The sequence below is a fragment of the Macaca fascicularis genome, chromosome 8 (assembly GCF_037993035.2).
Source record: "Macaca fascicularis isolate 582-1 chromosome 8, T2T-MFA8v1.1".
Lineage (NCBI taxonomy): Eukaryota > Metazoa > Chordata > Mammalia > Primates > Cercopithecidae > Macaca > Macaca fascicularis.
This window is the reverse complement of record NC_088382.1, coordinates 22,985,868-23,057,956: the sequence shown is the minus strand read 5'-3', so window position 1 is coordinate 23,057,956 and position 72,089 is coordinate 22,985,868. Positions and strand designations below refer to the sequence as shown.

At 40.3% G+C, this 72,089-nt stretch overlaps 1 protein-coding gene across 1 annotated transcript; it reads right to left on the bottom strand.

The window, feature by feature from the left end:
- Positions 1-28,073: 28,073 nt before the first annotated feature.
- Positions 28,074-56,679, bottom strand: LPL (lipoprotein lipase). The gene is made up of 10 exons (XM_015454375.3): positions 56,404-56,679; positions 46,920-47,080; positions 43,378-43,557; positions 41,918-42,029; positions 41,001-41,234; positions 39,149-39,391; positions 35,850-35,970; positions 34,123-34,305; positions 33,132-33,236; positions 28,074-30,030 (listed from the first exon to the last, which is right to left on the bottom strand). Coding segments are annotated over exons 1-10 (1,428 nt in total). The 5' UTR covers positions 56,492-56,679; the 3' UTR covers positions 28,074-30,029.
- Between the last annotated feature and the right edge of the window lie 15,410 nt (positions 56,680-72,089).

Genomic DNA, 72,089 nt, shown 5'->3' with positions numbered 1-72,089 from the left:
GCTCACCATTATCCCAGATAATTCAATTTTTTCACCCTTCCTGTCATGAGTAACCACATTTGTCAGTTTATTCTACACTCTGTAGAGTCTCTTAATACCTATGATTTTGTTTCCGTAACATCCAGTATGAATATCACAGGAGAGGCAGACTGAGCCCCGTTTTCTAAACTAACCTTTATCATCAAAGCAGAAGGCTAAACTTAAACTAGTTAATGGTTATCCTTCCCAAGACATGTATAATGATAAATTTTATGTGATATAATTTATTTGTTTCCTTCTCTTATTCTGAATCGAATTGGTACTTCATTTTTAGCTACAAAATAGATATCCATATTAATACACAAAGAGAAATACATTACCTTTTAAATTTTATTTATTTATTTGAAATGGAGTTTTGTTCTTGCTGCCCAGGCTGAAGAGCAATGGCATGACCTTGGTTCACTGCAACCTCTGCTTCCTGGGTTCAAGCTATTCTCCTGCCTCAGTCTCCCAACTAGCTGGGATTACAGGCATGTGCCACACCCAGTGAATTTTGTATTTTTAGTAGAGACAGGGTTTCAACAATGTTGGTCAGGTTGGTCGTGAACTCCTCACCTCAGGTGATCCACCTGCCTTGGCCTCCAAAAGTGCTGGGATTACCGGTGTGTGTGAGCCATCACGCCTGGCCACCTTTTTCAATTGACATATATTTTGTCACTTGAAGGCGTAATGAAAGCCAGTCAATGCAGTGGCAGTATTATATGTCCTAAAGACATTCAACAAAGATGAAATAACTGACTAATAAGAACCAGATCTGTTTGAATAAACATGAGTATGTATATTTTTGACTTTAGATGAAATTTGATGCAGATGTTGTCATGTAAATGTGTGGGTGTGACAGGAAAGCAAATTCCAGTAATATTCTTTCAAAAATGTTTCACTGGGAACCAAGTGCATGTATGTATGTCAAGGTGTCTCTTTAGAAACCGAAACCATGGTTGTCAAGATAAAGTCTATGTATCCCCATAACTGTGTGTCATTCAGTTTCATTATTCTTCAAGGCTCTGTCAGTTATGTTTGTATTTTCTTTGTAATCAGTCTCTTCTCCTTCACTAATATATAGGCCTAAAAATGCCCCAATATCTCTTCTATAAAAAAAATTGAATAAAAATCTTGCTTCTTATATACTGCCTCTTAGGTTAACATGTTCTCTCCCTTCTCGAGTTCCCTGCAAACTTCTCTAGAAGCCATTGACTTCATTTGTGAAAGTCCAATTTATTCTTCATTCCTTACAGTCTGGCTTTTGTTCCTGTCACTCTGTAGAATTTATATTCTAAGGAGTCATCTATAGTTCTACTGCCAGACCTAGACACTTCCCTTGTCATTGTCAACTGACTTCCTTTCCTTGTAGACACTTTCTGTCTCAGACGTTGATAACTTCCACATATCCTACAACTTCTTTGAAGTTTTTTCAGTGGATTTTCCTCCACCGTGTCTTTTCTAAATTTACCTATCCACAAAGGTCAATTTTGTCCCACATTTCTCTCTCACCATTATTTCTTCCTTGGTTATCATAATTAGCTGTCACTTCCATGGACACAGCCCTAAAATCTACGTTTGTGATCTCTGACCTCTCTCCCAAACTCCTATTATCTACCATCATGTAGATGTTCCTCTACAACTTCCTGGTCAATTTATTGAAAGTAAGCCCATCATCTTACATAACATGGAATCTCTTCCAGTATATTCTGGCTCATTAATATTTTTTAATATTTTGTTTTTAGAGATAGGGCCTCACTCTGTTGTTGAGGCTGGAGTGCAGTGGCACAGTCATAGCTCGCTCCAACTCGTGAACTCAAGCATTCCTGCTGCCCCAGCCCCCCAGGTAGCTGAGAACACAGGCCTGCACCACCACGTCCAGCTAATTAATTCTTTTTTACTTTTTTTCATAGAGGCAGGGGTCTCCCTGTGGTGCCCAGGCTGGTCTCAAACTCCTGGCCTCAAGTGATTCCCTTGCCTTGGCCTCCCAAAGCACTGGGATTTCAGGTTTGAACCACCACACCCCGTGTATTTTCTAGTTTTATTTATGCAGAATTATCCTTTCCTGTAGACTTGAAGTCAATTTACAGATGTTTCCTTCTCCTTTGTCCTTTCTTTGCATTACTAACCTTGTTGAATCACTCATCGTCTCTTATCTGAATTATTTCTGTTTTCTCTCCCTGAAACACTTGCCTGTCCTTCCTGAATTACTGTAGGATTGACTGCTCTCTCAATACCAATCCTTTCCTCATTCTAAACTATTTCTATCCAATTCTTCCAGAGAAATCTTCTTAAACCTAGCCTCTTGAATCTTAATTTTTTTCTTAATGTTTTTCCAATGTCTACCAAATAAAGTCCAAACTTCTTATCAGAGATTTTGCTTTTATTCATTCATTCATTGAGCAAACATTTGCTGAGCCCCTATTATTTGGTAGACATTATGTGAGGCATTGGCTACAGATACATCATGTATTTCACGTTCTCATAGGAGAAGCAACCAAAGGAGCATTTCCAAGATGGTAGGTAGTGTGATGGAGGCCTAGGATGCAGGATGCAAGCACACATGACTCTCTTTTGGTAAGAAGTGGAGGCACCATCTACCGCAGGGGGTGATAGGATCTTGGCAACCGCTTTAGATACACAGAGCAGGGCTGGAGAGGGTGGCACCTTTGAGGACCACCATGAGAGATGCAGGATGGACATGTAAGGGGGTCCCTAACTCAGGGTCAGGGAGATTTCCTGCAGGAAATTACATTCACAGGGATCGGTAAATTCTAAGTAAAATTTAGATATGGAAGGAAGGGGAAAAATGAGTTTCCAGGTAGAAGCAACAGGATGGCTTTTGAAGGCTTGCTGGGATCTGGCCTTATTCTACTTTTTCAGCTGAATCTTTCATTGGGTCTTTGAAGTCACCCTACACCCCTCCCAAACCAGACAGCTCCAGGTGCTTTCCTGTCTCTGGGTGTTTCCTCCAGCCTTTCTGAACGCACTCTGTTTTCTGCCTGTTCAGATCCTGCCCGTCCTTTAAGACTCAGCTCAACTACATCTAACATGAAGTGTTCTCATTTCTTAGGCTGGAAAAAAATATTTTCCTTCTCTGTGCTTTTGTAGCATTTTGTTTGTACATTTCTTATAGCATATATGCCTCATATTATATTATTGTCACATCAGTTTCCTATACTTTTTTTTTCTTTTTTGAGACAGAGTCTCACTTTGTCACCCAATCTGGAGTGCAGTGGCACAGTCTTGGCTCACTGTAGGCTCTGCCTCCTGGGTTCAAGCAATTCTCTTGCCTCAGCCTTCTAACTAGCTGGGACTACAGGCACGCGCCACTACAACTGGCTAAATTTTGTATTTTTAGTAGAGACAGGATTTCACCATGTTGGCCAGGCTGGTCTTAAACTCCTGGCCTCAAGTGATCCACCTGCCTCGGCCTCCCAAAGTTCTGGGATTACAGGTGTGAGCCACCATGCCGGGCCAGTTTTCTATTCCTTTTTTTTTTTTTTAAGTCTCTACAAGCTCCTCAAGGAAGGTGACCATCTTTTTTGTTTCGTTCACTTCTAGATCTTAGCATTGCGTATTACAGCCCACTCCAGGGTGAGAATTTTAGGGTTTTTCAGGCACTGGAGCCACAAAGCCTTCCAGAATTAGGGTGAAGTTGAAATCTTCCAAGAGCAGGGCAGGGCAACCTGAAAGCAAAGACTGGGTCTGATTAAGCAGCAGGGGAAGGATATAGTTGGGAGGTGAGTGTCGGTAATAGACTTTTATCAAGCACACATTACATACCTCACTTAATCTGCACAGCTCTCTTTAGTGGGGAAGAATTGTTATCCTCATTTTATAGATGCGGTCGGGGAGATATAGAAACTTACGTATGGTCATATAAGCATTAAATGGAAGAGCCAACATTTCAGCTCATCACTTCTAATGATTCTGCACTCGGCTCTTTGTCTATGCCTTCCTCACCCTGAGGGTTGGAATGCCATGGAGGCTCTGAAAGGAACCAGGAAATACACAGCAGAAATTCAGAATACACCCAGGTCAGAAGGAGAAATCTAGAGCCTCATACCTCTCAGTGATGTCAGCAGCAGATGCAGAGAGGAGAGAGGAGTGAGTGTCTGGGGTTGAGGTCAGTACTTCTCTGCAGGAAATAGGGTGAGGCAAGAGGGGCCCAGGGCACAGTATTTAAAGAAGCACTGTCAGGAACAGATATATGCGCTAGCACCCAGCCCAGCACAAATCTAGATGCATAGCACGTGCTCAAGAAATGCTTTTCTAGTTAAACTGATTTGACACCTGGACAGTGTTCCATATTGTCTCTGCCTGGCTTCTGTAGATCATACATTTATCAAGTATGGGTGACGCTTGCACTTACAAATTAGCTAAGAAGATAAACATTTTTAAAACTGTATTGAGTCGTTATCATTTAATTAATATAATTAATGTATATCAAGTATGAAATATATATCCACGAATTATATATAGTAGCTATAATAATATAAATGTGAGTCAGCACTTTTTGATAGAGGAGAGGTAAAATCAGCATTTTTCAAAATGGGCTGGTGGTGTGGGCATATTAGAATCTCTTGGGAGACCCTTTCAAGTTCAGTGTGCTTGTCTTCTCTGTCCATCCATGCCAAGGTTATAAAATGCCCCTCTAAGCATACATGGCTCTCTTTGGTAAGAATTGGAGGTACCATGTACCGTAGAGGGTGATGGGAGCTTGGCAACAGCTTTAGATATACACAGCTGGAACTGGAGAGGGTGGTGCCTTTGAGGACCATCGTGGGAGAGAAAGCAGAAGATGATGAGGGAAGGGCTTTACAGAAGTCTGTGGAACTGAGTCTTACAGGGCATGTAGGATTTCCTCAGCCAAGGCGAGAGTTTGTGGAAGTACCATGAATAGAAGGCTCTATCCTTTGTCCAGTTGGTTGCCAATAATTAAATTCAGAATACTGTGAGTCAAAAAAAGAATTTTTCTGACTCTGCTATAGGCCAAGTTGTTTTCCAGCCTTCTATGATTATACCAGGTGGCTTATTACTGTTAATCTATTAATAATTATGACAATAAGAATGTTACCAGTTCAGCAAATGAGGTAGGCTCCTTGCTAGGTAATTTATTGCATTATCTCAAACTCCTGTAATAATTGGATGAGGCAATTAGCATTACATCGTTTTAGATGGCTTAGAATTTCCAGATTACTGGCGGCCACACACACTGTTCTCTCTATATTTTTGGACTTGGCTTGTTGACATTCTGCCCACCTGTTCATGTTCACTGTAGCCATAAACAGCATCCACGCTGGATTGATAACATCCATCCTTGACATATGTTCTGTCCACAGAAGCCAGATGGAGACAACATGGAGCATGGTCCATGTTGACCAGATGCAAGATCACTTTCATTCAACAAGCATTTATGAAGCTCCTCATGGATGAACTTCTAGATCTGTGCTCAATTAGGTGCTAACAGCAATGCAGAAGTAAGTGAGGCTCAGTGTAGAGCCTCTGGGGCTCACAAGATGGGAGGGTGGAGACACACAACTTAGCACAATGTAAGAAAGATAGTGACAGATGCTAACAGAGAAATAATTTAAATGCACTGTGAGATATGCCTTAAATACTTTTAAAAATAATCATTCTCGAAGCCAATTAGAGATGCCATGTTTATAGAGTATTTGGCTGCTGTTTGTTTTGTGCCTTTGAAAATATATACATACCTTTAAAATTAGTGTCAATTCACACTTAACTCTCAAGATTCACAAAAGCACAGTTCTTTAGTTCTAAGATCGTTCTATAGGCAAAAACACTTTTAGCAAATATTTTTTAAAACAGAGACCAAAGGGAGAACCAAATGCTATCCAATAATGGTCTGCCTGTCACAGAGTAGAGAATGTCAATCTAGACAGTTAGTGGTCCCCGGAAGACTTGGAAAAAGTAAGTGGAATCAGAGACACCAAGCCAAGTAGAAGGTTGCAGTGCTGTGTTTGGTCTCCCTTACTTTAAGATGCTTTTCATTCCTGGCCTGGGTCCTAACTCTGTCCCAGCTGTGTGCTTTCACATCCCAGAAGGTCTTCATGCCCAGCCATGACCTCTCCACCCCCATTTCTCTCTATCACTGAGAACACCCAGCCAGGATGACTCCGCTTGTTCAAGAAGTTCAGAAATAGTATTTTGTTGATCTATATCTACAAGCCAAATTACCTGGAAGGTCAAGGACTTGCAGTGGTTTGACCTCTGGTGTTCTCACCTACCCTCCACAGCAAAGCGAGGCAGCCTCCATGTCCTGCTTTAGCTGAGGCTCTTTGGAATGAGTGTAACTTTTCCCTAAGGAGTCTATAGGCCAAGAAGCCAACCAAAGCACCCTCACTCGCTGGGACCCTGCAGATATTCCTAAGGCTATAGCCATCTCACACATAAAATTAGAGTTCCTGGCTAGGCGCGGTGGCTCACACCTGTAATCTCAGCACTTTGGGAGGCCGAGGCAGGCAGATCACCTGAGGTCAGGAGTTCGAGACCAGCCTGGCCAACGTGGCGAAACTAAAAATACAAAATTAGCCGGGCATGGTGGCGTGCACCTGTAATCCCAGCTACAGGAAGCTGAGGCAGGAGAATCACTTGAACCCAGGAGGCAGAGGTTGCAGTGAGCTGAGATCATGCCACTGTACTCCAGCCTGAGTGACAGAGTAAGACTTTATCTCAAAAAAAGAAAAGAAAAAAAAAGAGCTAGTAATGTACTTGTTTGATTAAGCTACTACTGTTCCAGTTTTCTTTATCTTTTGCTGAATAGCAAAATTTCTTTGAACTTAGTGATATAAAACAACAGCCATTTTATTGTACCTAAAATTCTGTGGGTCAAGAATTGAGGCAGGCCTTGCTGGGCAGTTCTCCTGTGTCTTATGGAGTCAACAGAGGACATTTAGACAGATAGGCTGATCTGGAGGGTTCAGGCAATAAGCAACAACCAAATATCCTTCAGAAACCATTATTTCTGTTTTTATATCTCTTGATATAAAGAATCTTTCACAGGAGAGCTGCTCCAGGCATTGCTATATTGGTCAGAGTAGGATGGGTTTGGGCTGAGTCATCACCTCTCATCTGGTCTTCTTGTCACTGGAGTTCTTGTCATTGCTGAGGGCAAAAACAATATGGATAATTTTAGAACTGGTTTTTATGGGTTTTGTTGGTGGTGGTGGCGGCGGCTTTCTTTTGAGACAGAGTCTCACTCTGTTGCCCAGGCTGGAGTGCAGTGGCACGATCTTGGCCCACTCGCTCCTGAGTTCAAGTGAACACCTTAGTTCAAGTTTCTCAGCCTCCCAAGTAGATGGGATTACAGGTGAGCACCACCATGCCTGGCTAATTAGAACTGTGCTGTATGTATGTTAAAGATAGTCTAGTTCAGTGGTTTTCTATGGAGAACTAGATGTTCTGGAAGCATCTGAGAGACATCAAGGGAAACTCCCTCTTCTCCTCTTTCTTTCATATTCCAAGCAATAATTTTGTTTCTTATACTATTTCTAAATGTATGATTTAATTTGAAGAAAAGTTCTGCAAACTAAAATAATTTGAAAAATACTTACACCTATCTTCCCATTTTACAGATGAGAAAAGTGAGACCCAGTCAATTTAAATAATTTGTTCAAGACCGCATGGTCAGTGAAGTAGCTAGATGGGAATCTGTGTCTTCTTGATCTTGGTGTCTACTGTGTGGGCTCCCCTATCTGATTTTTATGACCTAAGAAGTAGGTCCTACATCTATTAGATGTGAAAAATGGGATCCAGAGAAGTTAAGTGAGTAGCCCAAACTCTTAGAGACAATAAATGGTGAAGCCAGGTTTTAGAATGCCAGGAAGATGCATTATCTGTTATACCAGTGAGTTGTAAACTTTTTTGTTAATCATACTATTTGACGATCTGATGAGTGCTATGAACCACTTTCCAGAAAAGTAAACTTTATGCCAAGTGTTAGGTGTAATTTAATAGACATTCTATAAGTCATCCATGAGCAAAAACCTTCTAGGAAGGGGCTTGCAGACCCTGGATTAGGACCAGTGTTGTGCTGGTAAATGTTTAACAGTCTACTCTCCTTGTGTAATTCTGCCATGAATATTGGTTGATATTTTCATTTACTTTAACAAGTAAGATGAAACTGAAATCATGAAGACGAATGTCAGAATTTCGCTTGTTTCTCAAATGATGAGTGATTTTTTTTTTGCCAAATCAGATAACAGTTTTTAAATATTGAAAGAACATTTCTCAATATTACGATATTTACAAGGTAATGTCAGAACTCACAGATTGCTTTTATGCTTAATCTGCATTACTAACACTTCTCTGTCACATTCTTAAGTCTAGATAATCCACAAAACAATAAATAAAGCCCTGATTTGTAATATTTGTTGATTTCTTTGGTACTGATGCTCCCATGATGGCGGATTTCAGGCCACCAACATGATGTTGTTGAGTACAGAGTCAGGAATAGATACACAGTAGCACACTATTGTAGAGAATATAGATGTAAAAACATTGATATAAATCATAATAATTAGGAATTGAGTTCTGTGTATTACTTTTGTTTTCAATACAATTTATTTAAGTTAATATAATTTGATTTTTAGATGGCTATGTAGGGAAGTTCAGACTTTGTCTCCAAAGGTTCGAGTCCAAGTGTGTTGAAATGAATTGACAATAGACAAATTCACAGGAAAAAAAGATATACAGATTCATTTAACATACATAAACACAGAAGCCACTCACAAAATATGAGACTCAAAGAAAGGTCAAACGGTTGATGCTTAAATACACTCTTTACAGGGGAGAAGGAAGTAGGGGGCTGTACGCAATTTTAGAAGGGTAGTAAATGATTTTAGGGGAGATAAATGAACCCAAGAGACAGAAATTAAATTGTAAATGATTCTGTTTATGAACTAAACGGGACCTGAGAAGTAGGTCCCATTTGTATATAGATAATGGGAATTTCAGAGAACGGTCTCATCTTGTACTTTCGGAGAGACAGGATTGAGAGACAATTTTCTCTGGTCCCATTTAGTTTAGAGGGGGAGATCAGAGACCTTGAGACTGCTTCTTTAGTTCAGCATGTCAAAGTGCTACATTTTGGCGTATCATTTTCTGAGCCCCAAGAGTTGCATTTAACAACTGGCTTACAAGATTTCTAAAAATTTAACAATGGGCTCTTTCAAGCCTAGTATAAGCCAGCTCCAGCACACAACTGGTGAGGAGCCACCAGGCTGTCCCACCTTCCCTCCCTATCCACAATGCTCCTTGTGACCTCCTCAGCTTCCCCAGGTCTCAGAAGCCTTCTGCAATTCTCAAGCCAACTTCCTTCTGTTTCTTCACAAAGTTCACCTAATGGAAAAGAGGGGCAAGATTGCTGAGTCACCTTTTTCTACCTGTGATGCCAATGGATGCCTTGATTCTGTCCTTTCCCTGCTTCCTTCTGGGTTGCACTCTCACTTTGGTCATTATTTGCCCCACTGAGTTTTCAGCAAGTGTAACTCATGCTTCCTCCATAGGCCTGCTTCCCAGGGGCAGATAGAGAATGCTGCCTCTGGGTGGATCTGGACTTGATATAATTCGGGGACGTATTTTTAAAAGAATATGAAATATAAATGCAGAATGAGATACAGGGCTTTGGAAATGCCTATGCCTAAAATTTCATTGGTTTCATGGCAAATCTCTCTGTAGCTCTCAGGTTTTCCCGAAATGGATGGATAGTTGGGAGGGGTGTGTGTGTGTGTGTGTGTGTGTGTGTGTGTGTGTGTGTGTGTGTATGTACACATGTACATTCATACCAGCATAAAGGGAAATAGAAATGGGGCATGTGGGAACCAGGGTGCATTTCGGTAGGGCAGGGCCAGGGTAATTTTACATTCATCTGGAGTCCCCTGGTTAATTTACTGTATGGCCCTGAGCAAGTTATTTTACATCTGGAAGCCTCATTTTTCTTATCTATAAAGTGAAGGGAATGTACTGGGGCCTTGTTGATTTTAAATACAATTTTTTTTTCTTTTTGAGACCCTCTGTCGCCCTGGGTGGGGTGCAGTGGCATGATCTCCACTCACTACAACCTCTGCCTCCTGGGCTCAAGCGATTCTCTCACCTCAGCCTCTTGAGTAGCTGGAACCACAGGTACATGCCACCACACCTGGCTAATTGTTTGTGGTTTTGGTAGAGATGGTGTATCACTATGTTGCCCACGCTGGTCTTGAGCTCCTGAGCTCAGGCGATCCACCTACCTCAGTCTCCCAAAGTATTGGGGTTACAGGTGTAAGCCACCGCACCAGGCTTAAACATGATTTTTAGAGATGATTTATTTTAAATTGTTAAGGTTTCGTGTGTGTCAGCGGGGTAAGAAGTAAATATTTCAATGTAAATATTTGTAGCATGAATGAGTGTAGGATCCACTCAAGCTTATCACAATCAAGGGAAGTACACAGGTAAGCAAACCCCTGCCTCCTATTTCACTTGTTACTGGAGAGACTGAGGGATATGGAGGGAGAATTTTGTAAGAATGATCGAGACTCATGTGCAATTTATATAATATTTAAATGCAAGGGATGCTCCCCCCTTTGTCCTCTGGCAACAGCCCTCCTTGAGCTAAAGAGATTCCTCAGCAGCAGCAGCCTCATTAAGATCCCTGATTTTTCTCCAGCAAAGGAGGTGCATCCTTCCAATAGTAATTCCCTAAACTTGTGTTCTGTCTGCCTTTACTAGACCTTTCTCTCCAAGATCAAATAAGCTTCTCCCCACCACCCCAACCCTCTTTACTAAGTTAAAGAAGCATTCACAGATTTCCCCACCTCGCCTTCCTTGGCTGCTGTGTCTCCCCGGCCTCCTGATCTTACTGTGACAGGTTTCTCTAAGGTCTTTCAATTGCTGTCAAATTACCCAGCCTGCCCCTTCCTTACCTGGACCTGCACCCTCAGCCATGACCCCACTGGCTTCACCCACAGCCTGTCCCTGCTAAGGAGGCCCAAGAGTGAGTCTAGATTCCACACATCACCTTGGACTAGTTACTTTTCTGTATCTTGATTTCCTAATTGTTCAAATAAAGACTATAAGGGGCCTAATTCACAGGTGTGCTGTGAAGATTTAAAAAATTAATGTGCACAAGTTTATGCACATAACATTAATTTGCATAAAGTGCTTAGCACAACACCAGCAGACAGTAAAGGCTCAGTAGATATGAGATATTATTATACGATTCTGTGCAAACTCTAAAGGCAGGCTTTGCAGGCAATATAAACACTTATGTTCCAGCTGCACAGGTGACAAAATTTACAAAGCTTGAAATTTTAGGTAAAATCAATTATTTTGTGCTTTATACAAACCCTATCTCCCTTCCAAGACAGACGTTTGAATTTATATGTATTTCTATAACACTTTGTGATCGCACTCATCCTTGCTTCTTACTAAATATTAAATGTGATATAACCTAACTGAGGAAAGTAAGGATGAAATTTACTTGTTCTGGGGAGGCCGAGATGGGCAGATCACGAGGTCAGGAGATCAAGACCATCCTGGCTAACACGGTGAAACCCCGTCTCTACTAAAAAATACAAAAAACTAGCCGGGCGAGGTGGCGGGTGCCTGTAGTCCCAGCTACTCAGGAGGCTGAGGCAGGAGAATGCCCTAAACCCGGGAGGCGGAGTTGGCAGCGAGCTGAGATCCGACCACTGCACTCCAGCATGGGCGACAGAGCGAGACTCCGTCTCAAAAAAAAAAAAAAAAAAAAAAAAAAAAAGAAATTTACTTGTTCTGAAGACTCTATCCACCTTGCCTATCTGGAAACAGACTAGCTTATTTTAAGATGTAAAATTCATGCAACCGACTGTTTTCTAAAATAATCAGTAGAATTCAGTTGAATCCAGTCAACTACAAACATGTATTTTACAAAGCAATTATTATTATTATATTTTTAAACAAAGCATCCTTTGGGCCAATTTTGTACTTTAACAAAAGGCTTGTGTGCCTTTCTACAAATTGTCTTTTTCAGAAGAGTGGATGCTAAGGGGCCTACATGGGTTTATCAGCTCCACTCTGATTTTCAGTAAAGACCAGGGATAGTAATAGTGACAAGAATGATAACAGCCACCAGATACTGAGCACTTATCATGCTAAGAATTTTACCAGCAAATTCCTATTTAATTCTGACAACTGTCCTGAATATTAGATATTATTAGCTTTATTTTATGAAGGCAGAACTAGGGCACAGAGAATTACTTAATGAGGATGTAGCAGAGCCAGGACCTGCTACTGTACCTGTTTCTCGCCAAGTCTGAGTTGTTAATGACTGTACCATAAAGCCCTCTCAAACTCATGCTTTAAGGGAAAAAAGGCACCGTTTAGTGCTTCATGCTATTAATTTTCACTCATATTTTATGATTTTCTTCGGACTAGGAACTCAGTAAGGATTAATGTGGAGTATGGTAGGGAAAATACCAAACCAAGAAGCAGGAGATGTCAGATGTGTACACTTGGGCAAGTCACCTGATCTGTTCAGATGATAGTTTTCTGTCTATAACATGAGAAGTGTTAAAGAAGAATATTCTTGACACTGGTTAAAATGGTAAGGCACACTTTATTTAGGACCATCACCATTGGTATAAGGTCTACTAAATGGGGTTTTGCAGTAATGAGGAGAAATTGGGCTCAACTTCAAACACAACACGAACAAGTGGAAATTTATAGCCAATTTTTAGCAGCGGATGGAAAATTACGAGAGGAAACACAAGTTTGAGGCGATTCTGGCTAAATCCAACTAACAGGATTCTTATTGAAGGCAGGCCAGGTGAATCGGATGTTACCTGGGGGATGGTGGAGGACAATGAACCCAATCAGATATCAAAGGTGATGACATATCGAGAGCCGTGCCTAAACTGACTTAGCAGAATTCTTGCTAAAATTGGGCTCTTGAGAACACACCCAAGGACATGGACTAATTGAAAAAGAGCTCAGAGGAGCCTGTCTAGAGTTTGGTCAAAGAGATAATCTTTGTCAGGAGGTCAGTGACTCTAAGATGCACAACAGCCTTACCATTCACTTCTCAAGACTGTGTAAGGGAGTGCTGTTGAGGTGTCTCAGATTTTGTGTCCACTGTGTGGAATGTATCACAATTGGTTTATCCATTCATGAGGTAACAGGCCATCTTCATTTTTTTCCAGTTTTCGCAATTTTAAATAAAGCTACTGTAGTAGGCAGAATAATACCCGCCCCACCCCCATTTTTGTTGTTTTTTGTTTTTGAGAGTTTTTTGTTTTTGTTTTTGTTTCTGTTGGTCAGGCTGGAATGCAATGGCACGATCTCAGCTCACTGCAACGTCCGCTTCCCGGGCTCAAGCAATTCTCCTGCCTCAGCCTCCCAAGTAGCCGGGATTACAGGTGCCCACCACCGGTCCCGGCTAATTTTTGTATTTTCATTAGAGACTGGGTTTCACCATGTTGGTCAGGCTAGTCTTGAACTCCCAACCTCAGGTGATTCCTCCTTCCTCGGCCTCCCAAAGTGCTGGGATTACAGGTGTGAGCCACTGTGCCTGGCCCTACCCCTTTGTCTCCTACACACAGTGCATCTGAATCATAATCTCCAGAAACTGTGAATATGTTAATGTCAAAAGGGACGTTGTGGGTGTGATTAAACTAACGATTTTGAGATAAAGAAATTAGCTTGGTTTATCCAGGTTGGCCCAGTGTAATCACAAAGGTTCTTATAAGGGAAGGAGGGTGGTAGGAGAAGCAGAGCTCTGTGTGTGTGTGTGTGTGTGTGTGTGTGTGTGTGTGTGTGTGTGTGTGTGTGTCTGTTTGAGAGACAGGTTTGAAGATGCTACATGGATGGCTTTGAAAATGAAGGAGGCTACAATCTAGGAATGAAGTCAGAATCGGCAAGAAAGTGAATTCTCCCCTAGAGCCTCCAGAAAGAACAAAACCCAAAATACTTTGATTTAGCATGAGAGTTATTTTGAACTTCTAACCTCAGAACTGTAAGATAATACATTTGTCTTGCTTTAAACCATTAAGGTTGTGGTAATTTGTCACAGTAGTAATAGGAAACTAATACAGCTACTCTAAATATTTACTGTAGGTTTTTGTGTCAATATTTTGCATTTCTCTTGGGTAAAATTCCTAAGAGTGAAAATCTGGGTCCTAGCTAACTTTACAAGAATCTGCAGAACTGTTTTACAAAGTGGCTGTACCGTCTGGCATCCCCACCAACGATGTCTGGGAGTCCTAGTTGCTCTAAATCTTTGCTAACAATCAAATTGGTCTTTTTATTTTAACCTTTCTAATATTACAAATGATGTTGAGCATCTTTTTGTGTGGTTCTTTCCCAACAACACTTTTTCTTTGGTAAATTGTCCAAATATTTGTTCATTTTTAAACAGTTTCCCATCCTCACCACCATCACCTGCCTTCAGCAACCACTAATCTACTTTCTGTTTCTGTAGATTTCTCTATTCTGGACTTCCACGCAAAGGGAATGATAATATGTGTCTTTTGTGGCTGGTTTCCTTCCCTTAGCGTAATATTTTCCAGGTTTGTCTGTGTTGTGGTGTGTAATAGCACGTATCAGTACTTGGTTGCTTTTAATGGCTGAATAGTGTTCCATGGTATGATTATGTCCCATTTTGCCTATTCATTCATAGGTTGATGAATATATGGGTTGTTTCACCTTTTGTGCGTGATAAATAAATCTGCTATAAATGTCTATGTATGCAGTTTTTGTGGATATATGTTTTAATTTCTCCTAGTTATGTACCCAGAGTGGAATTACTGGGTCTTATGGTAACTGTATAGTTAATTGTTCGACCAACTGCCAGACTTCTTTTTTTTTTTTTTTTTTTTTTTTTGAGACAGAGTCTCGCTCTGTCGCCCAGGCTGGAGTGCAGTGGCCGGATCTCAGCTCACTACAAGCTCCGCCTCCCGGGTTCACGCCATTCTCCTGCCTCAGCCTCCCGAGTAGCTGGGACTACAGGCGCCCGCCACCTCGCCCGGCTAGTTTTTTTTTGTATTTTTTAGTAGAGACGGGGTTTCACCGTGTTAGCCAGGATGATCTTGATCTCCTGACCTCGTGATCCGCCCGTCTCGGCCTCCCAAAGTGCTGGGATTACAGGCTTGAGCCACCGCGCCCGGCCAGACTTCTTTGAAAGCAACTGAAGCATTTTACTTTTCTATCAGCAATGTTTGAGGATTCTGATACATACTTAGAAACATTCTAATTATCTGACTTTATTATTCTAGTCATTCTAGTGAATGTGCAGTGTTATTGTGGTTTTGATTTACATTTCTCTGATGACTAATGACATCAAGTATCTGTTCATATGTTGGCCATTTATACATCTTTGAAGAAATGTATATTCAGATCTTTTGCCCATTTTTAAGTTGGGTTATCTTTTTATTATTGACTTGTAAGAATGAAGTCGAGTCTTACCTTACATTATATGTAAAAATTAGCTAGTAGATAAATTGAACTTCATTCAATATAATTGGGTTGTCTTTCCACTTTCTTAATGGCATCTTTGAGCACAAAAGTTTTTAATTTTTATGAAATACAATTTATCTCCTTTTTTCTTTGCTGTGCTTTGAAAAAGTTTATGTCTTAGAATCCTTTGCTAAATCCAAAGATATATTAATTTACTCCTATGTTTTCTTCTGAGAATTTTATAGTTTTAGTATTTTGAGTTAATTTCTGGATATGTAAGGAAAGGTAAGGAAAGGTTCCAACTTCATTCTTTTGCATGTAGCTATTCAGTTGTGTCAGCTCCATGAGTTGAAAAATGATTCTTCCCCTCCTACCCTCACCCCCGCTGCCACTGAATGGTTTTGGAACCCTCATTGAATCAGTTGACAGTAGATGTATTAGTTCATTTGTTGACTTTTAACTCTATTCCATTAATCTGTACATTTTTATCCTTGTCTCAACACAACGCTGTCTGGATTACCATTGCCTTGTAGTAAATTTTGAAATCAGGAGATGTAAGCCCTCCTACTTTATTCCTCTTTTCCAAGATTGTTTTGGTTATTCTGGGACCCTTGCATATGAATTTTAGAATCAGTTTGTCAATTTCTACAAAGAAGACACCTGGGATTCTGATAGGGATTGCACTGTACATCAATCTGAGGAGTACTGCTATCTAAACACTGTTAAGTTTTCTAATCCATAAATTTGAGAAGCTATTGTATTTATTCACAGCTTCTTTAATATCTTTCAACAACATTTTGTAGTTTTCAGTGTATAACTTTTGCATTTATATTAAATTTATTATTATTTTATTGATGTGATTGCAAATATTTGTTTGACTTTATTTTCAGATTGTCCATTACAATTTATTCTTTGTGTAGAAATATAACTGGTTTTGTGCTTTGGTTTTAACGCATCTTCAAGCATGAAAGTCTTTAATTTTGATGAAATCCAGTTTAACTAATTTTAAAAATAATTACTTATCTCTTTACTTGTTTAAGGTGTATTCAGATTCTCTTTTTCTTCTTGTTTCAATAGTTTGTGTCTTTCTAGGAATTTGTCCATCTCATCTAAGTTATCTAATTTGTTGATATACAATTATCATCATATTCTTTGCAATTCCTTTTATTTCTGTAGCATTGGTAGTAATGTCCCCTCTTGCATTCTGGTTCTAGTAATCTGAGTCTCCTTTCTTTTTTTTCTTGATTGGTCTAACTAATGCTTTGTCAGTTATGTTGATCTTTTAAAAAAACAGCTTTTGGTTTCATTTATTTTCTCTATTGTTTTTCTATTCTCTGTTTCATTAATTTCTACTCTAATTTTTTACTATTTCTGTCCTTTTGCTAGCTATAGATTTAGTGTGCTATTTTTCCAGTGTCTTAGCCTAAAAGAATGTTGTTAATTTGAGATCTTTCTTCTTACTTTATATAGGAATTTACAACTAGGAATTTTCCTTGAAGAATTGCTGTAGCTGCATCTCATAAAGTTGGGTATGTTGTGTTTTCATTCATCTCAAATTATTTTCTGATTTCCCTGTTGATTTCTTCTTTGATCCATTGGTTATTTAGGAATATGCTGTTGAATTTCTACATATTTATGAGTTTCCATAATTTTTTCTACTATTGATTTTTAATTGTATTCCATTGTGGTTGGAGAACGTATTTTATATTTATATTTTATATTATTTCTATCCTTTAAATTTATGTAGCATTTTATAGCCTAGCATATGACCTACCCTGGACAATGGTCCACGTGCACTTGAGAAAATTGTGTATTGTGTTGTTACTGGGTGAAGTGTACTATAGATATCTGTTAGATCTACTTGGTTTATTCTTCCAGGCTTCTGTTACCTTGTTGCTCTCTTGTCTAGTTTTTCTATACATTGTTTAAAATGCGATATTGAGATCTCTTACAATTATTGTCAAATTGTTTTCATTTCTGTCCATTTTTGCTTCATGTATTTGGTGCTTTGTTATCAGTTGCATATAAATTTATAATTGTTATATTTTTCTGGCAGATTTACAATCTTATTATTAGAAAATGTTCCTCTGTGTCTCCAGTAACATTTTCTTTTGCTTTAAAGTCTGTTTTGTCTGATATTAGACTAATACATCAGTCTTCTTGTGGTATTTGTTTGTATGATATATGTTTTTCTACTATTTGCAATCTACTTGTATGCTTAGTTGTCCATTTTAATTATAGTTTAATTTTTGAAATCTTTTAAGGATTGGGTTATTTAATATTGAGTCTAAGGGTTCTTTAATAGTTTTGAATATAAGACCTTGATCAGATTTATTTTTTTTTTGGCAAGTATTTTACTCAGTCTGATTGAACTTTTATCTTCTTAACACTATGTTTGGAAGAGCAAATGTTTTGAATTTTGATTAAGTCTTTGTTATCAGTATTTTCTTTTATGGTTTGTGCCTTTGATATCTCACTTAAGGCTATGATTAACCCAGTGTTACAAAGACTCTCTTCTGTTTTCTTTAAGAGGTTTTATAGTTTTAGGTTTTATATTTAGGCTCAGTTCTAGTAATTTTGTATGTATGTTGCAAGCTATAAATAGATGTGGCTGGGTTTTGTTGTTTTTGTTTGTTTATTTGTTTTTACATAGATATATCCAGTTATTCTAGCACCATTTGTTGAAAAGACTATCAATTGTTCATTGAATCACATGGGCAACTTTGCAGATCATTTTTGTTTATCCCATCACATTGTTTACATAGATGATCATGTATGGAAATAAAGACAGTTATACCTCTTCCTTTCCAATATGGATGTCTTTTATTTTCTTAGCTTGTCTTGTTGCACTGAATGGAACCTCCAGTATAATATTGAATAGGACTGGTAAGGCAACTATCTTAGCTTTTTTCCTGATCTTAGGAAAATAATTTAATCTTTTACCATTAAATATAGTTTTAGATGTAGATATTTTGTGGCTGGCCTTCATCAGGTTGAGGACATATCCTTCTATTACCAATTTTCTGAGAGTTTTTTTTTTTTTTTAACATGAATGAATATCAAATTTTGACAAATCCATCTTTATCTTCATTTTTTATGGTTGCAAAATAATCCTAATTGACAGGTATATGTGTTGTTCACTAATTTGCTATTACAAACAAAATTGTAATGACTGACACTATGTTAATATACTTTTGCAGATATGTATCTTCAAGGTAAATTCCCAAGAGCAGAACCATTAGAAAAGGATATGTATTTATAATTTTGAAAGGTATTACCAATTGTCTTCTACAAGGATTGCACCAATATACATTTCTATCAGCAATGTAAGAGTTCTTATTTTTCTTTAGAGTTGCCAACAAGGTGTATTTTTAAACTTTGGGATATTCTCAGTCTAAATTGGTAAAAAGTGGCATTTTCATGTATTATTAAATTCTATCTCTTACTATGCATGACAATGATTACCTTTCATATGTTTAAGGACCACTTTAGGTTTACTTTTGTGTTCCCATCTTTTGCTCTTTTTTCCTTTGTGTGCGTGTGTGTGTGTGTGTGTGTGATTTTCTTATTGATTTTTAGAAACTTACTATTATTATTTTTTAAGACAGAGTTTTCACTCTTGTTGCCTAGGCTGGAGTGCAATGGCATGATCTCGACTCACCACAGCCTTCGCCTCCCGGGTTCGAGCGATTCTCTTCCCTCAGCCTCCCGAGTAGCTAGGCTTACAGGCATTAACCACCGCGCCCAGATAATTTTGTATTTTTAGTAGAGATGGGGTTTCTTCAAGTTGGTCAGGCTGGTCTCGAGCTCTTGACTTCAGGTGATCTACCCGCCTTGGCCTCCCAAAGTACTGGGATTACAGGCGTAAGCCACCGTGTCCAGCCGAAACTTACTTTTTATATATCAATTTTGGGGGGATCAATTTGTTATCTTTTGACTTTGCTTATATTTCAGCTTATCTTAAATGGGTTACATTTTCTTTCCATTAGTTTTTCTGCTGAGCTTTTAGGCATGTGACTTAGGAGAAAATGTGGGAAACACTATAGTTATGTCTATTATTTTGACAAATCACTTTTTGGAAAAATACCCACGTGTGGTGAGCCTTATAAAAAGAGTGTGCTGATTTCTGCTACTTTTTTCATAGAAATTATGCAATATAACTTGAACATTTCTTCTTTTACTGGTGGGAATAAGAGGTACCACCTTCACTTCCTCACTCTCTACACCCTACCCTTTAAAGAAGCAGTAAACATCAAGGAGCAGCGTGATGCTATTTGTTGTACATGAAGTTAAAATGTGTCCTTGGACTTGAGGTCACCTTGAAATAATGAGTGGCCTGGTCTCAGAAGGTTCCATACCTTTGAAGGGACACTTATCATTGTCATCTTAGACAAATCACATGTGGTAGCAGAGGAATCTTAGGGCCTCGTTTAACAACCCAGGCTCACTTCTGACCTGGGGATGTCTAAAAGCCTGAGTTTCTAGCCCTTACATGGTTATCAAAATGCTGAGTTCACATGTTACTCAGGCACATCACCGAGCTCTTTATTTAACTAGCACTGTCATTGCCCTCAGTGTGTGACACAAACTCACATGATATTGGCCCATACAATGGAAAAATAAGGTTGGTTTTTACTTTAAAATCATTATTGTTATTAAAATGATAGCCTATCAAGACATGAGTATCTTCCTTCCTTCTTTCTAACTTCTGTTTTCTGTTGCTTTTTTTAAAAACCCCAACTCAAAATCACCCGCTGTTTCCTAAAGATCTATTTTGGTCAATATCTCAGTTCCTTTTTGTCTCCTGGTTGTTTTCTCCTTCTTAGGACATATAGGAAAATCTCTTTCTAGAACAAACTGTGTTCATTTTTGTTACATTCTTGAGAAACTCACTTTAATGAATCAAAGAAGGTATTTTTAGAGCATCCTACATGTTCTGTTCCCAGGAAGAATGAGCTTGCTGGTCAATTTTGATTACACCCTCTGCTTGTAGAAACCTACAAAAGTGGAGACATGGAGAGAAAAATGAGAAGTTTCATTCATTTGTGCTGCTTGTTGGAGCTTAAAAGTACCTATTCATGGTAGTCTTTATTCACTTATTCAATTATATATAATTTGTTGAACAAAACAAATTATCATTAAATACACTTATTTTTATACTTTGAATTTTTAAAAGAAAAATAGATGGTTGATATAATCATTATTGCCAAAGGAACTGAGACGGCAAGAGAAACAGTGATGCAAATCAATTTCTGGGCAACAGAATGCTGGGGGAAACGTAGGGCCAAAATAATATTGCAATAGCATTTTTCTAGCTTCTTCATCCCCCTTCTTTATATCCAGGTATCTTCAGCATCTTTAAATCATTCCTAACAAACTTGGATGAGAAACAGAGCAGTGAGTAAAGTCAAGGTTAGCACGTACAGTATATTGCCTGTGCATGAATTACCAAAATTTGCCCACTCTGGGCAGATGAATTACAAAAAGACAAGTGTATGAAGACCCTTGTCACTCCTAACTTTTCTATATACTCCCATAAGTCTGCTCAAACAAGGCGCAGGCTACGTGACACTAGCACCTGACAAAAGTTGCCTGCACATCATAGGTACCTGATAAAAATTTGCATTGACCTTACATTTTCCTACCTTTGTCCATCTAGCTGTTAATAATATCACTTGTCACAACCCACCACAAATGAGTTGCTGAAGCACCAGGCGTGTCAAGGTTCCCTAACCTACGGAGTCCCCACTGAAGTCAGTGCAGCTTACAAAAGCCACCATAGACCCCAGCGCATTAGAAGCTTGCTGGGAAAATGTTGGGCCACCGTGCTCCACGCCATGGATGCCAAATCTAACAATTCACAGATTATCATAGCTGCGTCTCCCCAAAGCTCAGGCATCCCCCCATAGGCAGGGCTGCCAGACAACAGAAACAGACACACGGTGGAACTCAAAGTTGCCTCTACTATCTATCCTGGGTCTCCATCCAAGATTCTCTTTTATGAGTTTTGCTTCTCTTTTCTCTTAGGAAAAATTTTCCTGCCAATAGATTTATGGTGCACTATCTCCAAGTGCCCCAGATATGTTCAAACAGGCTTAAAACTCAAAGGGGGAAAAATCAAAAACTCCCAACTTTGAAGTCACACATTGGTTTAAAAGCCAACTCGCCCAGTTACTAGCTTTGATATCTAAATTAATTCATTTCCCTGCACCTCAGTTTATTCATCAATAAAGAGAAGATAAAAATGTCTATTTTAGGAAGCTATTGTGAGAATAAAACAAATGTTAGCCAAGCACTTCACACAGTGCCTGGCACATAGTTGATGCAGAAAAGCAGGGAGTGACTATTTTTAGTAACACAACATCAGAGCAAGTACTTGCAACACTTGTGCTGACAGATAGATCCTGGTGGTAACATAGCAATGGAAGAAAAAATGGTTGCAGAGGGAGCTCAGAAGAGTGAATGTAGTCATTAAAGGTACTTAGAAAATAGGGTGGTCATTTTAGGCAGGGAGGGCCATTTGAGCAAAAATAGAGACTGCAGGAAAAAAAAAAAAAACCTTGTTTAGGGAAAGAGTAAGAGGCCAGGTTGTCTGGGGAAGAGCTTTATGTTAGATGCATGAAGAATACCTGGCATGAGTTGGAGAACTCTGGGAAGTACAGTGATTTATTGTCTCTACCGACCTATTCTCCTTAACTTGCAACTCGGACCATTTGGTCACCATTAAGGGACTTGAGGAATCCCTGATTTTGGCTTAGCACAGCATGACTCCGGAAATGGTCTTGGGGTTGCATCCTCAGGCTATCCCATTGTGGTGGTGTGAGCTTGGACTTTGCGCATAACCTTTCCCCATTTGTGATGGAGCAGTGATGCCAACCTTCTAGAATTATTATGAGGATTAGAAAAGATTTGAGGGCCTGGATCACATAGCCTTTAGATCTAAGGGGCAGCTCTTGTGCCAATTCTTAGTGTCTCATCCATGATGTGATTTCTGCTGCCACACCCATGCCATCTGGAAACACAAAGATTAAGGGAAATTTAATCATCCTCAGCTTATGCAGCCAAATTTTGTAAATCTTATTATTGATTCTTATCTCCTTTAGAGCTTTCTCCAGTTGTGCGCTAAGAAGGAATTTCATTTTCATTATGAAACCTTTGTGTTTCGTGTTTGGCTCTGGAGGCATTGTCTTTGGCTTAGCGATCTCTTGATTAAAAGACCCTGAAGTTGTTGGAGCCCTGTCAGAGGAATGGATGGAGTCAGAGAAATGCCTTGATTCCAGATGCCTTCTCTTAATCTCACATCAGCAGATTTCCATTGTAGGTTACAAGAGGATGAAGGATCTGAGACCTGATAAAGGAATGAGGTCCCTATACTGGAACTCTAGCGCAGGCTTTCTGAGTGAAGTCTGTTCAAAGCCCACATTTACTGAAAAATCAGTCATCATGAGGAACTGATCTGTGACCAGAGAACAGAGTTGCCAGTGTAATTCGATGGAGAGAGGATTTTTTTTTCAACAAATTGCTGGAACAGTTTGACTAAGTAAAAAAGAAATTATTGCCACAGCTACCACAACAAAAACAAAAAACACTTCTATCCATAGATAGTACCATATACAAAAATTAACTAGAAATGGGCTAAATGTAAAACAGGGTGAGTAACAAGAGTGTGCATACAAACACACACATGCATATGCAAACAATAATTTATAGTTGTTTTGTTAGGCAGGATGAAAAATAGAGATGAAGTATCGGATAGAGGAATGGGATGCTACAATCTACTCTAGAAAGTTCACCTGACTCATTATTAATAGACTAATGGGAAGCAAGGGCAGTAGCCGAGAAACCAGGGGAGACTATTGAAATAATCCAGTGAAACCTGATGGCGTAACATTAACAATGGTAAAGTGTAGTCAGATTCTGGATATATTTTGAAACAAAGCTAATATAATATATATATATTTTTGAGACAGGGTCTTTCTCGGTCACCCAGGCTAGAGCGCACTGTTGCTAATGTAGTTCTCTGCAGCCTCAACCTCCTGGGCTCAAGCTATCCTCAAACCTCAGTCTCCTGAAAATACAAGTATGAATCACTATGCCAAGCTAAGTTTTTTTTCTTTTCTTTTCTTTCTTTTTTTTAAGTAGAGATGACGTCTTGCTATGTTGCCTGGGCTGGTCTCAAACTCCTGACCTCAAGCGACCCTCCTACCCAGGCCTCCCAAAGTGCTGGAATTACAGGCATGAGCCATGACACCAAGCCAGTTTTGTTGACTGATTGATTATGTATTGCGGAAGAAAGAACTCAAGTATGGATTCCAAGATTTCCTCCTGAGCAACTGGAAGAAAGAAATTATTTTAACTAGGAGGAGAAAACTGGTGGATAACAATGTTTTATAACATGATGGGTTCAAAAAACCTATTAGAAAGCCAAGTGGAGATATTTGATAGACAACTGGATATATAAAACGTCTGAAATTTAGAAGCGATGTACAAGATGGAGATGTAAATTTTGGATTGGTCAGCAGCTATGTGGTGTTTAAAGCCATGGAACTAAGTATCACCTTTTGAATAGATATAAATGAAGTTGAGACAGCCGAAGAATGAGCACTGAAGCACTCAACACGTTAAGGGTTAGGAAGATGAGCAGGAATCAACAAAAAGTGAGAAGGAGTAGCTAATGAGAGAAGGAGGGTAGCAAATAGTGGAGTCCTAAGAGAGCAGTGAAAAATCGTTTCAAGGGAAAAGCAACCTGGCTCAAATTACACAGGGAAGTCAAGTAAGAGGACAAAGGAGAGTCAACCATTGGGTTTACTGCCATGGTATTCATCAGAAGCTTAGCAAGAATAAGTTTGGTAGATTGAAAGTGGCTTGGTCAGACTTTGTTCGAGGATTGTGAGGGGAAGTAGAAACCATTAGTAGAGATTAAGCAATTGTTATAAAGAAGAACATGAGGCTGGGTGCGGTGGCTCATACCTATAATCCTAGCACTTTGGGAGGCCGAGATGGACGGATCACTTGAGGTCAGGAGTTCAAGACCGGCCTGGCCAACCTGGCAAAACCCCATCTCTACTAAAAATACGAAAAAAAATTCGCTGGATGTGGTGGCACGTGCCTGCAATCCCAGCTACTCAGGAGGCTGAGGCAGGAGAATTGCTTGAATCAGGGAGGTGGAGGTTGCAGTGTGCTGAGATCGTGTTACTGCACTCCAGCCTGGGCAACAGAGTAAAGACTCTGTCTCAAAAAAAAAAAAAAAAAAAAAAAAAAAAAAAAAAAAAAGAGATGGTGGAGGTGGAAGTGGGTTCAAGCAAGTTTTAATTTTTTTTAAGTGGAAAATATGCATTTTTGTTTGCTGTTAGAATGATTCAGTAGGGAGGTGAAAACTGAGAAGCAAGAGAGGACAGGAACAACTCCAGAGCAATGTCTCTGAGTAGGAGAAAAGGACTTCCTTCTCCTGCAAGATCTGTTTGTGCAAGAATTGGTCAGAGATAGGAAGAGGGAAAATGCCTTTTATATTAGAAGGGAAAGCAGAGTGGAGCAGGGAAATGGATAGATTTAAGAATGAAGCACATAGAGCGTTTTGGTTGCCTCTGTATTCTCAGTAAATAAGGCGATCAGCTGAGTGTGGAGACAGGTGAGAAAATATTGGACGTGTGAGATTAAATCATCCTCTGGGAGAGTGAGGCCTGTTTGAACTAGGGAAATGTAGGAGGACTGCTGGACGGCTGTAAGGGATCCATGGAGTGAGGCGGTAATGTGAGGGGCAGCAGGGCTGTGTGTTACCTCACATTCTGCTGTTCTGATGCAGTTATGGAGTAGGTGGTGATCTGGATTTATTCAGGTTTCTGTTTTGCCCCGTAGAGCTCAGGTGAGGGTGAGAGAAGCACAGTTCTTTAGAGTTTTGGCATTGGAATAATAATAACCTTGGGCCTTGAAATCCAAGCTGAATAAGGATCAAATGAGGCTAAGAAAGGAAATGAGGGATGGATGGATCAATGTATTGGAGGTCCTGGGGCAGTTGAGGAGTTGTTGGACTGAGAGCACTAGACTGATTAAAGTAGAAAGAGAGCATGGTAGCCAAAGAAGGGAGAAGTTGAAATTGAGTTTATGAGTTATTAGTAATGGCATGATAGAGTATAGCACATGACAGAATGTTTCTATGTAAAGGTCGATTTAGAAGACAAGGCCATGGGAGAGGAGGAGGTAAAGGCAGTGAGAAGCCAGAATATTGGATGCATCATCCAGATGTTTTAATTATCTATTGTTGCAAAACAAACTCCTCAAAACTTAGTGAAAACAACAAGTTATTAATATCTCTCATAGTACTGTGAGTTGGCTGGGCTTGGCTGGGCAGGGCGTCTCTCATGTTGTTGCATCCAGATGCCAGCTCAAACTGCAGTCTTCTGAACACTCAACTGGCTGGAGGTCCAAGATGCCTCACTCACGTAACTGACAGTGGAGACTGGTTGTTTGTTGGGAGCTGAGAGAACCAACATATGCTCTTTTTATGAAGCTTCGACTTCCCACATCATGAATGCTGAGTTCCAAAAGGAAGTTTCCCAAGAGTGAGTGCCCCAAGGATCCAAAAGCAGAAAATGCCAAGCCAGTTAAGGGCTGCACCCCACGCTGGCACAGGGTCTTTTTAGTTATATTCTACTAGTAGAAGCAATCTTAGGGCCCACACAAGTTCAAAGGAGTGGGGAGACTAGAAAAGTAGGGTGACTAGATTCCAACTCTTAATAGGGATGTCAAGGTAACATTGCAGGGGAACATGCAGAATGGGAGGTAGTGTTGTGGCTGCCATTGAAAAATAAAATCTGTCCCCTCAGAGATAATGAAATCAGTAAGAATAATGACAGAACTAGTGTAGAAGGGAGAGAGAGTGTGAACCAGGTTCTAAAATAATGATTAGGTAAAAAACTCAGAGCTCCACAGATGTCTGTAACTAGGAAGAAGAGATGGCAATAAACTTGTTGACATGAGCAAGACAAGGGCTTAAGGGAGGAGGATGGGACAATGGTGGGCATGTCTTATGAAAAGTTGCTTTCACCCCATCCCTGTTTTAGCTAGTTCTCAATTTGGTGCAGTGTATGAGGCCCACTTCCAGAGTTGAGTCCCACCTCCTACTTCATCTTGAGAATACCTCTTTAGCCCTCTCAAATGTGGGTATTTTCTTTCCTCCTGTGTTACTTGGCCTGGGAACGAGGCAGGTAGCATTTTCGTTCCTCTTTGCAACTTTTACACTGTTGTCCCATTCTCTTCCCCTAAGCCCATGGTTCCATTTTGCATCTGGTTTCTTTCATATAGCAAAAGGTTTTCAAGGTTCATCATGTTGTATCATGTATCTGCCGCTTGTTCTTTTTACTTCCGAATAATATTTCATTGTATGAATTTGCCACATTTTCCTTATCTCTTTCACAAGTTCATGGACATTTGGGTTGTCCACTTTGGGACTAATCTGATTAATGCTGCTGTGAACCTTTGTGTGCAAATCTTTGTGGATCTGTTTTCATTTCTCTTGGGTATATACCTAGGAGTGGAATTGCTAGGTCATATGGGTTAAACTCTGTGCTTAATTTTGGAAATACTACCGAATTGTTCTCCAGAGTGGCTGTGCTGTTTTACATTCCCATCAGCCACTTACACAGGTTCACACTTCACATCCTCAGCGACACCTGCAATTGTCTATCTTATTGATCAACAGACATTGATGGGCAGTGGCCAAGTGTAAACTGGGGAGCCCCCTCCTGTCAGGGGAGACCCAAACTCCGGAAGATCCAATACCTAACTGACAATAAAAGTTTGGGTCAAGGCTGGGCATGGTGGCTCATGCCTGCAATTGCAGCACTTTGGGAGGCCGAGGAGGGCGGATCACTTGAGGCCAGGAATTCAAGACCAGCCTGGGCAACATGGTGAAACCCCATCTCTACAAAAAATACAAAACTTAGCTGAGTGCAGTGGCATGTGCTTATAGTACCATCTACTTGGGAGGCTGAGGCAGGAGAATCACTGGAGCCTGGGGGGTGGAGGTTGCAGTGAGCCATGATCGCACCATTGCACTCTAGCCTGGAAGTTTGGGTCAGTGGCCATTGAAGTAATTGTTTTCTGGACTAAATTCTTCCTGACTGTACTAAGAAGTAATCCCTACTTAGCTGCATAAATGGACCATATGCTATTATTTTAATTATCAAGGCAACCCAAAGCAAAGTTCTAAAAAATGTACCCTCCCATCCCAAATAGTTCATTTTATTGCACAAATGCTACTTACGTTACAGCTAACGATGAGGCCTCAGAAATAGAGATAATGTATACTATAAAATGACCAAAGACACTTTATGTTATTCTATCATTTTGCTTGTGAAAAAGCATATTGTAGGCAAGAATAGTCCCATGTATTTTATGCAGGCAAAATTCTGTATCATTTTCTTCTATAGTCAGTTTAAAGGACATGTAAGGCTTTCTATAGCTTTATACAAATATAAATGTTAAAAATACGTAAAATGTGTACTATAATTCTCAGAAGCTCTTTGGTTTACTAAGTACAATGGTTACTTAGTCAAAATATGCTGAGTGAATCTGACCTAAGAATAAATTTACTTTAAAAATGATACAAAATAATGACTTAGTGTGGTAATAAAATGTTGTCAATTTTATTAAAAGCTGATTCCATTTCTTCACACAGTTAAGTACGTTTCTTCCTTGTTTTGTTAAAGCCCATTTCATAAGAGTAAGTTGGCTCTGTGAGAGCATCACTGATAAAGACACGTACAAAGTTAGCACCACACGTTTATAAATGCAGATCGCCACAAGGACCTTTCCAATATGTACAAGCTCCGTTTACACATCCACACATGTATTTACAGCTAATAAATAAAATGTAAAGCCAAAGCATCCTTGATATAAATAGCAAAATTTTTCAGAGCCAGAGTTCCCGGTGCTATGTGCTGCTTTAGTGAATCTTTTAAGTTAATGCACCCTGGGTCACAACCCAAATCCAGACATTTAGTCAATTAGTAATAAAGGGGATGCCAACAACAAATCGTACATCATTTTATTTTTAGAGAGAATTCATTCCAAGCCTGATGATGTTAATCACAACATTGGTCCTACTATTTATAGGCACGGTCATCTCTCTCAGAGAAAGGGTCAAAGTTCTGGCACATCAGGAACAATTTCTACTCCAGCATGTTCCAATACATCCCTTGATTGACTGTTTTCCCTTCCCTATTATGCTGAAGGACAGCACACATGCAGAGCTTTCTAGTATGTGTTCACATATCACACATTTTCACAGTCTGGTTCCCAGCGATAGCCTCTGAGATATTTGACATCTTTATCATTTCATATTTTTACATAGAAGAGCATTCTGAAAAATAGGAGATCTAGTTTATAAATAATTGTTCACTCACTTTTGATTAGTTGTTAAAAACAACAAATAACAACCCTCATGGTGCTCCATGTGGCTCCTTGCACGCGATGGTTTAGTAGCACTGCTTAGGAATCTACCCCAGGAACTTCTCCACCCTTTTACTTAGTAAAAACAGTCCTTCTCTAAAATCTGTAGAAGCTCACACAATGCAAAATTTGAACTCAAACATATCTTTTCATGTCAAAGCTAGGAACAAAAGAGACGTACTGGAAGTACAACTGAAGCATGACTGAGGTAAGCCTAAAACTGAATAGTAACTGTCAGATATTGAATGATTTTAAATTGATGAAAATCATTTGGAGAATCTAATAATAAAATTATGGTATTTTTTTTTTCTGCACCGTTCAAATTATGTGTCAGCTGAGGATTACAGGCTCGTTTTCAACCCCTATCTAGAGAACATTATTATAATATAATCTTGAGACAAAGAAAAAAGAAGGGGTAGAGAGGGATTAATCTATACATGATAAAGCCTATTAAGAATTAATTGATCTGGATTTTACATCTGCTTGAATTTGTAACTTTGTCATGATGCAAGCCAATGGTAGGGACTGTTTAAAAGCTCTGTGTTTATCAGCCCCTTTCTTTGTCCCCCTCCAAGTCACACATTGCTGGTGGACTTCTGGACTACATTCCAACAGCAAGAGGGAATCATTCTAAAACATCATGCATACTGCTGGGTAGCTGAGTCTGATTCATGCCACGGAAAAGCATTTTCTGTATTCTTGGAGACTTGGAGTAAACTTTGAGAAAGTCTTAGCCTGAAAGATCTAGAATTTCAATTAAAATAGGAGGTTCTAACCAATTATAGGCGATGGCCCAATACGCCACATGAAGGAGCCTTATTTTACTATGAGCCCAAACAATTATTTCTTTCTCAAAGGACAAAACAGTGCTTTTCATGACCCACTGTCTTTTAACGTTGGAGGATGTGCTGTTTGGCCACTATACCCCACAAATTGAATTAGGCACCTTTTAGTGCTTGAGACTGTCTCCTAAAATAACTAACAAGAATAGAGCTGGGATTAATATTCAGGAAAATCCACTTTTGAAACACGCCAAACACTGGGTATGCTTTGTTAAAAGTTACTTCCTTCACTTCATTCTTCACAGAATTCATGTGCTGTTCTTTATTCTGTAGAGCCGCCCAGTTTCTGAGAAAAAGCACAGGAAAAGGGCAATTTATTATCTGCTGATTGTTTTACAAACCCTGCTCATACCCCACTGGTTTTAGGATGGAAAAAGCCTTCAACTGGAATTTCAGAACAAAGGTTATGAGAATAAACCCATGGGGCGGGGGGGGGGGGCGGGATGTGTATAATGGATTGGGGGTGCGCGGGATGTGTATAATGGATCAGAGAATGGCAGGTTCGTAGGAATGAAAGACACTGGAGCAAATATTTAGCCCCGTCCAAATAAGGTGCATCATTTTTGGAGGACTGAGCCAAATGACTTCTAAATTTAGAGGATTTCTTATTCTAAAATATATCAAACGAAAAGCCCATTCCATTTCATTTCTTGTGATATGAAGTTTCTGACGAGTTAGCAGAAGGTGTGAGAAAGAGAATCTTTGATTTGATTGATTTTAATCACAGAAGAAAGGAACCATTGAAGATTATTAGTCTAATTTATAATTACTTCCTAGATAAAGTTCAGGTGCATTTTTTAGAATGCATGTGGCTGGGTGCTGTGGCTCATGCCTGTAATCCCAGCACATTGGGAGGCCGAGGCAGGCAGATCACCTGAGGTCAGGAGTTTGATGACCAGCCTGGCCAATATGGTGAAACTGCGTCTCTACTACAAACAGAAAAATTAGCCAGGCATTGTAGCGGGCGCCTGTAATCCCAGCTACTTGGGAGGCTGAGGCACAAGAATTGCTTGAACCCGGGATGCAGAGTTGCAGTGAACCGAGATCATGCTACTGCATTCTAGCCTGGGCAACAGAATGAGACTCTGTCTCAAAAATAAATAAATAAAAATAAAATGCATCTGAACATTTTCTGCCTAAATAACTGTTCTTTCAGTAATCCTATAATCGGACAAGGAATGCATCATTCGGCTTTCTCAGATAAAGTCTTGTAACTTATATAAATAATATGACTGGACGTGCTTTGCAAGCAGAGTTATTTACTAATTTAATGAGGTTTTATTTTTACATTCACATATAGATTTAAAGTTGTAGATGTTCTGGGAGAATATGCGTGCTATTTATGTGTAACACAAATGCATGTATAAAACTTCATCTAGAGCTGGGTGCAGTGACTCATGCCTATAATCCCAGCACTTTGGGTGCCCGAGGCAGGTGGATCACCTGAGGTCAGGAGTTCAAGACCAGCCTGACCAACATGGTGAAACCCTATCTCTACTAAAAATACAAAATTAGCCAGGTGTGTTTGTGGACACCTGTAATCCCAGCTACTTGGGAGGCTGAGGCAGGAGAATCTCTTGAACCTAGGAGGCGGAGGTTGCAGTGAGCCGAGATCGAGCCACTACACTCCAGCCTGGGCAACAAGAGTGCAGCTCCGTCTTAAGAAAACAAACAAAAAACTTCATCTAAAAGTCTCTTTCTAAGAATTGAAGAAAGTATGATATTGCCTCAGATTTGTGATGAGGAAAAACAAAGTAATAACCTCTTAGAAGAAAAGTCTCCAGTTAGATAAGAATTGCGTTATTTTGCCTGGCTCAATACCACTAACTATTCTCCATTTTGAGTTTATCTTGATGCTCTTACATTAATGCTTTTGATCCAGTTGGTCTCATCTAGTCATTCAGAGTTTATACACCATAATTCTATTTTTGTAAAAGATGAAAAACATATAAATATTGTGTATGTATAAAGTCTGAAAAGATATAAATCAAAATGTTAATTGGGGTTGTCTCTGAGTGATATGGTCCCAGTGATTTTATTTTCTTTTTGCTCCTTTCTCCTGATCTATTTATAGTAAACATGCATAAAATCTATTATAAAGTAGAATTTAAAAATATTAAAGATGTTAATATATAGGGTCTTTAATATACTTTTCCTAATAGGCATTTTTTTTTTTGAGACAGAGTCTTGCTCTGTTGCCCAGGCTGGAGTACAATGGCGTGATCTTGTCTCACTGCAACCTCCGCCTCCTGGGTTCAAGCAATTCTCCCACCTCAGCCTCCCGAGTAGCTGGGATTATAGGCATGTGCCACCACATCCAGCTAATTTTTATATTTTTAGTAGAGACAGGGTTTCGCCATGTTGGCCAGGCTGGTCTCGAACTCCTGACCTCAGGTGATCTGCCTGCCTCAGCCTCCCAAAGTGCTGGAATTACAGGCATGAAGGCAATTCTTATTCTATACTTTTCTCTCTAAATGCAAACTAGGAAAAGAGAACAAACCAAAAGCAATTGCTTTTCCTATTTCCAGATGACGCTGTGTCCAGCCTTTCCCATCATTTCTTGTGTCACTGGCTTGTATGACATGATCTAATATTTCTCCCCTTTGTTCCTGTAACCCATTAGCACTTGCTATCTGGCAGGGGATGTGTGGAGGGATGAAAATGGCATATTCCGGGAATTCAGAACAGGAGTGGTGAAGGTCACATGCTTAGTCTCCTCTTAGTACTGACACTCTGGAAAGATTCAGCTAACAGCTGCCACATGGATTAGCCCTAAAGGTCAGGTAGGAAAGAGGCAGAGAGTTGTTTGGAGATTGAAAAGAGAACAGTTTCCTATAACTCTCATTCTGTTCAGTTGGTAACTTCGAGGGTTTTGAGATGGTTGCTTGGGCTAGTCCTGTTGGCTGGCTGTCCTGGAGTGCGCTGGCGCTTGCAGAATCAAGAACTATGTGGCTACAGGTGATGCAATGAAACCTTTTCATTTCCCTGAATACATCCTGGGAAGAACTGCACCCACAGCCAGAACGGCAACTACTAAACTTGCGTTACATGCTCTGCAGATGGGATTTGCAAAGACAGCAGAGACGCAGTAGAGAAAAACGCAGAAGTGAAGATTCAGGGGTAGTTCAGGGAGTAAAATAAAACCTAAAATGTGTGCCTGGGATGAAGGTCAGGGCTGGGAGAAACAACAGAAAGAAGAAAGAGGAAGTATTGCAAAAAGCAACAGACCCATCTGATACGTATGCAGAAGGACTAAGAAAGACTGAAGGCTTTGATCACATGAGTCAGGACAAGCTGCTGGTGATAGGGTGAAGAAGAATGCATGAAGCTGCCTCCCTTAGGGTACAAGCTCAGGATGCCCGGACAGCTTTAGCCCAGAATGCTCACCAGCCTGACTTCTTATTCAGAGACTTGTCATGGCATTTCACAAATACCGCAGGTGCCTTTCCTTTTTGCAAGTGAGACACTTTCTCCCTAGAACAGAAGATCACCCTGTGGAAGAAAATGGATGTGACTATGCCATGTAGAATAATCAAAAGCCCTGTTCACAAAGGTACAGTTCTGTCAGGACTGTTTAAATACTACGTGATCGTGCTGGGTGATTGTTTTGATATTCCCAATAATTAACTGTCACACTCAGGCCACATCAGAATCAGAGGGTAATTTGAGAGCCTAACCCAGTGTTCACCAAACAAGCTGGTTAATTTAGATAGACAGGCATGCAGACAGCCTAGAGCAGCCTTATATCACTGGGCTTTCACCAAGAGATGATAAAAGATCAACCCTGCCATCTCTTAGCATCTGCCTTCAACTGGACCTTGCTAGTGAAAAAAAGATTCTTTATAACATTTCCATCCCATCCCCAAGATCTTTCTTTTTCTTTTTCTTTTTGGTGATACAAGCAAATGACTACTATAGCGTTCTCTATGTAGTTCATTTTATGGGTACCCATGGGTGAGGCTGCATAGACAGGTTGACATTATCTTGGAATCTCATCCCCCTTGAAGAGGTTGGTTTGAATCTTTGATTATCCAGGTAACATCTCGGAGGTTTGTTCCCCAGCTATTTTGTGCTCACAAGAAACAGTGCCAAATGAGAAGCTTAGATTCTTGACTTCTAATCCCAGCGCTCACTGAATAACTGTGAGCGATTCAGGGCTTATGTTTTCCTTACATGAAATACAAAAATACTGTCATTTTCCCAAAAAATAAAATAATAAAATAAAATAATACTCCTAAAGAAAATCTACATCATATAGTAATAAATACAAGGTTTCCTAAAGCTCTCCCTGAATCTTGAAGGCCCCTGAAATACAACCGGTAGGTCATGACATCAGGTGGGCGTCTAAAGTGAATGAAAAAAAAATACATTTAATTACTTTTTCTGAGTCTCTCCGGCTTTTACTCTGATCTTCTGAATGGCAAAGCCGGGACTGCTCCACCAGTCTGACCAGCTGAAGTATGAATCGCTCTTCCATTTGAGCTTCAACATGAGTAGTTCTCCAATGTCTACTTCTGTGTAAATTAGGAAGGAGTATGTCTTATTTGTGGAAACTTCAGGCCTAAACAAAAAAGCAATAAATTTGGTTAGTTATAGAGATCAGCTCTCCCTGCGCCCCCCCACACTTTTTTTCCTCCTCTCCAAATATAAATAGCTTTATTGTTTAGGGGATATTTTAAAAATGCAAAAAATGCCCAACAAAATACTCAAAATGAAAGTTGATGGCATTTAGTGTATTTTAAATTATATCCACATCCCTTTGATCTATTCCAGCATTTATCCTAATGACATGAACTATTTAATACAATTCTAAAAGAAAATCCTGAAGTCAGTATTCAGAAATATAATTTTCATTTTCATGTATTCTTTTTCAATTTGTATTGATACTTGAACATTAGTTACAATCATAGCACACATGCAATTCTCTATTCTTTATTCTCTTTATATTTTATATTCTATTTTTTACCATGTTTTCCTGGTTTCCCAGAATTATAGTTTTTATAGGCTAGATCAATTTTATTGACTTGACAAACCACAGTTCATTTAACTACTGACTCAATGTTGGATACTGGATTTCTAATTTATGCTAGTATATGTACCACTGTAATTGATGTTTTTAAAAATGTTTGTTGACTATTTCTTTAGGATAAATATTAGAAAAAAATCACTTCCTTCTATGTAATAACATTTCGTAGCTGTGGAAAGTTATTAACGTACTGCCTACTGCACCTAGAGGGTTCTAGCCATGAACGATGCGCAGTAGGTTCACATGTTCTGCTTCACCACCTTGTCTGCACTGGCTATTTTAAAGATTTGTTCTTCTAGTAATTGTAAAAGAATATCAAGTTGCCTTAATTTTATAATTTGATTAATAGTAAGGGGTAGGCTGGGAACAGTGGCTCACACCTGTAATCCCAGCGCTTTGGGAGGCCAAGGTGGGTGGATCACCTGAGATCAGGAATTTGAGACCAGCTTGGCCAACATGGTGAGACCCTGTCTCTACTAAAAATACAAAAACTAGCTGGGCATGGTGGCGGGCACCTGTAGTCCCAGCTACTCGGGAAGCTGAGGCAGAAGAATTGCTTGAACTCGGGAGGCGGAGCTTGCAGTGAGCTAAGATCACACCACTGCACTCCAACGTGGGTGACAGAGCAAGACTCCATCTCAAAAAAACAAAAAACAAAAAACAAAAAAACAAAAAAAGAAGTGCTAACACTTTGTTATGGACTTGTTACTACTTATATTTTCTATACACATTATATATATATCTATAGAGTGGTTTCCTGTTACTATTGCTCATTTTCTTTAATGTCAAACCTTTTGAGATAATTTGATTGTATTGTTTAACAGCAGCTTTATAAAAGAAATAAGCAGATACAAGATGATGAATAAAAAAATATAACTAGTAAGTAAAAATCAAATGACCAATTTAAAGCATTTTTTTTTCTCAATATAAAATAGAGGAAAGACCTCAATTTTGAAATTCTGATTTTTTAAACTAGAGACTTGTTTTCTAGGCATCCCGCTCTGCCTCTGCTGCTCAGACCGAGGGTTATGGCAGGGGAGGGAGCAGTGCCATGATGACTGCCCCCGTGTGCTACTCACAGGGTGAATGGGATGTTCTCACTCTCAGCCACGGTGCCGTACAGAGAAATCTCAAAGGCCTGGTTGGTATGGGTTTCACTCTCAGTCCCAGAAAAATGAATCTTTACTTGGTAATGGAAGACTGTCGGGGAGGAAATTGGAACATGCTGATCAATCTTTATGAAAATACCACAACCCCAAACAATCAGGCAATTTAGAACTACAGAAAGTATCTCACTAGCACTCAAACCAGAAGTTCACACACATGGAACCACTGGTGTTGCTTGGAAAGACTTCATCATGCACAATGTTCATATTTAGAAAATGCAGACCTTGAATTCTCCTCCCTTTCAGAAAAGTGTGGTTATATGCTTAGGGTCTGAATTGCCAAGCAGCACTAGGAAGTAGCCATCTTTGATGGAGTGCTAGAGAGATCAAATCAGCAGGCCAAATAAAACACTCATGATGCTTTCTCCATGAACTCCACCATCCTTGGCCGTCTTGTCCCTTAGCATCTGGAGCAAGTATATTCGGCATTTGCTTCTGTGTCACTATATGTCACTGTGTTTGTTTCATGAGTAGGTCTGTCCTTCCACCCTGGCTGTAAGCAGGCTTCTGGTCAGAGGACCATGCCCACCCTTTTAATTCCCCCACCATCTAGCGCAGAGTAGGTGTCTACTAGGTACACCATAGAACTTATTTCATTAGTTTTTCATTCTGTGATGGGCACACGAAAATCTCACAAATCATCACTAAAGAACTTACTCATGTAACCAAATGCCACCTGTTCCCCAATAACCCATGGAAATAAAAAAATTTTTTTTAAAGAACTTATTTCCTTGAGCCATCAGTGAGGCCACAAGGACTGCCTTGTAAAGCCAGCTCCTAAAATGTTCTATACTAGGGATAGCCTCTGGAAGCAGGTACTTGAACTTCTGTATCTCTTCCCTGCCCCTCCTCTGGTCTCTACCAAAATCCCTGAGCAAATGGGCCTGGGGAGAGGTTAAAAGGAAAGGCAGTAGGACTAAAATACATCTCGATAATGGGGGAAAAAAGAGTTCTTGGAGGCCAGGCACATGGCTCATGCCTGTAATCCCAGCACTTTGGGAGGCCGAGGTGGGTGAATCACCTGAGGTCAGGAGTTTGAGACTAGCTTGGCCAACATGGTGAAACCCCGTTTCTGCTAAGAAAAGTACAAAAATTAGTCGGGGGTGGTGACGGGTTCCTGTCATCCCAGCTACTCGGGAGACTGAGGCAGGAGAATCGCTTGAACCGGGAGGCAGAGGTTGCAGTGAGCCAATATTGCGCCACTGCACTCCAGCCTGGGTAACAGAGCGAGACTCCGTCTCAAAAAAAAAAAAAAAAAAAAAAAGAAAAAAAGAAAAAAAAAAAAAAGGAACTCTTGGAATGTTTTTTCTTCTATATCCCACTATCCTTGGTCAGATTTTTTCTTTTATTTGTGTTACTGTCTATTAAATGTACTTTCTCTTAAGCTGAGACACAGATCTCTTAAGATTGATGGTTTAGAATAGAATATAGAAGACCATATTTTTATGCTGCTTTAGACTCTTGTCCAGGTGAAAAAAATTTCAATAAATTTTATTGTGAACTTATGATAACAATCTCTATTTTGTTTAGATATATCTCTTTTTATAATTAAAAAGTAGCCAGATACTAAGCAAAAACAGAAGAACAACAACAAAACCCCACAGCTAGTAAGAGATGAAGAGACATTGAATTGGGAATTAAGCAAATCCCGTGCAGGCAGCAGGACAGGCCAGAACTGAAGAAGCTGGGAGTGGTGAGGTGCCCCCAGGAGACACTGACAGAGCCTTGAACCCACTGGTGCAGGCAGCAGGGATAAGTGAAGCCTGTCTGTGTCTTCAAGATTATGGTCCCGTGGTCACCTCTTTACCTCATACACATTGCCTGATTCTGAAGAGTTGAGGTTTCCTTGAAGCACAGGTGCCCCAACCTCTATACCACAAAAGACACCTCTACAGATTCTAGGAATCACCTTACACACGGATGCCATATGTTTTACCTGGGGCCACTGTTCTCTAATATCGTCCCTTCCCTCAGGTTTCCACCTGAATTCCACAAAAGCCACCCTTCCTGAAGTTGGTCCCTCTCACCAGATTTATCCAATGACCTCCTCTCCCATTTTCCCACCATTCCTTTAGGTCTGGCTCTAAACAAGAGGCCAAGCTTGAAATTCAAGTGTGAAACAAACTCCTGGCAAAATGGCAGTATCTTAGAAGGTGTGAGATACTCTTGCCTTCTAGGAATAGTTGCATTTAAAAAGACAAATGAAGCCAAGGAGGGCAGATCACCTGAGGTCAGCGGTTCGAGACCAGCCTGGTCAACATGGTGAAATCCCCTCTCTACCAAAAATACAAAAATTAGCCGGGCATGGTAGTGTATGCCTGTAACCCCAGCTACTCCAGAGGCTGAAGCAGGGAAATCCTTTGAACCCGGAAGGCAGAGGTGGTTGTGGTGAGCCAAGATCGTGCCCCTCTACTCCAGCCTAGGAGAATGCTAGACTTCATCTCAAATTAAATAAATAAATAAATAAATAAGACAGACAGATGGTCCTTGCCTTTATGTAAGTCATGAACTTTCTGTAAAGGGCCAGGGAGTAAATATTTTAGGCTCTGTGGGCTATCAACTCTATGGTGGCATGAAACCAGCCTTTGCCAATATAGTAATGAATGTGTGTGACCGTGTCCTAATAAAACTTTGCATGAGCACATAGAGGGGAACAACAGACACTGGGGCCTCCCAGAGGGTGGGAGGAGGGAGAGCTTCAGGAAAAATAACTCATGGGTACCAGGCTTAATACCTGGGTGATGGAATAATCTGGACAACAAACTCCCATGTCACAAGTTTACCTATTTAGCAAACCTGCATATGTACCCCTGGACTTAAAAGTTTAAAAAAACTATTTATAAAAGCAGGAAGTAGGCTGGATTTGGCATAAGGGTTATAGTTTGTTGACCCCAGGTGGATGGTTCCAAATGAGCTCTGAGCTCTGTGCTGATAGCCTAGCCCATGCTAATGGCCACATGTACAGGGGAGGGCAGCGAGCAAGGCTGCAAATCCCAGGCTGGGCACTGGGGCCTTGCTGGCAATGGGAATTAGGAGCCTCAGGCAAATGGATCAATGTAACTCTCTATCAACAGAAACACCAGTGAGAGCTCAGGGTTTAGTAATATCAGTCATCATCTCTGTTCCAATGGACAGAATCAGTACGTGCAATGCAGTGAGCATGATAAAATAGGACTCCTTGATTTCCTTATTTACAACAGTCTCCAGCCTACCTTTGTAGGGCATCTGAGAACGAGTCTTCAGGTACATCTTGCTGCTTCTTTTGGCTCTGACTTTATTGATCTCATAGCCCAGATTGTTGCAGCGGTTCTTTCTACAACTCAAGCAGAGCCCTTTCTCAAAGGCTTCCTTGGAACTGCACCTGTAGGCCTTACTTGGATTTTCTTCATTCAACAAGGAGTCGATGAAGAGATGAATGGAGCGCTCGTGGGAGCACTTCACTAGCTGGTCCACATCTGGGTAAAAAAGAGACACAAAGATTGTATCTCAGCAGAAATCCACAATGTGTGTTTCATTTGGCGTGTCTAAAATAGGTTAGATGTGGCGTTAGAATAAAATGACCCAAGGATATAGTCCTGTGCATTTATGATCGTAGGCCCTATTTCAGGAAATATTCTTGGTGGTAGCGGCCCACGCACCTTCAAGACAGTGAAAGTTGCAAGTTCACAGGGAATTTTCGACTTTCATACTTCTTATATTTATGTGTATGTTTATGAAGCTGTAATAAGCCTCCAAGGTGGAGGTTGATTTCCTTGTTTGTCACATCATTCTCTTATATTGAAAGTGTCTAACACTTCTAGGTGCTTCTAGAAACATATACATGCCCCTTGCCTTACAATATATTTTTCCTAAGTCAAAAATACTGTAAGTTGAAATGCACTTAATTCCCCCAAAACCCATCATAATGTCCAAAAGTTTTAAGTCAAATCATCATATATATATACACATGCTTCTCAACTTACAGTGGGGTTATGGCCCAATCGTAATTTTTTTTTTTGTATTTCTAGAAACCACTTCTTAAGAGGTTAATTGTTAAATGAATTGTATTTTATCATTGATATTATGTATAATTGAGGATTCTGCCCCTACTAACACTCTTTACATCAAATGAACCATAGAAATAATCAGCAATGCCATAAGAATGACTTCCTTGTATGTTTTTAGGACAATTGAAAATAGTAACATTATGCTGTAAGTTCTATAACGTGCACAAAAATAATGAGAATATCCTAGGTAGGTCCCAATGTCCATAAAGTATGCAAAGGGCCCTTAAAAATAAATCATAAGCTGGACATGGCGGCTCACAGCTGTAATCCCAGAACTTTGGGAGGCTGGAGGCAGGAGGATCACTTGAGGCCAGGAGTTTGAGACCAGCCTGGGCAATATTGCAAGTCCCCTGTTTTTACAAAAGACAAAAACATTAGCCAGGTATGGGGGTGTGTTCCAGATACTTGAGAGTCTATGGCAGGAGGATCGCTTGAGCCTAGAAGTTCAAGGCCACACTGAACTCTGATTGTGTCACTGCACCCCAACTTGGGCAATAGAACAAGACTCTGTCTCAAAAAAAAAAAAAAGAAAAAGAAAAAAGAAAAAATCATAAATTTAACACAAGCTAACATTATTAAAGTAAAACATTAAGCCAACATTATGTTCTGAAAATTTTGGAAGATTTATACTAATTAACATCTCCTTCCATTCCAATAACATCTACAATCCTTCCATTGGCTTTGCAATTGCATTCAAGGTATGACAACTTGTGGCCAGATAGCATTTTATGATGCCATTATTGAGGTCAGTGGAGTTTTCCTGTCTAAATCTCACCTTTTTCTCTTGCTACTGTAAGTGCACTGCTCAGTGTAGTCTACAATATAGTAAGTAAAAGATAAAATGTCTGTTTGCCTGGCTATAAGGTGGTCTTGCTGAACATTGCAGAATTCTTCAGAAACATAATTTGGCCAAATGTGTATTTGAAAACTACATACTTTGGAGCTACTGGGTAGGACTTTGGGTCAATAAGGGTTAAGGATAAGAGTCACATTTAATTCACTTCTAAATAATATTTACCTCCAAGGCCTCTCTCTGCAATCACGCGAATAGCTTCTCCAATGTTACATCCTGGCTGAAAAGTACCTCCATTCGGGTAAATGTCAACATGCCCAACTGGTTTCTGGATTCCAATGCTTCGGCCAGGGGACCCTCTGGTGAATGTGTGTAAGACGTCTACAAAATCTGCATCATCAGGAGAAAGGCGACTCGGGGCCTCTGCATACTCAAAGTTAGGTCCAGCTGGATCAAGGCCTTAAAAGGGAAAAAACAGGTCCACAAATTTGTAAATTTCCATTCGTGTGATATTCGTATGTCACTGATCATCATTTGAATGCACTGGCAGCTATTTAGATTCTTATCTCCTGTAGTCACTGGATCTTTACTTAGACATAAAAGGAGGCTTGGCTCTTTCTACAATGAATTTGAGTCTCTTAGCCTTATACAGCAATTTTCACTCAGGATGGCTGGATTTCCTTTTGTAGATTATTTTGAATATGTTGAGAAGATGTATAAACAGCGGTGGGTTCTTTCTCTCTGTGTGTAAGCCACACCTTTGCCTAGATGCCTGTCTTCTTTCTAAGTGTCCTCTGGGATTGGTCCTTTTTCTTTTCCCCTCGTACTGATGTGCATTACACTACGAAAACACAGAGCTGAGAGTGGAGGGAAACAGGCTTCCCAGAGAAATCTGCAGGCATTGTGTGTAATTCTGCTTTATTTCTGTGCTGTTGCCAGTGGATAGTAAGCCCGTCAGAGCATCTGTAATTTTTCTTATCCCTAATAAAGAGCCCTACAATGAGGTAATGAAGTGCTGGGCATGTCTCCTGGAAGAACACCACACACGTGGAAGAACACGTGGGTATTTAACAAAATTCGTTCTGATTCTCAGAATGACAGTCTTCTCAACTCTTACAAGACCAGTGAAACTTCTTTCTTACCAGTAATTCTGTTGACTTTCTTATTGGTCAGACTTCCTGCAATGCCAGCAGCATGGGCTCCGAGGCTGTATCCCAAGAGATGGACATTGTCCAGAGGGTAGTTAAACTCCTCCTTTGGAAGAGAAAAAGAAAACAAAGGTTCTTATAATTCCGCCAAAAAACAAAACTAAAAGAAACAAAATAAATATAAGTATTGCTTTCAAAATATAGGAAATACTGAAAACTAATTCTACTTATTTTAATTTTGTGTTACGGGTAAGAGAGAGAAAATATTCTCTATTGTTAAAATTTTCTCTTTTTCTTTTGTTTCACTGTTCCATAAACAAATCCAGTATAGATTTTCTTTTCCTTTAATAACAGATTGAAATGACAGTTTTTCCATGCATCTGAAATAGTATTATTATGTATATAATATATGCATATGTTTGTATATGTCTTTGCATATATAACCATATACTATATGTACAAGCATATACATATATATGTATATATGTATATGTGTATATGCATATATGCATGCATATATATATGTATATGTGTATATGTTTGTACATATAGTATATGGGTATATATTTTCCCATTATTCCTTACTCTAAATACCTGTATCACTTTATCACTGAAGGTTAGCCAAGCAATGACAGACTCAGGAAACATTACAGTGGAAGGGATCAGAGACACATGGTCCAACCCCTCCTTTAACAGGTGAGAAGCCTGAGCCCCAGGGAGGTGATCCCGTTTGCCCATGTTCATTTGCCTGGTCAGCAAAAAAGATAAGAAAAGAACTTTTATCGTTTATGGTCAGTCTAATAAATACAGCTTATTTTTTACTTCCAATTACCTGGTTAAAATAATTTGCCTCGGTCAGAGTATTAGCTTCTTTCCAACCCCAAGATACTTTTCAGAGGTACTTTTCAGGGGATCATCTGAAAAAGTGAGTCTCTTGCAGCTAAGTCAGAACTCCAGACCTCAGTTCCCTTCTATCCTATGCACCTTCCCTTCCAACATCTTCCTAGCTCAATTCCATCACTCTCCCAATGTTCAACAAAAAGATTCATCCTATGTCACACTAAAGAATAAGTACTATTAGTATTTTCATGAAAGAGATTGGTATGTCAAGGCGAGGATAAGATGTCCATGGGCCAGCCAACTGGTAGGGAAGGATTTGGCTAAACATGCCATCTTTCCTCTGTCCGAAAATCACAAGCTTTTGTCTATTGGATCTATTCACTATGAAAATATCAAACAATAGAGCAGGGCAGGACTATTTATTGGACTTATAGTCTATTCTTATCAAAATGTTGCTTTTGGATATAAAATAATGCCCATGCTCATTCTGAAGATTTGAAATGCCCCCAGAAAATCTTTACATCTAAGAGAAAAGGAAGAAAGAACAACCATTTTGTCTGGCTCCAGTCAAAGACACTGTTTTGGACACTTAAGTCTACTTCTCCCAGTCTTACCTCCATCCAGTTGATAAACCGGGCCACGTCCTGTCCCACCAGTTTGGTGTAGCCTGCGGACACTGGGTAATGCTGCTGAGCCCGTGACAGCCAGTCCACCACAATGACGTTGGAGTCTGGTTCTCTCTTGTACAGGGCAGCCACAAGTTTTGGCACCCAACTCTCATACATTCCTGTTACCTGAAGATGATGACACAAGCTTTCTTAAAATACCCACCTACCACTTGTCATGGATACATCAGCCCAATACACCTGCATGAAATGGAAAAAAACAAACTTGGAAGGAAGCCCGTTGGCACAGATAGAAAAAATCAAATAACAGAAGTGTTCAGAGACAGGTCTGTCCCTTCCGAGGCAGATCTAAGTATGCCAGGAAGGCATTGAGTTGAGGAACAGCAGATTGGAGTTCACCATGCTTTCCATTTAAAAAGTATATTTTAGACATTCAGCAAAATTTTGATAATTTATACTATTAAGAGGAAAGATTGGTCTGAATGCAAAGCGGGTCTTTGAGGAAACTAGCAGGAGCACCTGGCTAGGAGCAGAAACCTGAGGAATCGGTCCAGTCCCACACGCCTTCGCCTCCCTTCAAGGTTGGGGCATTGGGCACCCTTTGTAGTTGGCTTTCAAGATCAAGAGAGGATGATGTCATTTCTTCAGAATGTAATGTTAATGGCCCCCTGTTTCAGCCAGGATCCCCTACTTCACAATGGGAACCCTGTACTTAAAGCCAATGACATCCAAGCAAATGGCAAAGCTCCAAGATAGCTGTGTCTAAGCAACATGCTGGGATGCATCACATGCATGCTACATGCTAAGCATTCTTTTGGGAATCTCATGACACAGTTAGAGAGCCTCCTCAGTTCCCTTCATCTGTGCCCGTGAGTCCCCAGGCAGCTTATTTCAGATAAAGCAAGAAAACTGGGTTTACTCTAGGCCCCTATTAGAAGTTTTTCCGTACTACTAGTGTTTCTCTTTTCTTTGTCCTCCCTCCCTTTCTCCTTCCCTTCCTCCTTCCCTTCTTTCCCTCCTTCCTTCCTTTTTTCCCCTCCGTTCTTTCCCTCCTTTCTTTCCTTTCTTTTGGCAGAGTCTCACTGTCTTACCCGGGCTAGAGTGCAGTGGCATGACCTCAGCTCACTGCAACCTCCGCCTCCTTGGTTCAAGCAATTCTCCTGCCTCAGCCTCCTGAGTAGCTGGGACTACAAGCACGTACCACCACACCTGGCTATTTTTTTTGTATTTTTTTTTTAGTAGAGATGGGGTTTCCCCATGTTGGCCAGGCTGGTCTCAAACTCCTGACCTCCAGTGATCTGCCTGCCTTGGCCTCCCAAGGTGCTGGGATCACAGGCATGAGCCACCGCTCCTGGCCCAGTGTTTCTAAGTTAAGCAATCTAAAACGGCTGGTCATCCAACTTACTCCTACAGTGGCTGACACTTTTATTAACTGCACAATAGCTAATTGAATCCTTTCTTTCTGATCAACATAAAATAGTGATGTAAGTAACCACAAACAAAGCGAGTGAAAAATTTAAGTACTCACCTTCCTCAACTCAAAAAGGATCTTATTTTCTAAGTTCTTTCAATCTGAGTGTTTCTTTTGAGGTTCAATAATTACTATGTTTTAAATCTTTGGTTTTTAGACATGCAGCTGAACTGAAGCCCTCCCTGCTGCCTGTACCAGGTGGGCCACCTGACCCTGCCAGTGAGTTCACTGAGATAATCAAGATCAGTGTGGCTGGCTTCATTCTTGCACAGACGCAACTCAGTCCCACAGCCAGACAACAGTCTCTGGGCTCAAGCACTCAAAATGTCAGGACACATGATATGAAAGATACAGGTGGGCTTAGTGGGGCGGTAGGACCAATGATAGGAAGTGGCACCATCTGTTGATACTGGGTTGGTCATGTCATCTTGGTATGAAAAAGAAACGTTTTTTCCATAACTTCCCAAAGTATAAAATTCTCTCAGGGATAAGATTGAGGTGCCTGAGATCCTCGATTTATTTCTGTTGTATAAGTGCATTTATTAAGCTCAGATTTTTTGAAAAGTATTAAAAGTCAATTTCTGCATATAACCAAAGAGCCTCTAAAGATTCCTTTTTTCTGGGCCAGACGCAATGGCTCACACCCGTAATCCTAACACTTTTGGGAGGCCAAGGTGGGTGGATCACTTGAGGTCAGGAGTTCAAGACCAGCCTGGCCAGCAGGGTGAAACCCCGCTTGTGCTAAAAATACCAAAATTAGCCAGGTGTGGTGGTGGGTGCCTGTAGTCCCAGCCAGTCGGGAGGCTCAGGCAGGAGAATCTCTTGAGACCAGGTGGCAGAGGTTGCAGTGAGCTGAGATCGTGCCACTGCACTCCAGCCTGGACAATAGAGTGAGACTCCGTCTCAAAAAAGAAGAAGATTCCTTTTTCCTACTCATACCTATTAAAATATAAAAGGATTTATGTTTAGAAATTTGAGCTTTTATCACAAAATATTGAATTTACTATGTTAACATAGTAAATGGCTGTATTTTAGTAAACATCTGTGTGAATTCTGTTGGTAGTAGTCTTCATCTCTATAAAAATTGTAGCAATTGTCCTCTTCAGTCAATAACAAAGGCACTTAAATTATGTAGGAAAGGAAATGTGGACTAGATGAATGTTATTTTTAGCTAGTTCTCACTAGAAATTAGTATTATAATATTCACAAGCTCTGACATAATGGATAGATAATATATCTTTTACAATCCATTTTACATAAATGCTTTTAAATAAATTACACAGTCTACTCACTTGGGATTGAAACATTTTAAAAAAAACTAAGCAAGAACTGCATAACGTAAAGTGACCATGTGACATATTAGAGAGGGGACTTTTGTCAATATTTTTAAAAGTAAATTTAATCACAGTTTCAATTTTTCTAATCATCTGGCATGTCAGTTCCCGGCCCAACCCTTTTTTTTTTTTTAATTTCTAGAAAAGTTCCCTAAAGTTGACAACTGAAAATTTTGGAAGTAGAGTGTTCTTAGGAATAGCTAGTACAACGTCTGCTTTATAGATCAGTAAATGGAGACCCAGAGATGACAAGTGATTTGATCCATAGCACAGAGCTGGGGAATGGCAAAGCCAACACGGACCCCACACTTACTCCACTCCAGCCCTCTCCTCACTCTTCTATGCTGCCTTCTTTAGAAAGGTTCTCCTGGCAATGTGCTGGATGATGCAGGATCACGCCAGGGTTCTGCCGGTTCTCCACAGCAATCGCCTATCTTCTGCTCTATAGCTGGGCAGAGCCTCCTTTACCCACCTCGCAGGAGGCTCTGACTCAAGAGCACCAACCAAGTACAGTGTTAAAATGAAGGCTGGCATTGCCTAGGGGGAGTTCTCATGAACCTGTGGCTTCAGATCCCACCTGAGCCAGAACTGTGTTTATTCAAGTGTAAAGGAGAGCCACGCGAGATATGGGGTGTGGACCCATCACTGGCTCCCCAACAACTAGGGCAGGCCCATCAGGATACCTCACCACCCTAATCCCCTCTTCCTCAAAGAGCCTCCCTTACCGTCCAGCCATGGATCACCATGAAGGTTTTGCTGCTGTGATTGAAGTGACAGGTCGCCACAGACTCTGCTACTCCAGGAATGAGGTGGCAAGTGTCCTCAGCTGTGTCTTCAGGGGTCCTTAGGGCAAATTTACTTTCGATGTCGATAAAATCTCTTCTTTCTGAAAAGGAAAAATTGGATATGAGGTTAACTGGAGGGTTGCTTGGTTTTATTCATTGGAATGGTATATTTTAGGTTCACAGGTAACCACCGCTGATGCTGTTTTTGTTTCTGAAGTGTTTTCAAAAACGAATGTGGATTGCAAGAGAACAACAGATCCTCCAACGTTGAGCAAAGTTGACAGACAACCTTAACTCTGAATTAAGATTGTCACCATTGACCTCTCCTAAGTCTTCCAGCCTTTCCTGAAGCTCTTCTTAGTCGGGGTGTGTGTGTGTATGTTCATGATTTCAAGTAAGTGAACTGCTATTTGGGGATTCCTTAGTGAATTCTATCTTCTCTCAAGACATGAATTTAAGTGACTTGGCCAAGGTTACCCAGGTATTAGTGGAAGGGTGAGGATCAGAACCAGGTCTCTCAATTCTACTTCAAAGCTCACTTTCCTGGAGAACATTGACTCGTGCATGGCTCTGGTGTGCTGTAGTTCCAATATTTGTGGGGGGGTTTTTGTTTTGTTTTGTTTTTTGAGACAGGGTCTCGTTCTGTGTCCCAGGCCAAAGGAGTGCAGTGGTGCGATCTTGGCTCACTGCACCATCAACCTCAAGTGATCCTCCCACTTCAGCTGCCTGAGTAGCTGGGACCACAGGCGTGTGCCACCACCCCAGGCTAATTTGCATTTATTGTAGAGATGAAGTTTCGCCATGTTGCCCAGGGTGGTCTCTATTTCCTGAGCTCAAGTGATCCACCCGCCTCAGCCTCCTAAACTGCTGGGATTACAGGCATGAGCCACCAGACCTGGTTGATTTTTGTACTTTTAGTAGAGACGAGGCTTCACCATGTTGGCCAGGCTGGTCTCAAACTCCTGGCCTCAAGTGATTTGCCTGCCTCAGCCTCCTAAAGTGCTGAGATTACTAGTGTGAGCCATCAGGCCAGGCCTCTAGTTTTAATAAAATAATTTAAAAAAATTTTTTTAAAGAAAAGTTGGAAGCATGAGGAAGCTTTTGTATGAAACTCTTCCCACTCCTATGGCAAGATATACTTCAAAATGTTCTAAGAAATCATTTAGTAGGTTGTCTAGAAATACCCGTGTTGTGTATGAGCCATGGTTAATTCTCTCCCCAAGTATTTATTTTCCCACTATGTCATTACAATCTTCCACACAAAGGCAAAACTTGAAAACCACAGCAAAGCTTGTTGTAGAAAGGGTTCAGTTTGGTTCTTCATAGTTAATCCCAAACTTGGTGAGAAGAGAACTTTGAAACTATGGACAATAATTATAAATGCTGCTAAATCTTCATGGGGTACAGTGAATAGCTGAAGTAAATTATATTGCAAATAAAATCAGACTTCACAAAGCAGAGCACAATCAAAGGGAAGTTATGTTAAAGGAATCATTTAATTTTGAAGTAAAAAAGTAAAAAAAGAAAACAACCCATAAATCCTACCTATTTACTATAAGAAGGTAATAATTTGCAGATTTTAGATTTTGCCATTCAAACTTTCAGGAGATTCGTGAGGCTGCTAGGACTACTTCTCTTTTCTTAATCTAAATTTGCTCTTTTTTTTCAACTCAAAATTTAAAAATCTGTAATATCAAAATAACTGCAGTAGTCAGGCCAATAATAAAAATAAGAGTGGCATAGTAACAACAGTGAAAATACAGGCATTTGAGGAAATCAAAACCACAATGAGATACCATCTCACATCGGTTAGAATGGTGATCATTAAAACGTCAGGAAACAACAGGTGTTGGAGAGGATGTGGAGAAATAGGAACACTTTTACACTGTTGGTGGGACTGTAAACTAATTCAACCATTGTGGAAGACAGTGTGGTGATTCCTCAAGGATCTAGAACTAGAAATACCATTTGACCCAGCCATCCTATTACTGAGTATATACCCAAAGGATTATAAATCATGCTGCTATAAAGACACATGCACACGTATGTTCTTGCAGCACTATTCACAATAGCAAAGACTTGGAACCAACCCAAATGCCCATCAATGATAGACTGGATTAAGAAAATGTGGCACATATACACCATGGAATACTATGCAGCCATAAAGAAGGATGAGTTCATGACCTTTGTAGGGACATGGTTGAAGCTGGAAACTGCCATTCTGAGCAAACTATCACAAGGACAGAAAACCAAACACTGCATGTTCTCACTCATAGGTGGGAATTGAACATTGAGAACACTTGGACACAGGGCAGGGAACATCACACACCGGGGCCTGTCATGGGGTCGGGGGACGGAGGAGGGATAGCATTAGGAGATATTAGGGATAGCATTAGGAGGTATAATGTAAATGACGATTTAATGGGTGCAGCACACCAATATGGCACATGTATACATAAGTAACAAACCTGCATGTTGTGTACATGTACCCTATAACTTAAAGTATAATAATAATGGTAATAAAAAGAAAGTACAGGCATGTGAGTCAGCCTTATCTAATTATCTACAATTGGCCAACATTTTCTTATTGAGTAATTATTTTCTAAAATTCCTTAAACAATATTGTGGTTTAAGAAATATGCAATGAGTTGATCACACACACGTACACATACACGTGCACATACACCTCCGTCATCTAAAATGTAGGAGAAATTTCTTAATGATTCTAATTATGAGAAAAGGAGTTTTGTCACAATGAGTAAACACTCCAAGATCGTTTATTCAAATAAGAATCTATGCTAAACTATTGATCTTTAAAGCTCTTTTCATTTGCATATAGTAAAACTGCACATGAATCCATCCGTCCACCAAGAATATGCTCTCCCTCTCATCTTTATTTGAAGATGTTGGTCGCCTTCTTCCTTCCCAACCAGAGAGCACTTTGTTAGCTTTACTATTTATCTGATAATGGAAAAGAGTATTGAATACTTTTGATCTAATTCTGCTTTCAGTGCCTAAGAACTTCTTTTCCTGTTAAAAAGTGCTTTAGAAAATTTAAAACTAAGTTAATTTCACCTTCTCCCACATCTTTCCACCTTAAATAGCTCATATCTCCTCTCCACCAGTCTTATTTTAACATATTCTATTATCAATCTTTTTAAAGCAGAGATGATCTGAACAACCTGGCAGACAGATCTAGCTTACCACCTATTTGCCAAATTGATATTTTAAGAATATTGCTCAGTACAACTCCAGAGGCTGCCATTCACTTTTAGTCCACTTTCCCCTCGAATTATGCAATTTGGTGTCCCTGGAATTGCTGGTGGTTTTGAAATGACCACAAATTTTCTTTGAAATAACCAAGACTGGCTTTGTGTAGTTCCGTGAAAAAAAAAAAAAAAAAAAAAAAAAAAGGTCTATTCAATCCATAGATCCTGTACCAGATTGCATGTATGGCTCACTGACAGCTCCAGTTTCCCTCTGTTGGGTCCAGAACATGTAATGAAAAGTAGGAAATTTACACATCCTCTAGTAAATTTGTATTTAGAGACTTTCATTTTACTTTTAAAGCAAATGATTTTCATTTGACAGGAAAATAGTGCCACTCTGTGTGCTATGTGATGGTTTCAATTCTATGTCAGATATGAAATAGTAAATTTTATTGGCACTTAGTCAAACTTTCCTTTTCTTGGATGTTCTGATAATTTTCACACTACCTGTGTTTGCAACCCCCCGAGGATGTCTCAGTGTCCTAAAGATTAATGTGCTTCCCAAACTTCAATCAGCTCTCTAGTAACTGACTTAGACCATGTAGCGATGGGTAGGACGATGGACCCTGGCTGTGGGGAAGTCAGTATATTTGGTTGTTCCAGTGCATCCTGTGATTGCTATTGGGCAGCAGGTGGACTGATTTGATGGAGCTGTTAATAAAGAAACTATTAGTTTCCATACATAGAAATAATATAAGTGACTGCACTCATCTAACTAGACTGTCTTTTACCATGTCCCTTAGAAATTAAGGCCACCTTAGAATTGAGAAAGAAGAGGAGTACAGGAGGAAGGGAAGGGAAGCAGGAAGCGAAGTGGGAAGGGAAGCGGGAAGGGAAGGAGGGAAGGAAGGAGGGAAGGAAGGAGGGAAGGAAAGGCAGGCCTCCATCCTGAATTTAACTTAGCATCTCTGTACTACCTGCCAATCCGGTCTCATCAGAAATGTCCATATTAAGCACTTAGGGGAGAGTTTTGGGTAACACGGAAGTTACAAGTTATGCCTTTCCTGACTATGGAATCTTTATTCCTAAACTCCTAAATAAGTAGCTACAAATCTGAGTGTGTAAACAAAGACGAAGAATTTATTCTAACATAGATAATAACTCACAGAGACAAAATTAGGCTGAGAAGTTAAAGCACGTAGAGAAAGATAAATGTATAGAGGGGAAGAGCGGGAATTCTTGTTGCTAGAAAGAGGGAAGCATTGAGCATCCCAGGAAAGCAACAGATGATGCTTTAAAGGCAGATCAAAGTCATCACATGAGTGACATGAACATTTATGCAATGACATGAGGTACAAGAACTCAGTGAGAATGCAATTCTCTTTGGAATTTCTATTCTCCCTTTATCTCCCCACCCCTTTCTCTCTCTCTCCCCTTTTCTCTCATTCCTACAGGACTTCCTTAGTAATTCATTTGCTCTCTGAGACTGATAGTCATAGTTATCGACTCAGGCAGTGTTTGTTGAAGAACAAACTGAATTACTGATGTGGTCGATTTGGTGAAGAAAAACATCAATATCATGATCAGACTGAATTGATTGGTCTGCTCAGATATTCCAATTTAAACAATGCTCTTGACTTATCTAACAAGCAGCTTTATTTCATTTTATTTTATTACTATTTTTTGAGACGGAGTCTTGCTCTGTCGCCCAGGCTGGAGTGCAGTGGCATGACCTTGGCTTACTGCAAACTTTGCCTCCTGGATTCAAGCCATTCTCTGCCTCAGCCTCCCAAGTAGCTGAGATTAAAGGCGCTTACCACCACGTCTGGCTATTTTTGGTATTTTTAGTAGAGATGGGGTTTCACCATCCTGTCCATGCTGGTCTTGAACTCCTGACCTCATGATCCACCCACCTCAGCCTCCCAAAGTGCTGGGATTACAGGCATGAGCCACTGTGCCAGCCTACTTTTTATTTTTATAAAAATTGTTTTATTAATGGAATAGTAAAAATCCTATATGTATCACCTGAATTTTACCCTGAATTTTCTCCAGTATTAGGGGTAACCTTCCACACTACTGAAAAGAGGGGTTAAAAAATAGGTTCAGAGATGTGTGTTAAAATTTCCCCACTGAATTAGACCATCAAGTATAATAAGCCATCATTATTTAAAGGGATCTTGTGGACTGGTTAATGAAATAATTTGGTTGAGTGTCATCACATGGGCATATTTAAGTCAAGATTTTTTTTTAAGTGAAATACAAAATGTTTACATGATTAATCTGAGACTACTTTCTTCTTGTTGCTGAGGATGGCAAATGGAAACATCTAGTTGTCTGAAACTAACACAATGAAGGTCCATGATTACTTTGCCAACAATTGTTTTATTGGGGGGAAGGCTGCATAAACATGGGGATGCTATTCTTTTTAGTTAAAATGTAAGTGCTAACTCCTATACTATTCTTCACCATAATTAATTCTGCAGCCAATTTTTTTTCAAAGGTACATTATTGATGTCATGATAGCTGTATCTTGAATGAAGGGCTGTTGAGGCTCTAAATGCAAATCCATTTACCTACATTTACCACGATCCCTCCAAAAGCATCTGACTTTTCATGCTACTTAAAAGCTTCTCTAAACTTTGTACTACACTCAAATTAATCCAAGCCAGAATGGTATTACCCCTACCTGACTGCATAGAAAGAGACTTCAACATGTATGAAAACACAGATGAGCACACACACCAAAGTGGGTTGAGTGCTGTGAGCAAGGTGGCTGGATTAGACAAAGTGTGGCCACCCCAATTGGGTCATCTTTGTTCTATTCTACTGTCAAATAATGGTGGGAGACATTTTCTTTCATTCAATCAAACAGTCAAAATCACCACACTGCTTAGATAGCATCTGATCATTCTGAGAGCACAGACTAGGAAGAGCAAAAGGAATGAACTGGCACGAGTTTGACAGGCTCACTTCCAGCAGAATGGTGGGAGACATTTTCTTTCATTCAATCAAACAGTCAAAATCACCACACTGCTTAGATAGCATCTGATCATTCTGAGAGCACAGACTAGGAAGAGCAAAAGGAATGAACTGGCACAAGTTTGACAGGCTCACTTCCAGCAGAACTTTCATATATATATATATATGAAATATATATATATATATATCACCCAAGGTAATCCATTCCTTCCTTCATAGTAGATACCTATTGTTGAGCACTCAAAGGGTGTCAGTGCACACAGACAATCTTAAAATGGCCACAAGACGGCAAAGTGCAGTCATGCAGTCTAATGAACAGACATTGTTCAGAGTAAATTTCAAACTCTTAGCCTCTAAATTGGAACCCTATCCTATTAGTCCTTCAGGAGCTAATGGAGCCTTCAACTTTTCCAAAGACAGAATGTGACAAAAGCACTGTGACAAAGATTTTACTCCCAGGTTAGAAAGTCTCTGTTGATAAATGGTATTTAGTTCACTGTGGTGACAAACTCATTTAATGGATAAATGATCCCAAGCTTTACACTGATAAGTGTTTTTGTTGTTTTTATTGCCATAAAAGTTGGAATTTACCTTATGTGTATGATACTCGTGTCTTGAATACTTTCCTTACACTTTGTGATTGAAAATCATCACCAGCCATCACTTTGATGGCTGGAACATCTTCATATTTAAGTCAGTGCGGTCTTTGTGGTGGCCACAGAAGAAACTAGCTGCAAAATGTTGTAAGTTGCAAGGCACTTTCTTGAACCATCTGGCATAAGGCAGTAAACTGTATGGCCTGGTTTTTCCTCCATAATAAAGCAAGAATAGAGAGCTGAGTTAAAAATAAGCTGCTGAAAGAAAGAAAATTTTCCATCACAGCTCTTCCCCCCTACCTGACTCCCACCTTTTAATACAGCTATTAATCATTCCCTCACTGAGCTCTCCTCCAGTGACATCTGCTGTTTTGCTCTCCTTTGCCATCATGTTCAACTCGGAAGATAGCCTGGAAATTCATGATGGCCAGGCAAGCAGAACTTCAGCTGCTAAGCACTGACCATACTCTCCCTCTCCTAGCTCTTCACATTTCCTAACTGGGACCATGCAGAAATGGTGGTGGCTCCCAGGACAAAGTGCCTGAGGGCAGTGCCTCTTGTTCTCATATTCTTAGAAAGAATCCAGAATGAATAAGTAAACTCAAGAGCCCAGAGGAGGTGCTGCCTCTCTTTCTACCACACTAACATCTTTCTCTCCCTGAAATTCTTACCTTCCTAGATGAATGCATCTGGGGGAGAAAGAGGGAGAAAGTTTCTGTGATGAGAGAGGCATTATATATTGGGTGAATAGAGTGAAAGTGGAGGGGATGAGAGGCAGTCGTTTCAAGTCTACTTTGAAATAATCCTTCCTTAATATATTTACAGCCTAGAAAAGCATGTGTTGGCTACAACTCAATAAACTAATTAATCACATAAGTGTCCACTTAAAGAGTCAAGAGTTACACCGGCCTCAGAGAACATTGGCTTCATCCAGTTAAGCAGTACAAAGGGAAACATACCCCACCTAAGATGTTGAAGACGTTCTCATCGAGTCTCCAGTGTTTTCAAACTGATCCAATAGAAAAGATACTTTTTTTTAAAATCCAATTTTGCTTTGATGGAATCTATACTTAGCGTTTGTGTGTGTGTGTGAGAGAGACTGTCACCCAGGATGAAGTACAGTGGGACAATCACAGCCCACTGCAGCCTCCTGGAACCCCCTGGCTCAAGTGATCTCTCCTCAGCCTGCTGACTAGCTGGGACCACAGGCACAGGCCACCATGCCCGGCTAATTTTTGTATTTTTTTTTTTAAATAGAAACGGTGTTCCCCTATGTTGCCCAGGCTGGTCTCGAACTTCTGGGCTCAAGCTATCTTCCGGCCTCGGCCTCCCAAAGTGCTGGGACTACATGGGTGAGCCACTGCTCCCTGCCAACTTTTTTTTTTTTTAACCTAACAAAAATGTTTCACAAATTAATGCCAAAATAAAACAAACGTTCAGTGGCAATCCAAGCCATAGACAGACTCCATCATAACTTGAACCGCCGTGGACGTGCCGCCTGAGAGCACATCCAAGCGACACCGCCCTAATTGCAATTCCAGCAAGGAAGAAAAGAGGAAATGTTGGCCCGTGTTATGAATGGCTTCAGCTGCTCTCTATATTGCTGTTGCATGTTAACTGAATCGAGTTTTGAATTAAGCAGACTGCCTCCATTGCGGACAGGTCGAGACATTCTCATCTGGACCCGAACGCCTGGACCCTAGCGAGCGGGCGGTTCCCTGGCTGCAATGACCAAGGTTGTGCCCGCAGCGCCCGGCAACCCCACGTGCTCGCAGCCGCGCGGCGGGGCCGGGCGCCCGGAGCTGGCCTCAGCCCCCAGGACAGGAAGGGTGGCCAAGTGCAAACCTGGCAACCCCCGAGTCGGCGGCCACAGATTGCTGATGGCTGCGCCACGTTTTCGGGAGGGTCAGCCCCTCACTGGGTTCTCAGGGCACTAAGTAAAGACGGCATGTGAGCCTGGAAGCTGGGGAGAGTCCCGGGCGCGCTATAGCGGGCGGGACGCCGCGTCCCCAGGACTCCGCGTCCCCAGGACTCCGCGCCACGCGTTCCTTCTACACCCTCACACCCACTGCCACTCCCACAGCGGAGCGAGGGCGAGCGTGCCCGGTGCGGCTGAGATTCCCGGAACGCCTCCCGCGCCTCGGCTTCCCCAGAAGGGGCCCCTGTCGGCCCGCGCGTCCCCAGGCGGGGGCTGAGCCGCAGTCCCAGCCAAGCCGAGGTCACCTTGGCCCGTGCGCCTTTCATTCCGGGGCCCCTCCAGCAGGGAGGTGACTACAGGTCACCGCCAGCCGGGCCCTTACTCCCCGCCTCCGCTGTCCCGCCCCCCACACCCCCGAACCTCTCCGGCGGAGCCCGCGCGCCTGGGAACGCGGTCCCAGCCAGAGTGGAAGGGACAGCGCGGGAACCCGGGAGAGAGAAAAAGCGGGAACCGGGCGCCGCCGCTTCACCATCGGGAGGAGATTCCCTCCCGGCCCCTCTTGGATCCCACTGCAGGGACCCTTTCGGGCTAGTGCCCAGGCTGGGAGAGTCCCCGGGCGCATCACAGCCCCTTCCAACTTACTTTTTCATATCCTCAGTTCGGATGGCAAGTGGCCACCCGCCGGGTTTGCAGTTGGAGGGGAGTCTGCGTGCAAAACTTACGGTCGGCGGCGGCCACCCCTCCGCGGGAGGCGGTCAGACTCTGGAGCCACACGGCCAGGGCCAGCAGGAGCAGGGCTTTGCTCTCCATCTCGGGGCGCGTCCCTCTGGAGGAGCTGCAAGGCGCGGACGGACTGATGAGCCGGCTGAGCCGGGGGCGGGAGAGGGCTGGAGCCGCGGTCCGGCGCTGAGCAAGTCGCCCTTTAAAGGGGAGGGCAGGGCAGCTAGAAGTGGACAGCTTTCCCTTGAGGAGGAGGAAGAGAGGGAATCGAGTCTGACACTGTTTTCACGCCACGGCTGCTTATGTGACTGGAAATATGCAAATAAACCTCATCACCTATTGGCTATAAAATCATAAGTTGGGGGGAGGGCCCTAAATTCACTTCTGAACGTTTGAGCAAACCAGTAATGAGGATCAACCCTGCCAACGAGAAGAGGAGGAAAGGGCAGACGGAAAAATTTGCTTTGTTAGGCTCCTGTTCGCTTAGCCTAAGGGTTTCCACTCTCCCCGGGGCCCCCTGTCTAAGCACCAAACACAGGTTTATATCGATTCACGTTAAATACTCAACAATCACCTGTTTTCCAAGGAGGGACAGTTTAGCTGTTAAATTACATTTGGCCGGCACTTTAATACACCTCTCTTTTGATGAATCCTGTTTGTCACTTGCAGTCCTCCCTCCCTCACCCCGCACCCACCCCCACCCCCGCAAAGTCAATGTAGGGATACAGGGACACACATTGCGTCCCAGCTTGTGCTCGTACAATCTGGTGTTTTAACATTGGCAAGATGGATCAGCTTATGTGATGGAGAAAAGCCTACTTGCTCTAACTAGTTTCTAATTTTTGCCTCATGCAAATTATTCTCAATCCTCAAACTCATCAAGGAATGCAAGGATAATATTTTGTGTTCAGAGGCAGAACATCGAGGTCAAATAATCTAAAGCCGTATTGAGTTATAAGTGAAAGAAGATAGTCACAAATGACACATATTGTATGATTCCATTTAAAGTGTCCACAAATAGACAAATCTATAGAGACCGAAAGTAGATCAGTGGTTGCCTGGGGCTGGGTAATCAATAGGGGAGGGGAAGAATAGAGAGATTTTGGGGGAGTTGATGACAATATTCTAGATTACGTTATGGTGCTGATGCACAGCTCTGTAAATATACTAAAAGCAATAGAATTGTGCACTTTAAATGGGAGAGTTATATAGTGTGTAAATTATAGGTCAATACAGCTATTTTTAAATGGGTAAGAGGCATGCACATAAAATAAGAAAAAAAAATTGGATACTGTGCTTTTCTGCCAAAATGCTTGGAATATTTTTAAATATCTTTTTAAATATAAGGGATTTATATTAGCCAGGAAGGACAATGAAGTGTATCCCCAACCCCCTCAGTTTATGGCTGAGAAATTGACTCATCAAATCAGAACCTCCAATCTACTACATTTATAGTCTGAATATTTTTAATGTCCACTTTTACTCATCCCACCCTCCATCACACACACGCACAAACACAATGTACAATTGTAGGTTAGAACAATGAAAAGCTTTTTAAAAAACTGGGCTCGCTCTTTAAGTTTTTCTCGAAAAATGAAATAAAAGTTGATAATACCCAAATATTTCAAAAGTCTGTATTCTGCACAACAGAGTTCTATCTTTAAGTTGACGCATTCCATGCCACAACACAACACGCTGTCTTGTATTGCAATTATTACACAATGTACTGTGCACATTCACTCTATCCTACAAAGTATGTAGAGAATCTTGAAACCTGCCAAAAATTAAACTTCGCAAAACTTTAGAAGTGGCAGAACAGACCATGCAAGGGATGAATAACTATGATGTGGCCGTCCTCCAAAAATCATGTAGTAAACTCTAATTTTAAAAAATGACAGAAGATGAGTACAATTGCATTGGATGTGTTCATGGTGTGAATGGCATATAAACAGACGTGCAGAAATGCCTGCTATCTTATATAGAATACTCCTGCAGCCTATTTTCATGCATAAATGTCTTTTGATAAGACAACCAAACTAAACTGCACTTCTGTGCCTTTCAGAAAACTGCAAGGAGATTTTATGTAATTGCTAAGGTAAAGTCTTATACTTATAACGTATTTTAAAAATGATTTCCCGGGCTAACCAGATAACAAAATTGAAGCCCTCAAGAGTTGGAGGATATATAATATTTAAATATGAATTCAGTTTGAAGTGAACTATGCCATTAGCACGTCCAGTAGAGTTGAAGAGATTTCCAGGAAGACTTAATTTATAGCAGCTTAGCCTGGTTAAAAAAAAAAAAAAGAAAAGCAAGCCAGGTTGGCTCCTCTCCCAGGGCAAGCGCCGAGCAGGTGGGTGTGGCGGCAACACTCTCTCCTGATTGGCTGCGCTGGGAGCGATCAGGTGCCTGCCTTCTAACGCAGAAACTCACATGATCTCCAGGTCAGGATTGCATGTGCATTAGTGAGGCGACTCATCCAAACTTCCGCGAGGTTACTCGGCCTTCAGTAGCTAAAGGCTTGACTTTTTCCATAATTGGCATTTCCTTTATAACAAACTAAGTTTTAGGTGAGAAGAAGCTAACGGTATCCCTGTAGCAGGACACTTGCCCCTGGGACACATTTAAAATGACCTAAGTAAAAAGTCTAATGTGCATACTTAATGAAACAACTTGAAGTTCTGGATGTAGGGAAGCATTATTTCGCCAGCCAGCCAGCTAGCTAGCTAGCTAGCTTATTTTGATTGAAGGCCTGCTAATTGCACTGGGCACTTTTCATCTTCTCCTGCGTTTAATCATTACAAAAGTACTCCAAACTCAGTAATATTACCCTTCTACAGATGAGGGAAGATGAAACTCAGAGAAGATTAAATAACAGCAACCACAAATCATAAGATGTTTTTTCTTTGGCGATCGAAGGAAAAAATGTATTTCATGTGCTATATTTTAATGTTGCAGCAGTTGCAAACAGGAGTAGCCTGGGAATCAGAGTTTTTTGTACACACATATTTTAATGTAGATTTTTATTTTGTGGCTTTCTTACTAAAGTAAAATACAATGAAATGTGTAAGCAGGCTCTAAAGATCATCAGTACTGAGTTGGATCTTGTCCTTATAAAAATTATAATTAATGTAAGAAAACATACTGATACAAATAAAATGTATAAATGCAAAGTCATAAATATTAAAAAATATTCTAAAATCTGTTGACTTTTTAAATAAGAAAAAACAAAGATGTTTACTAAAAATTGTCATAAAAGGCTTTGCCACCACTACCTACTCACATGTGTCCCTTAAATTGTAGCACAAACTGGCTCTGAACAGAAATGATAATGTGTTGCTGAAGGGAAGGATGAAGTTGAGGCTGGCAGCTCTTGGATCTGGAGATGTGGTAAGGATAGGGGAAAAAATAATATAATCAGCATTAAAAGATTTGTCTGAATAAAATTAAGAAGATACATTTCAAAATAATTTTTAAAAAGAGAGAATTCTTTTAAAAGCCAGTGCATTGCAGTAATGCATCCAGGAAGGGACTTCTCTTCGCCAACATGGTGAAACCCCGTCTCTACTACAAATACAAAAATTAGCCAGGCGTGGTGGCAGGTGCCTGTAATCCCAGCTACTCAGGAGTCTGAGGCCCCAGAATTGCTTCAACCCGGGAGGTGGAGGTTGCAGTGAGCTGAGGTCGCACCACTGGACTCCAGCCTGTACTACAGAGTGAGACCCTGCCTCAAAAAAAATAAAAGAAAAAGAACAGAGCACACTATCCAGATGATGTCCCAGAGGAACTGGGGAACCAAGGGGGAGCAGGATGCAAATCTTTCCTAGAAGACAGCTCACACACACTAAAGAATGTCCCACAAATAACCCATTGGATTTCTAATTCATGTTCATTTATAAGTAGTTTCCCCCTTTTACAAAACAAAACCAAACAAAATTAAAAATTTAAGCCCGTGTAGATGAAAGAAAACTTTGAGACCCAGTTAATGATTGGAATACGGAACATCATGAATGTTTTTTGCTGATGGTTTCACATTCAGAGATAACTTCAGACCCATGTCAAAGGCCTGCTCTGAAAATGAGCTTAGCCCTATTTAGCAGAAGATGAGTTTGAGATGCCCCCTGCTGACTTCCTGGTGATATTGTAATGTCCCAAAATAGCCCTTGTAACAGGCTTGAAAAAGAATTGACTTAATGAATGAATATACTCTAAACTCTTTTATTTGAGCTTTCTTTTTTTCCTTTTTCTTTCTTTTTCTTTTTTTGAGACAGAGTCTCGCTCTGTCACCCAGGCTGAAGTGCAGTAGCACAACCAGGGTTCACTGCAGCCTGAGACTCCCAGGCTCCAGCAGTTCTCCCAACTCAGCCTCCCGAGTAGCTGGGACCACAGGTGTGCACCATCATGCCCGGCTAATTTTTGTATTTTTAGTGGAGATGGGGGTCTTGCCGTGCCCAGGCTGGTCTCGAACTCCTGGGCTCAAGTGATCTACCTGCCTCAGCCTCCCAAAGTGCTGGTATTACTAGCGTGAGGCACTGGGCCAGATCTGAGCTTTCTTGTTTCTTTTGTTCAACCATAAGTAGCCTGAAGGGAGGTATTGCTCTTTCCATGTCTGGGGTATTTCCCGCAACAGGTACTGGTGCTGGGAAGTTAGGAGGTTCTTAGCCAATAGTTGTTGGGTGAATTAACAACATTGAGTAAAAGATGATCCAGTGTCAAATGGGGGAGAAAGCAGGGTTCCTTTTATTTTAAACTTTCACTAGATTTATTAATTATGAAACTACAATTACAAAACCACAAACACACATATACATACACAGACACATAATTAAGTTTACATAGCCCAAATCTGGGTTAGAAAAATAGAGGACAACTTCATTTGATTGGAAATTTTGCTGGCATATCATTCTCTTCTTATTTATTTATTTATTTGAGACAAAGTCTTGCTCTGTCACCCATGCTGGAGTGCAGTGGTGCAACCATGGCTCACTGCAGCCTCTACCTCCTGAGCCAAGACAGTCCTCCGAGGCTCAGGCAATCCTCCTACCCCAGTCTCCTGAGTAGCTGGGACTACCAGCGTGTACCACCACACCTGGCTCATTAAATTTTTTTTTATTTTTGTATAGATGGAGGTCTCCCTATGTTGCCCAGGCAGTCTCAAACTCCTGGGTTCAAGTGATCCTGCTGCCTCATCTTCCCAAAGTGCTGGGATTACAGGTGTGAGCCACCTCATTCAGCCTCTTCTTCCAATTAACTCTTTAGTTGAAAAAGTAATCTGTTGTTAACCAAAAACAAAAACACTAAAATCGAAATTTCAAGCAGTGCAAAATTATGTACAACGAAACAAAAATCTTTCTCTGATCTAAGACTTCCAGTCCCCTAGTCATTCTCCACATGCTGCTAGTTTCCTTTCTTATAAAGTTTACCCTTCCAGAAAAGTCTATGAACACACAAGCATAAATGTGTTTGTAAATGTGTGCATGTGTATGTATTTATCCACACACACACAACTTATTTTTTACAGTAAACAGTAATGTCAGCATACCATGAGCAGTCTTCTGCAATTTATATATATATATACACACACATATATATATACACACACATATAGATATATATATAGTTGTTGTTGTTGTTGTTTTTAAGACGGAGTCTCGTACTGTCGCCCAGGCTGAACTGCAGTGGCATGATCTCGGCTCACTGCAAGCTCCGCCTCCCAAGTAGCTGGGACTACAGGCCCCCGCCACCACGCCCGGCTAGTTTTTTGTATTCTTAGGGATAGAGACGGGGTTTCACCCTGTTAGCCAGGATTGTCTCTATCTCTTTACCTCATGATCCACCCGCCTCGGCCCCCCAAAGTGCTGGGATAACAGGCGTCAGCCACCGCACCTGGCCTGCAATTTATATTTTTCACCTAACAACATGTCTTAGAGATTAGCTCACTGAGGAAGAGTTCTTTTTTTCTTTCTTCTTTGGGCCACATAAGATTTTCTTATTTGGTTTTATCTTCATTTATTTAATCAGACACCTATTGATAGTTACTTAGATATTTTTGTAATATAAACCATGCTACAATAAATATAAATTCTTTAAAATTATTGAGTCAAAAAGCCTAAGTGTTTATTATTCTAATAAGTAAAGTCACCTGTTTGCCAATGAAACTGCACAAATTTACATTCTACCTACAGTGTAGAATGAGTGATTGTAGACATTCTGGCTATGACTGTGTGGTGCTGAACTATTTAACAATCTTGCAGGTGTAATGTGGTCTCTTCTTTAGTTTATATTTTATATCATCATCATCATCATCATCATAACTAACCTTCATATAGCACTTACTATGTGCCAGGCATTGTTCTAAAAGCTTCACATATATGAACTACTTTAATATAAGTCAGGTCTGTTGAGATATAGTTTAAATATACAATTCATCTACTTAGTATAGAATTAAATGGTTTTTAGTTTATTCACAGGAATATGCAACTGTCACAAATTTTAGGCCATTTAATCACCTCCAAAGAAGCTCTGCACCCATTAGCAGTTAATCCCCCATCCCCTGCATCCAACTGTAGACTAGTTTCTGTCTCTATAGATTTACCTATTCTAGACATTTCACATACACATTCATATAGTATGTGGTTCTTATAACCAGCTTTCAGTTAGCGTATTATTTTTAAGGTTCATCCATGTTGAAGCATGTATCAGTACTTCATTCCTTTATATTGCCAAATAATATTCCACTGTATATCCCACATTTTATTTATCCATTTATCAGTTGACAGATGTTTGGGTTGTTTCTGCTTTGGGGTATTTGATTAATGCTGCTATGAGCAGTTGTGTACAAGGTTTTATGTGGACAATATGTTTGCAGTTCTCTAGAGTATACAGGAGTAGATTTGCTAAGTCACAAGGTAACTGTTTGTTTGAGTCTTTGAGGAACTGCTAGACTTCAAAACACCTCTTTCTCCATGGAATTTTCTAGGTTTCCCTCTGAGAGTTAGTCACCATCTCCTTGTGTTACAAAGTGGTGTTCATATCTTGATTGTTGTACTTATAATATCATATTATTCACTGTCCGTGTGTTACATGAAATTGTGACTTTCCCAAAGTTGGGGATGAAATCTCATTTATAGTCCTGGTATCCTTACCAATGAGAATAGAGCTGGATAGCAGACTATGTACTCAAACATTTACGTGAGTAAGTGATTGAATAAAAGAAGAAGTAAAAGTTTGAAAGGTGAAAATCAGTATATACTGCCAGCTATTTAGTTGATCTTAGAACTCATTTTTTAGTTTTCTTCACAAAATAATTAAATAAAAGAGCCAGAATTTAAAACGATAAATTGAAATCTTCGTGTTTTAAAGCAGTTTATGTATAAATGAACACAGCAGTGTGATCCTATTTATAACAGAATACAAGAAATCAAAACCAAAAAAGAAGATTCAGATCTGAGCTTACTTTGTCATACACATTGTTAATTATATGGTACCATTTTAATTTTTATTATGTGACTTAAATGCGTTGTAGCAACTGGTACAATTTCACAGGTGACTTTTTACTCTTACTTCAACTGATATTTTAATGTAAGGTTAATTGCCATTTTAATGAAATTTTTATGAATCTATTTTGTCATCCCTGTCAAAGAGTACTCTTTTATCCAAAAAGTTATTTTATGTTGTCCAGTCCTAATATTTTTGGTTTGAGATATTTAAGTAGTCTAACAATAACACAATGTATTACATACAAGCAGGCTTCACGGTTGTGAAAACAAAAGCACCACACTCAGAACTAAACATCTGCTTGGGCTTGGCCTTGGTTTTCAAACAACCGTCCAGGAAAATCAGCACACAGATTGGTCTTCAGAATTACGTCTAAAAGCTCTACTCTCGGACTTCACACATCAATCACCTCTCAGTACACAGGCATTTGATTGACCCATGTCTAACACTCTACACAGCCATCCCAAGCCTTCTGCACACACTCTACCCTAGACATGCTCCTGGGACCATTTCATGCTTCAGAAGGTCAACCCAGTTGACTTATTACTTAATAGCAATGTAAGAGGGTTAGGAATCTGCCAGGACCTAGAGCCTACATTACAAAGGCCTTCTCTAGAGGCCTTGAACATAGTTTGTCTGCTTGACTGGCCAGGAGAAATTAGGCAGTCCCATCAGCTCACTCTTCTGTGAATGAGGGAGGTTTTTCCATCTCAAACTTCAGCTCTAGCAACTTCAGTGAAGAAAAGTGCCAAAGAAAATAGATCTCATTAGGACTTGATGGAGAAGACTGAGAATAGGTGGCACAGTCTACAGTGAAAAGGCAGGAGACCGCAGAAGTTGGAGCTCTGGGCTGATTCCTGGGCCAAGTTGGAGTGGGCCCCAGGGTTACTTGGATATCAGCAATCTCAGATATTTAAGATAGAACGCCCTGTTCACTCAAGCACTGTAAATCTTCACATGTGATGTGCTGAAGCTTACTGACATCAGCTTGAGAAAATTGATGGAATACTATACAGCCATAAAAAAGAATGATTTTGAGATCCTGAAGGAAGCACTAAACATGGAAAAGAACAACAGGTACCAGCCATTGCAAAAACATGTCAACATGTAAAGTCCATCGATGCTAGGAAGAAACTGCATCAACTAGCAAGCAAAATAACCAGCTAAGATCATAATGACAGGATCAAGTTCACACATAACAATATTAACCATAAATGTAAATGGACTAAATGGTCCAATTAAAAGACACAGACTGGCAAAGTGGATAAAGAATCAAGACCCATCAGTTTGCTGTATTCAGGAGACCCATCTCACATGCAGAGACACACATAGACTCAAAATAAAGGGATGGAGGAAGATCTACCAAGCAAATGGAAAAAAAAGCAGGGGTTGCAATCCTAGTCTCTGATAAAACAGACTTTAAACCATCAAAGATCAAAAGAGACAAAGAAGGCCATTACATAATGGTAAAGGGATCAACTCATCAGGAAGAGCTAACTATCCTAAATATATATGCACCCAATACAGGAGCACCCAGATTCATAAAGCAAGTCCTTAGAGACTTACAAAGAGACTTAGACTCCCATACAATAATAATGGGAGACTTCAGCACCCCACTGTCAACATTAATCAGATCAACAAGACAGAAAGTTAACAAGGATATCCAGGAATTGAACTCAACTCTGCACCAAGCGGACCTAATAGACATCTACAGAACTCTCCACCCCAAATCAACAGAATATACATTCTTCTCAGCACCACATCACACTTATTCCAAAATTGACCACATAGTTGGAAGTAAAGCACTCCTCAGCAAATGTAAAGGAACAGAAATTATAAGAAACTGTCTTTCAGACCACAGTACAATCAAACTAGAACTCAGGACTAAGAAACTAAATCAAAACCGCTCAACTACATGGAAACTGAACACCCTGCTCCCGAATGACTACTGGGTACATAATGAAATGAAGGCAGAAATAAAGATGTTCTTTGAAACCAATGAGAACAAAGATACAACATACCAGAATCTCTGGGACACATTTAAAGCAGTGTGTAGAGGGAAATTTATAGCACTCAATGCCTACAAGAGAAAGCAGGAAAGATTGATGCCTAACATCAAAATGAAAAGAACTAGAGAACCAAGAGCAAACACATTCAAAAGCTAGCAGAAGGCAAGAGATAACTAAGATCAGAGCAGAACTGAAGGAGATAGAGACACAAAAAACCCTCCAAAAAATCAATGGTTTTTCAAAAAACCAGGAGCTGGTTTTTTGAAAAGATCAACAAAATTGATAGACTGCTAGCAAGACTAATAAAGAAGAAAAGAGAGAAGAATCAAATAGACGCAATAAAATATGATAAAGGGGATATCACCACCGACCCCACAGAAATACAAACTACCATCAGAGAATACTATAAACACCTTTACGCAAATAAACTGGAAAACCTAGAAGAAATGGATAATTTCCTGGACACCTACACTCTCCCAAGACTAAACCAGGAAGAAGTTGAATCCCTGAATAGGCCAATAGCAGGCTCTGAAATTGAGGCAATAATTAATAGCCTACCAACCAAAAAAAGTCCAGGACCAGATGGATTCACAGCCAAATTCTACCAGAGGTACAAGGAGGAGTTGGTACCATTCCTTCTGAAACTATTCCAATCAATAGAAAAGGAAGGAATCCTCCCTAACTCATTTTACGAGGCCAATATCATCCTGATACCAAAGCCTGAGAGAGATACAACAAAAAAAGAGATTTTTAGACCAATATCCCTGATGAACATCGATGCAAAAATCCTCAATAAAATACTGGTAAACTGAATCCAGCAGCACATCAAAAAGCTTATCCACCATGATCAAGTGGGCTTCATCCCTGGGATGCAAGTCTGGTTCAACATATGCAAATCAATAAACGTAATCCAGAATATAAACAGAACCAAAGACAAAAACCACATGGTTTTCTCAATAGATGCAGAAAAGGCCTTTGACAAAATTCAACAGCCCTTCATGCTAAAAGCTCTCAATAAATTCGGTATTGATGGAACGTATTTCAAAATAATAAGAGCTATTTATGACATACCCACAGCCAATATCATACTGAATGGGCAAAAACTGGAAGCATTCCCTTTGAAAACTGGCACAAGACAGGGATGCCCTCTCTTACCACTCCTATTCAACATAGTGTTGGAAAGTCTGGCTAGGGCAATCAGGCAAGAGAAAGAGATAAATGGTATTCAGTTAGGAAAAGAAGAGGTCAAATTGTCCCTGTGTGCAGAGAAAGTGATTGTATATTTAGAAAACCCCATTGTCTCAGCCCAAAATCTCCTTAAGCTGATAAGCAACTTCAGCAAAGTCTCAGGATACAAAATCAATGTGCAAAAATCACAAGCATTCTTACACTCCAGTAACAGACAGAGAGCCAAATCATGAATGAACTCCCATTCACAATTGCTTCAAAGAGAATAAAATACCTAGGAATCCAACTTACAAGGGATGTAAAGGACCTCTTCAAGGAGAACTATGAACCACTGCTCAGTGAAATAAAAGAGGACACAAACAAATGGAAGAACATACCATGCTCATGGATAGGAAGAATCAATATCGTGAAAATGGCCATACTGCCCAAGGTAATGTATAGATTCAATGCCATCCCCATTAAGCTCTCAATGATTTTCTTCACAGAATTGGAAAAAACTGCTTTAAAGTTCTTATGGAACCAAAAAAGAGCCCACATTGCCAAGACAATCATAAGCCAAAAGAACAAAGCTGGAGGCATCACGCTACCTGACTTCAAACTATACTACAAGGCTACAGTAACCAAAACAGCATGGTACTGGTACCAAAACAGACATATAGACCAATGGAACAGAACAGAGCCCTCAGAAATAACACCACACATCTACAACCATCTGATCTTTGACAAACCTGAAAAACACAAGAAATGGGGAAAGGATTCCCTTATTTAATAAATGGTGCTGGGAAAACTGGCTAGCCATATTTAGAAAGCTGAAAGTGGATCCTTTCCTTACTCCTTATATAAAAATTAATTCAAGATGGATTAGAGACTTAAATGTTAGACCTAAAACCATAAAAACCCTAGAAGAAAACCTAGGTAATACCATTCAGGACATAGGCATGGGCAAGGACTTCATGTCTAAAACACCAAAAGCAATGGAAACAAAGTCAAAATTGACAAATGGGATCTAATTAAACTAAAGAGCTTCTGCACAGCAAAAGAAACTACCATCAGAGTGAACAGGCAACCTACAGAATGGGAGAAAATTTTTGCAATCTACTCATCTGACAAAGGGCTAATATCCAGAACCTACAAAGAACTCAATCAAATTTACAAGAAAAAAACAACCCCATCAAAAAGTGGGCAAAGGATATGAATAGACACTTCTCAAAAGAAGACATTCATACAGCCAACAGACACATGAAAAAATGCTCATCATCACTGGCCATCAGAGAAATGCAAATCAAAACCACAATGAGATACCATCTCACACCAGTTAGAATGGCAATCATTAAAAAATCAGGAAACAACAGGTGCTGGAAAGGATGTGGAGAAATAGGAACACTTTTACACTGTTGGTGGGACTGTAAACTAGTTCAACCATTGTGGAAAACAGTGTGGTGATTCCTCAAGGATCTAGAACTCGAAATACCATTTGACTCAGCCATCCCATTACTGGGTATATACCCAAAGGATTGTAAGTCATGCTGCTGTGAAGACACATGCACATGTATGTTTATTGTGGCACTATTCACAATAGCAAAGAGTTGGAATCAACCCAAATGTCCATCAGTGACAGACTGGATTAAGAAAATGTGGCACATATACACCATGGAATACTATGCAGCCATAAAAAAGGATGAGTTTGTGTCCTTTGTAAGGACATGGATGCAGCTGGAAACCATCATTCTCAGCAAACTATCGCAAGAACAGAAAACCAAACACCGTATGTTCTCACTTATAGGTGGGGACTGAACAATGAGATCACTTGGACACAGGAAGGGGAACATCACACACCGGGTCCTATTGTGGGGAGGGGGTGGGGGGAGGGATAGCATTAGGAGATATACCTAATGTAAATGACGAGTTAATGGGTGCAGCACACCAACATGGCACATGTATACATATGTAACAAACCTGCACATTGTGCACATGTACCCTAGAACTTAAAGTATAAAAAAATAAAAAATAAAAGGAGTGATTTCATGTCCTTTGCAGGGACATGGATGAAGCTGGAAACAATCATTCTCAGCAAACTAACACAGGAACAGAAAACCAAACACTGCTTGTTCTCACTCATAAGTGGGAGTTGAACAATGAGAATATATGGACACAGGGAGGGGAACATCACACACTGGGGCCTGTTGGAGGGTAGGGGGCAAGGGAAGGGATAGCATTAGGAGAAATACCTAATGTAGATGACAGGTTGATGGGTGCAGCAAACCACCATGGCACGTGTATACGCGTGTAACAAACCCGCATGTTCTGCACATGTATCCCAGAACTTAAAGTATTAAAAAAAAAAAAAATTTAATTTTGATAAAATACAATTTGTCTATTTTGTTCTTTTATTGCATATGCTTTTGGTGTTATATCTAAGAAACCATCATCTACTCCAAGGTCATGAAGATTTATTCATGTTTTATTCCAAGAGTTTTATAGTTTTCGCTCTTACTTTTAGGTCTGTGATTCATTTTGAATTAATTTTTTATGTACACTGTGAGGTAAGGATGCGCGTTTATTCTTTTGTCCATGTGACTCAGCACCATATCCAGTGACTCCACACTGCTTTTGAAAAGACTCTTCTTTCCCCACCCTCCTTAAAAATCAATTGACTATAAATGTGAATATTTATTTCTGGACTGTCAATGCTGTTCACTGATTATATGTCTATCCTTTTGTCTCTACTACACAGTCTTGATTGCTGTGGTGGTAAAGTAAGTTTCAAATCAGGAAATTGTCCTCCAATTTTACTCTTTTTAAACATTCTTTTGGCTATTTTGGGTCCTTTGAATTTCTATATGCTGTCAGTTTATAATCTCACTGTGGTCAGAAAACATACTTTGTTTAATCCATTCACATTTAATGCTATAATTGGTACAGCTGGATTTACATATGTCACTTTAGTTTTTGTTTGCTTAGTGTCACATCTTTTGTTCCCCTCTATTCATCCTTTACTGCTTCTTTTTCATTACCCGAATGTTTCTTTCTTTTGTTTTAGGGCGGGGGGGGCATGGACAGAGTTTCATTCTTGCTGCCCAGACTGGAGTGCAATGGTGCAATCTCAGCTCACTGCAACTCCCCTGATCTCAGGCGATCCGCCCACCTAAGCCTCCCAAAGTGCTGGGATTACAGGCATGAGCCACCACACCTGGCCTCTGCTTTCTTTCTCTGTGATTTGACTCTTCCAGATCCCTCATGTAAGTAGAATCACATATTATTTGTCTTTTGTTTTGGGTTTATTTCATTTAGCCAAAAACAAAAATTTGTTCTTCAAGGTTCATCCATGTTGTAGTGTGTATCAGAATTTCATTTCTTTTTAAGACTGAATAATACTTCATTGGATATATAGACCATATTTTATTTATCCATATTCTCATCACTGAATGTTTTGGTGGTTTTCACCTTTTGGCTACTGTGAGTAATGGTCCTGGGAACATTGATATACAAGTATCTGTTCTAGTTCCTGCATTCAATTCTTTTGGGTTTATAACCAGAAGTGGAATTGCTGGATCATATGTTAGCTCTATGTTTAATTTTTGAGGAACCTTCATACTGTTTTCTATAGTAGCTGTACCACTTTACATTCCCATTGGCAGGACACAAGGATTCCAATTTCTCTGCCTCCTCACCAACACTAGTTATTTTCTGGTTTGGAGTTGTTTTTAGTGAGAGTCACTCTGAAGAGTATGAACTCTCCCACCAGCTTCTGCTTGGGGCCTTAGATGCCATTGTATGTCTCCACCTAGAATCTCTTGCCCCAGGTATATTAGACAGGGTTCTCCGGAGAACACAGGAGATATGTATGTATGCATGTATCTATCTCTCTACCTATATATGATTCATTTTACACATATATGCTTTATTATTGTAAGATATTGACTCACATAATTATGAAGGCTGAGAAATTCCATGATCTGCCATCTGCAAGCTGGAGACCCAGGCAAACCAGTGATGTAGTTTCAAGGTTCGAGAGTGGAAGAGCATGGGATCTCTTTATCCTTTGGGGTGAGCTGACATCTTAGTATCCACATCCTTACCAATGTTTTTTTACTTATTTAGAGACAAGGTCTCACTCTCTCACCCAGGCTGGAATACACAGTGTCACAATCACAGCTCACTGCAGCCTTGACCTCCCCAGGCTCAGGTGATCCTCCCACCTCAGGTTTTGAATTCTTAATAGAGATGGGGTTTCACCATGTTGCCCAGGCTGGTCTCAAATTCTTGGACTCAAGTGATCTGCCTGCCTCAGCCTCCCAAAGTGCTAGGATTATAGGCGTCAGCCACCACACCCAGCCAATGCTTTTCATCTTTCAGTTAATCATTTGAACAGTTGGGAGGTAATATCTCGTCGTGGTTTTCATTTGCATTTCTCTGATGATTTGTGATGTCGAGCACCTTTTTCATGTACCTGTTGGCCATTTGTGTATCTTATTTTGAGAAATGTCTATTCAGGTCCTTTGCCCATTTTTGAAATCATGTTATTTTTTATTTATTCATTTTATTTTGCTGTTGAGTTGTATGAGTTTCTTATATTTTTTGGATATTAACCCCTTATCAGATATATAGTTTGCAAGCATTTCCTCCCATCCTGTAGACTGCCTTTTAACTCCGTCAGTTTCTCCTTTGCTGTGCAAAACTTTTTAGTTTGATGCAAGCCCACTTGTCTATTTTGCTTTTGCTACTTGTGCTTTTAGTATCTTGACCAAAAAATCTGTGCCAAGACTAATTTCAATAAGCTTTTTCTCTATATTTTCCTCTAGTAGTTTTAGAGTTGCAGATCTTATAGTTAAGTTTTTAATCCGTTCTGAGTTGATTTTTGTTTATTCTGTGAGATAAGGATCTAATTTCATTCTTCTGCAAGTGGTTATCTAATTTTTTTTAACACCATTTATTGAAGAGACTATCCTTTCCCTATTGTGTGTTCTTTGCACTGTTGTTGAAAATCAGTTGAC

Coding starts and splice junctions, on each gene's coding strand:
- LPL (XM_015454375.3), bottom strand. CDS start 56,491: ATGGAGAGCAAAGCCCTGCTCCTGCTGGCCCTGGCCGTGTGGCTCCAG. Junction 39,392..41,000: donor TGCAGAGAGAGGCCTTGGAG/GTAAATATTATT, acceptor TTTTTTACCCAG/ATGTGGACCAGCTAGTGAAG. Junction 35,971..39,148: donor TTCTCAGATGCCCTACAAAG/GTAGGCTGGAGA, acceptor CCTCCCCGACAG/TCTTCCATTACCAAGTAAAG.